The sequence below is a fragment of the Schistocerca cancellata genome, chromosome 2, assembly GCF_023864275.1.
Source record: "Schistocerca cancellata isolate TAMUIC-IGC-003103 chromosome 2, iqSchCanc2.1, whole genome shotgun sequence".
NCBI lineage: Eukaryota > Metazoa > Arthropoda > Insecta > Orthoptera > Acrididae > Schistocerca > Schistocerca cancellata.
In genome coordinates, this window is record NC_064627.1 from 309,895,330 (window position 1) to 309,967,418 (window position 72,089).

Here is a 72,089-nt window from a genome sequence, read left to right on the forward strand (position 1 = left end):
TCAATCACCAGCCTTCTCCTCCGATTGCGAAAACATTCTGTTTGCACCCACCTACGTAGGGAGAAACGATCATCACGATAAAATAAGAGAAATCAGGGCTCGCACAGAAAAATTTAAGTGCACGTTTTCCCCGCGTGCCGTTCGAGAGTGGAACGGTAGAGAGACAGCTTGAAGGTGATTCATTGTACCCTCTGCCAGGCACTTTATTGCGAATAGCAGAGTAAACACGTAGATGTAGATGTAGATTCCGATATTCGTTTCAAGAAAATCCTTCTACCGAATTAAAATCCAGAGCATCAAAAAATATCTTCATGATTTCTATGTTAATATCCAGGAAGGATGTGTATCGCTCTGTCTTCTAAAGAAATATTTAACTTTCTTGGATATGCTCCGTATTTTTGAACTTTACGTGCTTCACACTGGGGACAGCTTTGCAATAACTGCTTCGATTCACATAGCAAACCGCCTTAACTTACGACGCAAAAATCTGATTGATTGGGATTTCTAAATTAACATTACGACTAGACACACTTCAGTATACACAGTTAAAATGTTGGAACATAATTACGAGTAACAAGAAAAATGCAAAAAAAAAAAAAAAAATGTTCAAATGTGTGTGAAATCTTATGGAACTTAAATGCAAAGGTCATCAGTCCTTAAGCTTACACACTACTTAACCTAAATTATCCTAAGGACAAACACACACGCCCATGCCGAAGGAGGACTCGAACCTCCGCCGTGATCAGCCGCACAGTCCATGACTGCAGCGCCTTAGACCGCTCGGCTAATCCGGCGCGGCAAGAAAAATGCAGAAAGTAGTCTTGAGGAATGACAGGATTGTTGTATGTCTATTGTCATCAACACTATTTTCCTTTTTATGGTCTTGCGCTAGGGTATGGGATTTATCTTATACAAAACACTCAAGAAATTGCATGGATTGCTGGTCGACTAAAACGGTGAGAGATTTAGTTCAAGCTTCTGTTCAAGCTCTGGACCAGTTTCGCGTGTATCGCACATTTTGGTATAGATTTATGTATTTTGTCGTACTGTAGTTTGTCAGCGGGTTACTGGCACTATTTTCACTTCAGAAACTGTTGTGCCATAGTCAGATTTTGGGAGGAAAATCACGATATTTTAGCGGAACATGCATGGTATGAACATTCACGACAATTGAAAACCTATTTCTCAGTCTGATAGCTGAATCCGGAAACGTGACTCTCGCTGGCTGAGATCTTTCAGTACCATTAATAATGCACTTCTGGCCGAACTCTATCTTCAGACTTGCGTAAAAAATGGTATCATTTAGCGGAAATTTCCTGTGATTGTTTCGAACAAAACACTCCGTCTACAAGATTCACACTTTTATCCTCCTTTTCCTTCTGAACTCACACAGGGTCTCATACCCATTCCGCAGACCTAGTACGTTTACAAGAAAGGGCAGTACATCAAGAATTTCTTGAGCATAACATTTTTATTGTAAGTAGATTTTTGCTTGTTTCCCCTATCAAATCAATTTTATATTTCGCTCGATTACGGCTTAGGAAGTAAAGACCCTTTCTCGAACGATGTTTAAGCGTTAAAATATGAGAAAATGGAACGTAGAGAGAAGGTTTTTGCCACTGAGCCATGAGTATAAATTTTCGCGGGTATCTTGAGGGTCAAGAATGTCCACTGTAATATCTGACGGGTTATCACCGTAATGTTCCACTAGATGTGTTATTAGTACAATATTGTCGATCGGAAATTTAAGAACTTCACTCTGTTCCTGTAATTTCTCTTATTCGATTAAATTATTACAAATTAAAGTGTTTATATTGTTTGTTCCGCTCTGCTACCCGTATATTCTTCATTAATTTTATACATAGCTATGACTTTTAAGAGTTTGATAATGATAATTATCGAGTGTACAGTCAAGTACAATATTTCTACATCCGAACCTCTTGTCTCCTTCGTGTTCTGGTAACTGTGTTAGACTCCAACCAGACAGCGGGCCAGCGTAAAGCTTGAAACAGACGATGATGCGGTTTAGGTTTGTCTTATAAGTGTTGTACATAAAGTAGTCATCCGAAAGCAAAACATTAGTAAATCACACTGAGAAAATCAGAGATCGAAAATATTTGATATTCGACAAACTATATCTAATGAGAAAATGGAGGGGTCGGAAGAGCGAGGAGATGACGTCCATTCAGTGTTGTCCTGCGTCGTCATATAGAATACGGTAGAAATGTTAGTGTTACAGTTTAATATTATATACAATGACACGGTACAGCATCCAGAAGAATTTTAATCATTATAACAACGGCCGCATAGTTGCAACGTCCATGGTTTACTGTTGTGAGATTTAAGTGAACTTCTTGACAGCAATTAAGCCCAGTTTACACGACGACACTAGGTTGCGTGCAACTACGCTGCCGGCCACTGCGCATGGGCGCCGCACGTTTGCGCATCTCGTTGGTGAAACTAAACACTTTCGGCGTGTTCCTACTTTGGAGACACTAGTTGCATGAGTTTTGAGGTTATGTGTATTTGTAGGGTGTAGATAAATTGAAATATGAAGTGGGGAGCGGAGAATAATGTTCGCTTTTTAGATATCTATGCTTCTGTGCTTTGCATAGGTGTTTGTGGGATTTCAATGATGCTGATTGCAAAAATAAGCAACATATTGTTGCCACTGAGACCGTCATGTGAGATCATAACATAGATGGGTTGACAATATCTGAGCTGCAGGGAAAAATTTATTGAGTTAGGACCACATATACAACTGAATTAAGAAAAATACAAACAAGTGTAATTCTAGCTGTGGCAATGCTCTCGTCTACAAGACTAAAGTCCCATCGTTCGAGTTGGCCAACTCTTTGTTAAGGAATATTGTTGACAGAAGGGAAGGCTAAACAAATTCAAGAAGCTGCATTCTTCATTAGATATTCATCTATTTAAAACGTCGCTGCAGTGCTCTCCATCTACATATGTTAGAATTTTTAAATATTGCCACTGTACAGATCTATCTTCAAGAGAGTAGTTTGCAAACCATTCTCTTCTTAATGCGGCCTGCTTCGAATAGTTACTGCTGTTAATGTTAATATTTATTACTGTTGATAATTATTAGTATTAATGATAAAGCGTCATCACCAACTAAAACCGCATCTTATAACATGCCGAGTATACTCGATTGTGATACATGCAATGTGATATGTAATTTCAGTTCTGGCGACAGTGCTTGATGCATTGCAATATCTTTATTCCTTATCGCATAATTAACTCTATTTAGAAGAAACTGTAACGTTTCTGGTGACATTCTAAGACAATTAAAAGAACTTCTATGATCTTCCGTTATAAATTATTTCAGCAAGGATGCTGAGCAACCGAGCTGACGTCTTTTCTTCATCCAGTCACGAATGGAAACACGTTTCTTAATGTTTTACTATGCAGCGATTCCACGCAACAAGCTTTAACTCCACCACAACTCGTGCGTCTTGCAGCTGCCAAAACTTTCATTTCAGGCACGACTCATGAAACCTCAAAACGACGAAACTGATGTGTATACTGGTTTCGCTGTGTCTACAGTCAAATATGAAACCATTTGCGTGCAACTCATTCCACTCAACGAATAGCGCAACCCAATGTCGTCGTGTAAACTAGGCTTTAGAGTGAAAGTTACTTTCTCTCTTACACACACACACACACACACACACACACACACACACACACACACACATTCCCCACCTCTACATCTTCCCCCACCCCTCCCCCTTCAGCCTCATACCTAACTTCATCTCAAGAAATGAATCTGTCTCGATTAAATTGAAGTAAATACGAGCATTGTTTCTGTATTATTATCGCCTGGACGTCGAGTGGTCTCTTGTAAGCTTATAGAGTCGTGATATATTTTCCACATTTACTTACAGTATGTCCGCAGCTCGTGGTCTTGTGGTAGCATTCTCGCTTCCCGCGCAAAGGGTCCCAGGTTCTATTCCCGGCGGGGTGAGGGATGTACTCCTACCTCGAGATGACTGGGTGTTGTTGTGTCGTCTTCATCATCATCATTCATCTCCATTACGGTCGGAGGAAGGCAATGGCAAACCACCTACACTAGGACCTTGCCTAGTACAGCGGTGCGGGTATCTTGAGTCGTCCCCTACGCTCCTCGGAGTATGGAACCTTATCATCACCACTTACAATACAACTTCTTGACTGTATAGGCAGTAGGTAGTACAACTGATATGCAATACCTTCTTTTACAATTTTAAAATAATTTTAATATTTTTAAAAAAGAGATTAAAAATTAATTTCATTACTCCAATACACTCTGGTTTTGACTGCGAGTCCTACTTACAAACTAAGACATATATATTGTATTGGTTTGTCGACTCCTTGGGTGTAACTTCTTCCTTCTGCTTTGTATGTTATGACCGTATTTCCGTCTGTTCGTTACTACGGAGCCACCTGCTGGTAGTTCGTAACGTCTTTGCTTTGATCTTTGATCTCCAGTCACCTTTCTTCTGTTGTGTGAATATGAACTTGTGATCTGGGAGCAATACATATGACATTATATGTAAATCGTGTTTTGTTACTGACATGTCGATGTATCACTTTCGTCTTCTTTCCTGTCGCGACTTGACACGATACATTGTGCATGTGATGGAGATGTATTGAGGTATATTTGCATAAGGTATGTGGTATGAATCTATTTTTTGGAAATATGTACCCCACCTTACTATATCTGACCTGTTTACGCTTGTAATTCGCGGTCTATATGCTTTACAGATCCGATGATGGCAAGTTAGATTTCCGAAACAGGTGATCGTAATATTAATACGTGAACACGAAGGTGAACTACCGATTTTTAACATTAATTACACAAGCAGGCCAATGGCACTTGTATAATTCGAAACTTACTTTGCTACAGATGTGCACAAAGAAAAACGTAAAGTGTGGACGTAGCCGCTAAGGGCGTTAAAACGAAGTAAATGCTTTCACGTTCATAATTGTCATGATACGTTCTCCACGACTCATTAAAATCTTCAATACGTGATCACAGAAAATTGAAATTTATCGTCTTCTGTCCTACTTATAGATCAGATGCTGTGGTAGACATGATGTAAGAAAGTAACAACGTTTCGTAAAATCTCATTCCAGAGACGTTCTGTTTACCTGGTACATTTGCAGTAACATACGCATACCGGGCTGCTACAATGCGGTAAGTGCTACGTCGTTGATTTTGTCAGCAGTGGAAAACAAAACATCGTAGTAACGAAGCTATAGACGGAAACGCAGGCTGTACATGACGTTGTTTATTGGCGTCATTGTTTTGCTTTCTTTTGTCGAAAAGTAAATGGAATCAACTTTCTACTGAGAGAGGTGGCGCAGTGGTTCGCAGAATGGACTTGCGTTCGGGAGGACGATGGTTCAAACTCGCGTCCGGACGTCCTGATTTAGGCTTTCCGTGATTTCCCTAAATAGCTTCAGGCAAATGCCAGGATGGTTCCTTTGAAAGGGCACGACCGACTTCCTTCATCATACTTTGCTATTCCGATTGGACCGATGACCTCCCTGTTTGGGCCGGCCGGAGTGGCCGAGCGGTTCTAGGCGCTACAGTCTGCAACCGCGCGACCGCTACGGTTGCAGGTTCGATTCCTGCCTCGGGCATGGATGCGTGTGATGTCCTTAGGTTAGTTAGGTTTAAGTAGTTCTAAGTTCTAGGGCACTGATGACCTCAGAGTCATTTGAACCATTTTGAACCTCGCTGTTTGGACTCTTCCCCCAAATCATCCAACCAACCAACTGACTTTCTATTCATCTGCCACCGTTACCATAAAAACTGAAGTAAGACCCTAATTCCTAACTTCTAGTTTCTTTATTTTGAAAATCTACGACTTCCCTTGTTATATGTTAGTCTATGGCTCGAAGAAAAACACTAACGGTTCGGGCAGAAAGACGAAGAGGCAAAGAGAAATAACTTTTGCCTTAACGAAGTACTAGGAATAATATGGACATTGTCAGTGGTAACTCTATTGTTGGTTTGAAAGGTAGTGTTCAGCTAAGAAACTAAGAATCTGCATAGTAATAAATTCCAATTAATTATATAAAACAATGGGCTTTCTTTACTTTATAAAGAGAATTAGTCGAATTTCGGCTACGGGCGATCTCGGCTGCTGAAGTTTTTTCTTCTGTGTTTCTAGTTATTTCCATAGGCGTGAGCAGAATGCCGTTACAACATAGCGTAAGAAGACGGCGCCAGGCCTAGAATGTCAAGGAAGACCAAGTTCCCCGAAAGCTAAACGTAAGACCGTAATGTCCTCAACCAATTTAGACAGCACCCCACGTCGTCTTGTGTTACAGGACGTAATTAATCAACCAAATTAATGGGCGAATTAGAAAGAGCGCGACCGGCCTGCCGATTAATCCCTTGTCTCGCAGCACCATTAGCATGCCGGCGCGCTCCCGGCTCGCGCGCTGGCCGCTCCGCCCCGCCCGCAGTTCCACGGTGGCAAAGAGCTGCGGCCTTTCTTCTGCCCGGCAGTCGTTTGGCCAAAGATAAATGTTTTGTTATGAGACAGGGCGACGCGACAAAGGAGCCCCGTGACTGATGTTGGCGGACCGACGTAAACACGTCGCCCCTTCTGACACCGCTGCGAGCCGTTTCTCCCGCTCTGTGTGTTAATCACGGAAGCGAGCGGGGATACAAGCCTCTCGGACGAGGACTAACCACTGCGGTCTGCGTAAGCTCCCAAGTATACTCCCCGCGTCAGTTGTCTGTGCAGTGGGTCCGATGCTGGCGTCGCAAAGTTAATTTATTCACTTCTGAGCACAGCACAGTGGCTCATTCCGTAGCACTGTTTCATTATTGTTAACAAACATGTTTTCCTGGGGACTTAAGGTGGTGATGCAAAGCAGTATGACCACTTCACACCGCAACGCTCAAATCAGCCTCGAGGCGTTGTGGGCACGTGACTCGATGTGGAAATTATACAAGGGGGAATCAAATGAAATCCTTAAGAATGTAAGCTAACGGTTCTGTTACCAATGACATAAGGAATGCCCTACAGGCGGCAGCACACAGCAAACAGGGGAAAGGCGGTCACAGTACCAGTTCAAAATGGCTACTCCACTTGCGACGTGCACCAAGGAAGAAAATTACGAAACCTTGAAGCGTCCCCTTAGAAAAATTTATGAATTACTGTGCTGGTTAACCCCTTACGTTATTTGACTATCAAACAGCTGAGCAGAACTTAACGTACTCAGACATTTCTCTCTTTACTTATTCTGATCAACACTAACTAACACACAATATTTTCAGCGCAACGCAGTCTGACTTTCAATAATCCCTACAAAAGAATGGCCCTGACTAACAATAACCTATACCTTTCATGAATCACTTACCTCACAAAAATCTTCGCTCGAACTACTGCAATACAGCGAGCGCCAATACTGCCAGCTAAATAAAAGATTCTAACTACTGAAGGCACTAACTACTGATAGGCATACTTAGCAAATGAAAGATTTTAATAGAGAACAAACAATGTATTTAGCTTAATAGTGTTCAAAAGTCATAATATATATAGCAGTTCATGACATCCATTCTTACAAATGTACTGTTTCTGATGGACACACGTCCAGATCATTCGCTCTAAAAAATCCGCCATCTCACTTCCCCACATCCACCACTACTGGCGGCTCACCTCCAACCGCCCAACGCTACGCGCTGTTAACAGCCAACTGCCCAACACTACAATGGCGAATATTGCAACAATGTCGACCAGCCTCAGACTGCACACAGCACAGTCAGTGATTTTCATACAGAGCGCTACGTTGCATAACCAATATAAAAAACCTAAACAGCCTACATACAACCTATTGAAATACGTCGGCGAATGAAGGTCCAGTATGGTATCCATCACCGCAGCAAGTGTACTGCTGGAGTAGGAAGTTCGAAAATGGATCGACTTCTGTGACAGACGTCCAGCGCCCGAATCAGGCACACCGAGCCGTGACACCAGAGACTACTGCAGCATTTGGACCTATTGCGATGGAAATGGCCTTGTGGTGGTGGATGAAATAGCCGTAGCTCTCAACGTTAGTCATGGCTCGGCACATCAACATCACACCATTCACGAAGAGTTAAAGTCTCGCAGAGTGTCAGCATGTTGGTGCCACCGCAGCTCACTCCAGAACTGAAACAGCGACGCGTAGACTGGTGTGAAGAACATTTGGGGCGCTTTCGAAGAAGAAGGTGATGACTTCTTCGTGAGAATCGTTACAGGAGACGATACATGCATACACTACCACCAACCTGAAACAAAGGGAGCGAGGAGGTAGTGGTGCCATTCCTCGTCACCGAAACCCAAGAAGTTCTGGACGCAGTGATATGCAGGTAAGGTTTTGGGATGAATGAGGCGTTGTATTGACACTCTACACGACTGGGGGAAACAGTGCGTCATATTCCTATGTTGTGGTCTTCAGTCCAGAGACTGGTTTGATGCAGCTCTTCATGCTACTCTATCTTGCGCAGCTTTCTTCGTCTCCCAGTATCTACTGCAACCTACATCCTTCTGAATCTCCTGAGTGTATTCATCTCTTGGTCTTCCTCTACGATTTTTACCCTCCACCCTGCCCTCCAATACTAAATTGGTGATCCCTTGATACCTCAGAACATGTCCTACCAACCGGTCCCTTCTTCTTGTCAAGTTGTGCCACAAACTCCTCTTCTCCCCAATTCTGTTTTATACCTCCTCATTAGATATGTGATCTACCCATTTAATCTTGAGCATTCTCCTGTAGCATCACATTTCGAAAGCTTCTGTTCCCTTCTTGTCCAAACTATTTATCTTCCATGTTCGACTTACATACAGGGCTACACTCCATACAAATACTTCCAGAAACGACTTCCTGACACTTAAATCTATACTCGATGTTAACAAATTTCTCTTCCTCAGAGACGCTTTCCTTGCCATTGCCAGTCTACATTTTATATCCTCTCTACTTCAACCATCATTAGTTATTTTGCTCCCCAAACAGTAAAACTCATTTACTACCTTAAGTGTCTCATTTCCTAATCTAATTCCCTCAGAATCACCCCATTTAATTCGACTACATTCCATTATCCTCCTTTTGCTTTTGTTCATGTTCTTCTTATATCTTCCTTTCAAGACACTGTGCATTCCGTTCAGCTGCTCTTCCAGGTCCTTTGCAGTCTCTGACAGAATTACAATGTCATCGGCGAACCTCAAAGTTTTATTTATTCTCCATGCATTTTAATTCCTACTCCGAATTTTTCTTTTGTTTCCTTTACTGCTCGCTCAATATACAGATTGAATAACATCGGGGATAGGCGACAAACCTGTGTCACTCCCTTCCCAACCACTGCTTTCCTTTCATGCCCCTCGACTCGTACAACCGCCATCTGGTTTCTGTACAAATTGTAAATAGCCTTTCGCTCCCTGTATTTTTCCTCTATCACCTCCAGAATTTGAAAGAGAGAATTGGAAGGAGAGAATTTGAAAGAGAGAATATTCCTGTATGTTAAAAAATCAGCTTCGGCCTGCTAAAAAACAAAAGCGACGTTTACTTGTTACTATAAGTGTCATTTTTCAACATGACATTTCTAGGCCTACCACATGTTTGGACCACTCGAATAGGCGACAGGAGGAAACAGATTTACTTCCGATGAAGAACTTCAGTAAGTGGTGCAAGAGTGGCTGCGCTTCCCATGTGTTGGTGGAAGCGAGGAACCACAGGGAGACTATGTTGGAAAATGAAAAAGTGATACATTTGGATTCCATGTTTGTTCAATATCATAATTTAAAAAATATGTAAAAAATTTTGCTCTATCATTGGTGCTTCTGCTACAATTACTGGTAGGCTATGTCTAACAGATTTCCTTCTATTTGCGTTAATTGTTTCACAGCTTTGTATAGGTAGAGATTAGTCTGGGACTAAGCTTTCTAAGCGTGATACATGATTTTTTCAGTGGCATTACAGGAATTGTGTCGATTTACTTTGCTTGGAGTCTATTGGTTGGCTTGCAATGTATTCGCGTGGAGATGCGGTAATCTGTAATTACTGCCTCGCTGGTACATCAGAGAAGTTAGCTATCAGTGCAGTGGATGCTAATTTGTGGTTTCTCGGACATGTTGTTGGCGGTTACATTGATTCCAATTTTGACCGTCGGATGGCGTGCGCTCCGCTCGCTTACTTTACGGGTACACGCCAGTTCTAGCCGGGTTGTGCTTCGTACGGGTTTGAGGGGTGCGTATACGGCATTGATGAATCGTAAACATCACTAAGGGGGTTGCATTGTGTTTTCAAACATGCCTCTAGGTGCACAGTCTATAAAATCCAGATCTTGGACGTTTCACAGTTCGAAAGACCGTCTGTCAATCTTCATGCGTGAGGCACGCCCATGAGTCTGGACTCTTGTAAGTTTTGTAATGAGGATTTGGGATGTCGGGCCGTTACTATTTTATATTTCGTTCAACGATGGTTTTCGCTCCGTCAATTGCGAGAGGCTTTCTGGCATGTCTACGATGTAAGAAGATATCCTATTTCATGCCCTGAAACACTGCTGCACTATTTCAACATGTTTTGCCCTTATATGGGTCCTTGATGGATTCACATTTTGATGTATGCATGGGGTTTTTTACGAGGGAGGGGGGGGGGAAGGAGAAGGAGGAGGAGGAGGAGGAGGAGGAGGAGGAGATTAGCATTTAACACCCCGTCGACAACGCGGTCGTTAGAGACGGAGCATAAGCTCAGATTATAGAAGGATGGAGAAGGAAATAGGCCGTGTCCTTTCAAAGAAACCATCCCGGCATTAAGCGATTTAGGGAAATCACGGAAAACTTAAATCACGATGGCCGCACGCGGCTTTGAGCCGTCGTCCTCCCGAATCCAAGTCCAGCGTGCTAACCACTGGCCTACCCGCTCGCAAGGGTTTTCTTACAGAGTTTCTTATGTGAACAGTGTAGAAGGTGCTATTATTAATTTGAGTTTGCAGGTGCACCTGAAAATGGGACAAAAGCCCTGGAACCGAGTTGCGCTTTCCTTTTTAGAAACAATTTTTTTACACCTGTAGCAGATTTTACGATTCATGATGAATAACAGTTGTGGATGTTCTGTCACGAGAAACACGTCAGTTTATAAAAAAAAAAAAATGTATAAAATTTAATTTGGCCCCCACTCGTGTTCGCGGAGGAGAGATGAATGGGAAGTCAATCAAGCGGCGGTATTGGGTGTAAATGGGGTAATCGGCGGAGGAAAGCGATTTGGAGAAAGAGTGTCGTGGTGGGCGCCTGGGAATGAAATACTCGGCTTTTCGCGTGCTGCTATCTTGAGCATCTATTGAAAGTGGTTAATGGATGATGAATCCGCAAGAAGGCGACAACGTGTATCCCGTGCACGTCTCATCGCCCTCCTGCTTTAGAAAGCAGGGTAGGTGGCAATTTATGACAGATATGATGACAGAGTAGAAAACTGCTGCAGGCACAAGTGTACGGACACACATCGTTCAGCGTACACATGAATGTTGAGCGTACGACACCGTCAATTATGGTTGAACTGTGCACGGGAACTTCAAGATTAGATGTTGGATCAATGGAAACATATTTCCTGGTCGTCTGGTGTTACATCGTGTTGGCGGTCGTGTCCGGTTACACCGTACTCCAGGTAAACGGGTGCTCGAAACAGGCCTCGCGCTATAGATGTAGGCCTGTGGAGGCAGTATTACGTTAAGGGCTGCCAAGGGACCCGTGGATAGTAACCGAATATATCCTCATAGCTGTGTACTATACGAACGTTATTACGCATCTGGACCATCTTCATACCGTCATACTTTGTGTTTCCCTAGAGCAATGGTATCTTCCACCAGGATAACTGCCCATGTCATGAGGCCACAAACGTGCTTCAGTGGTTTGAGGCACGTGATAGTAAACTCCTGTTGATGAATTGGACATCAAAATTCCCTGATCACAACCCGATGGAACCCGTCTGGGACGCTACTTGGCGCCAGATCTGCGCCTAGGAACCACCGACCTTTACCGTAGGGGAATTGCGTGACATGGGCTTAGACATCTGGCGCCACATGTCTCTGGAAACGTAGCAAGGACTCTGTCGAAGCCATACCACACAGAGAGACTCTACTGTTTTGCTTGCCGGAAGCGGTGGTCCCCACGCCATTTAGCGAGTGGTCATAATGTGTATATTGAAGACTATCAGCTCAAATCCCTCGTCCGGTCATTATGATTTCTGTTATCTATGGTTTTCCTCGTCGAATAGCTATATCTATGGATTCGACATTAAGATGTGCAGGACAGTATATCACCAACATATATCTCCTTTAAAAAAATTCAAATGGCTCGGAGCACTATGGGACTTAACTTCTGAGGTCATCAGTCCCCTAGAACTCAGAACTACTTAAACCTTACTAACCTAAGGACATCACACACATCCATGCCCGAGGCAAGATTAGAACCTGCGACCGTAGCGGTCGCGCGGTTCCAGACTATCTCCTTTAAAAATCACGTCACTATGTTCCCACTTAAAGTCATCCGGTAACCATCTACAGAGTTTGAGTGTCATTACATCGTAGTAAACAAAGCTCCTGTTCAAAAGTGCATTCGTTTATAATGATCTTAAGAATGTGCATATGACATGAAGAATCAGTTGGGCTTCAAGCTTTGAGGAGGTAAATACAAGGGCATTTCACTTGTTTGCAACAAGTATCACAGCTCATCGTATGCCGCAAATATTTTTGCCGTAGGGAAAGAAAGACAGCCACTGCGGATGTTTAGGTGTTGTACTACTGTTGACCTTATTGCTGAATGTCAGCTTTAACACATTGTGATGTGGCTGCATACTGGTATTTCAGTGCGAGTGTCCCAAGTGAGATCCTTTCGTAGCTACAACATGAACCAAACTGTCGCGGTACATGTAGCTGCTTTGGACAGGAACTGTCGAGTCGTGGAGATGCCACACAAAGTGGCCTGGACAAAACCCCTGTACAACTGCGACTTAATAGCAAATCAAGCCCTGAATTAACTGAAATCCAACACCATGCTCAGACTCGAAGGGCGATAGCGATTACAACCATTAATGTCAAACACCACTGAATAGCTGTCTTCCAGGGAATAAACGGCTTGTCTGTTTCATAATAAGGATCTTCTGCTACATATTTAAAATTTTCTAAACCAATTTTTCGTTCAGACAGATGGACCGGCTAGTAAAGTAAGTTAAAACGGTCGCTATTAGCCGACCGTTACAAAATTAGCGATATCTAACACACTGAAATATTTTAGGGTCGAAATTGATCCGTTTTTACAACCTGCTTTCATACGGTCATTTTAGGTTCATACTTTGAATAATAATAATTATTATTATAATTATATTTATATCATCTGAAGGTAATAACCGTTGGTGGATATTTACGGCTGTACTGTCACAGAACTTAGCCCTCTAATTTTAATTCCTTACCACACTGTGCTTTAGTATTTTTAATCCACAGAACGCATGTTATTAGTATGGTATCTATAATCAGACCTTTGTGGTAGTTTATAAGTAACGCTTCGTACAAAAATGGTTCAAATGGCTCTAAGCACATCTGAGGTCATCAGTCCCCTAGACTTAGAACTATTTAAACCTAACTAACCTAAGGACATCACACACATCCATGCCCGAGGCAGGATTCGAACCTGCAACCGTAGCAGCATCATGGTTCAAGACTGAAGCGCCTAGCACCGCTTGGCCACAGCAGCCGGCTAACTTTTCGTCCTTCCACGTATTTCTATTTGTATCCTTAGCAAGAACTATTATACCTCCTGTTATAAATAAATAAATGTGTAAATTCGGAGCAAGTAAGTGTAATATACTGCTGGTCATAAAAAAACACAACACCCTGAAGGAAGCATCCAAATCAGTGACATTTGTAGCATGCGTTTGCCACGACGAGAAATGCACACGTTTGGCATTTCAACGCAGGCGCACGTCGCTGGCGCCTATAGCCCCCCTGCAAGCACTTTATAAAAGGATAACAGTCGTCCGTGTGGACGGGCCAGAATTGTTCTTCCGTGCCGTAACCGGCTTCACTATTCCTCGTAGAGGCGTAGCTCGACCGAGGAAGGTTCATTGGCTACAGGGGTTGAGGATTATCCTTCAGAGTAATCGGTGATCGTGTCTGACGGTACCAAGCAACTGCGACGCGGATGTGTAACCACTGGCTGCATGATGGAATGACGAGCTGATGGAATCGATTGCATCCACCTCATTGCACCACTACAGGAGCTGACAGGCATATTGAACGCATGGAAGCGGTTATTTCCGAAACCTTCATACAACCACACGAGGCACAAAGTGTTCAAGACTTCTTCGTCGCTCATCGGGTTGCACTGCCGCCTTGGCCTACGTGTTCTTTCGGTCTGTCACCTATCGAAATCCGTTGAAATGTTGGAACACGTGAGGCAATACTGACCCTACAACTAACCTTAGAAGAAAGATTTAGGAAAGGCAAACCTACGTTTCTAGCATTTGTAGACTTAGAGAAAGCTTTTGACAATGTTGACTGGAATACTCTCTTTCAAATTCTGAAGGTGGAAGGGGTAAAATACAGGGAGCGAAAGGCTATTTACAATTTGTACAGAAACCAGATGGCAGTAATAATAAGAGTCGAGGGTCATGAAAGGAAGCAGTGGTTGGGAAGGGAGTGAGACAGGGTTGTAGCCTATCCCCGATGCTATTCAATCTGTATATTGAGCAAGCAATAAAGGAAACAAAAGAAAAATTCGGAGTAGGTATTAAAATCCATGGAGAAGAAATAAAAACTTTGAGGTTCGCCGATGATATTGTAATTCTGTCTGAGAAAGCAAATGACGTGGAAGAGCAGTTGAACGGAATGGACAGTGTCTTGAAAGGAGGGTATAAGGTGAACATCAACAAAAGCAAAACGAGGACAATGGAATGTAGTCGAATTAAGTCGGGTGATGCTGAGGGAATTAGATTAGGAAATGAGACGCTTAAAGTAGTAAAGGAGTTTTGCTATTTGGGGAGCAAAATAACTGATGATGGTCGAAGTAGAGAGGATATAAAATGTAGACTAGAAATGGCAAGGAAAGCGTTTCTGAAGAAGAGGAATTTGTTAACATCGAGTATTGATTTAAGTGTTAGGAAGTCGTTTCTGAAAGTATTTGTATGTAAGTGAAACATGGACAGTGTCTTGAAAGGAGGGTATAAGATGAACATAGTTTAGACAAGAAGAGAATAGAAGCTTTCGAAATGTGGTGCTACAGAAGAATGTTTAAGATTAGATGGGTAGATCACATAACTAATGAGGAGGTATTGAATAGAATTTGGGAGAAGAGAAATTTGTGGCACAACTTGACGAGAAGAAGGGATCGCTTGGTAGGACATGTTCTGAGGCATCAAGGGATCACCAATTTAGTATTGGAGGGCAGTGTACAGGGTAAAAATCGTAGAGGGAGACCAAGAGAAGAATACACTAAGCAGATTCAGAAGGATGTAGGCTGCAGTAGATACTGGGAGATGAAGTAGCTTGCACAAGGTAGAGTAGCATGGGGAGCTGCATCAAACCAGTTTCACGACTGAAGACCACAACAACAACAACAACAACACCAACCTTTCGAAAACATCTGATCGACAGTTGTGGAGTAAACGGCCCGTGATACACCACACGCTGCTACACCAGATCAACTTTGTCAATATGTGGAAGCAGCATGGACTGCTGTACCCCGACAATCCATCCAGAGCCTCTGATTCGATGCCGAGGCACGTAGAAGTGGTTATAGCCAGCTATGGCGGCAACAACCAGTACTTATTTTACCATCTTCTTCACTTCACATGGGGCGTATTTTCAATCATGTGATCTTTGTACAACATGTTGTTGATAATTCTTCCGTGGTCCATGGAATACTTCTATTCCTAACGTTTCGTCCAATACAACGTTGGACATCCTCAGAGGTATGACTGGTCCTGTTGAGTCCTGCCGACTCAACAACATGTTATCTCTCAAGTCAATTTGGCTTTGGTGTCTCCGGTCCTTCTTGGTGTTGCATTTTGGATGGCCAGCGGTGTGTTTAAGTTTATGTTTCAGCGTAAAAGGCAAAAATATCTTTACACGGAAGTCACGATACACTTTAGCTTTGGTGATGGCAACATATGGTGTACGCTGTGCTGACTACATAGATGATGTTCCTGTTCTATGGTTTCTCTAATTCACGAGTGGTGATTGTATTTCTCCTTCGAAGCTTGTGAGTGTCCTTGTCTTTTTACTGCATAAGAAAGTACCGACCTAAAACTTATCAAGAACCTCTCTCGTACCGAACAGTAAAACTGGAAAACTGGAAAATACCCGCTCAAAAAAGGGCTAAACAACGAATGAGTGGACTGCCACTAACATTAGACTGTAGAAGGATCCTAGAGCATATTTTAAGTGCAATAAGGAGAAAGCTGCCTATAGAATCAGCAAGCAATCAGGAACATCTCGCTTTATTCTCTTAAGATGTCATACAGATAGCAGGGAGAGTGTTCTACCTGAATGATAGTGTACTTTGGAATACATGATGTTCCCTGGTCGGTGTTTCATTCTAGTGAATGGCTTTAGAATTAAATGAGCAAACCGCCATAAGCAGCTTCTCCTATTCTGTAATGTTTTTGTTGTTGTGAGACACGAGGTTGTGATTTTCCAAAGTTTTTAAATATTACGAGCTCTACATATTTAAGAGCTGTATAATACATTAAAGCTACTTGGAGAATATTTTTAATTGTTCAGATATAAGGATTTACAATGAGTAATGTCTTAAAAATGGAAATTTTTAGTTAGTTGGCAATAACTTCTGTTTCAAAATGCCTTTAACTTGTAACTAGTGTTTGGTAATAGTTGTCATCCATTTGATTTCACACTGTGAGTAATGGTATGTAGGAGAGTAATAATCTAACACAGACTATTAAATACTGTATTGACAAGTTTTTATCAATTGAAACACTTTTAAACCCGAATAAAATATTTGTTTCTGTATAATAAGCAAATAACAGCAGTATTTCAAGTGCGTCCTCAGGGTACGGGAGGCGTTTGTTCAATTAACGATCTACGTGAGTATGTTTTTATCCGTAATTTAAAACCATACCGAAATGTAAACCTTTTTCGCATTGTAGCAGTTCGACAAATCCTTTCAGTTCCAAAGAGACGCTGGGTTCGTAGCTGGCGTATGACGAACTTTTCTGTTTGGAGTTACAGCCGTGCTTTCAGAATGGCGGTTGTTTGAAGAGCTGTTCGTGGTCACTGACACAGTTAAACAGCCTCTGACGCCCATGTGTTTGTGTTTTGTTACAAAGCGGACCACATTACAAACCACAGGAAAACTCAATACTCTGCTGTTGACGCCATTTTAAACGAAAAACGGTCTCACCGTTTTTATTTGTTCTCGGTATTTGTTTCACAGTTAGACTCTTTATTTTCAAACGTTAGCAACTCGCAACAAAACATAACTAATTACAATCATATCTGTAAGACAGCGAATCGTCCAGAACAAAGGAAAAAAAATAAGAAAAATATCTGGTCATGATGTAATCCTTCTGTCTAAACTGTGTCAGGTATCACGAACGACGTGATATCACACCTGTAAGAAACCGTATACTGCCTACATCAGATATTAAGAACAGTGTTTCTGGCTTTGTGCTGTCTGAGTTGAAGGGTATTTTAGTTGTAGGGAAGCACGATAACAACGCGAAAACATTTTGATTCTGTTATACATGAGTGGGCTTTTGGCACATCTGGGAGCGTACGCTCTTGGAATTTTAATAGAAGAACATATCGCACATTTACAACACCTCTTTTGTAGCACCTGCCATTGGAGTTGCATGAGCATCTAAGAGACTTTTTTGCGCTTACTAAACGAAATTTTGACGGAAAGCGCTGCCCTTCTTTGGATCTTTTTATTTCCTCTATTAATGCTCCCCCCATGAAACATGGACCTTGCCTTTGGTGGGGAGGCTTGCGTGCCTCAGCGATACAGATGGCCGTACCGTAGGTGCAACGACAACGGAGGGGTATCTGTTGAGAGGCCAGACAAACGTGTGGTTCCTGAAGAGGGGCAGCAGCCTTTTCAGTAGTTGCAAGGGCAACAGTCTGGATGATTGACTGATCTGGCTTTGTAACACTAACCAAAACGGCATTGCTGTGCTGGTACTGTGAACGGCTGAAAGCAATGGGAAACTACAGCCGTAATTTTTCCCGAGGGCATGCAGCTTTAGTGCATGGTTAAATGATGATGGCGTCCTCTTGGGTAAAATATTCCGGAGGTAAAATAGTCCCCCATTCGGATCTCCTGGCGGGGACTACTCGATAGGACGTCATTATCAGGAAAAAAAAAAAAAAAAACTGGCGTTCTACGGATCGGAGCGTGGAATGTCAGATCCCTTAACCGGGCAGGTAGATTAGAAAATTTAAAAAGGGAAATGGATAGGTTAAAGTTAGATATAGTGGGAATTAGTGAAGTTCGGTGGCAGGAGGAACAAGACTTCTGGTCAGGTGAATACAGAGATATAAATATAAAATCAAATAGGGGTAATGCAGGAGTAGGTTTAATAATGAATAAAAAAAATAGGAGTGCGGGTACGCTGCTACAAACAGCATAGTGAACGCATTATTGTGGCCAAGATAGACACGAAGCCCACGCCTACTACAGTAGTACAAGTTTATATGCCAACTAGCTCTGCAGATGATGAAGAAATTGATGAAATGTATGATGAGATAAAAGAAATTATTCAGCTAATGAAGGGAGACGAAAATTTAATAGTCATCGGTGACTGGAATTCGAGAGTAGGAAAAGGGAGAGAAGGAAACATAGTAGGTGAATATAGGTGAATATAGATTGGGCTAAGAAATGAAAGAGGAAGCCGCCTGGTAGAGTTTTGCACAGAGCATAACTTAATCATAGCTAACACTTGGTTTAAGAATCATGAAAGAAGGTTGTATACATGGAAAAATCCTGGAGATACTAAAAGGTATGAGATATATTATATAATGGTAAGACAGAGATTTAGGAACCAGGTTTTAAATTGTAAGACATTTCCAGGGGCAGATGTGGACTCTGACCACAATCTATTGGTTATGAACTGTAGATTAAAACTGAAGAAACTGCAAAAAGGTGGGAATTTACAGAGATGGGACCTGGATAAACTGAAAGAACCATAGGTTCTACAGAGTTTCAGGGAGAGTATAAGGGAACAATTGACAGGAATGGGGGAAAGAAATACCGTAGAAGGAGAGAGTGGGTAGCTTTGAGGAATGAAATAGTGAAGGCAGCAGAGAAGTGGAAGGAGTATATAGATGGTCTATACAAGGGCAATGTACTTGAGGACAATATTACGGAAATGGAAGAGGATGTAGATGAAGATGAAATGGGAGATACGATACTGCGTGAAGAATTTGACAGAGCACTGAAAGACCTGAGTCGAAACAAGGCCCCGTGAGTAGACAACATTCCATTAGAAGTACTTGGGAGAGCCAGTCCTGACAAAACTCTACCATCTGGTGAGCAAGATGTATGAGACAGGCGAAATAACCTCAGACTTCAAGAAGAATATAATAATTCCAATCCCAAAGGAAGCAGGTGTTGACGGATAAGAAATTACCGAACTATCAGTTTAATAAGTCACAGCTGCAAAATACTAACGCGAATTCTTTACAGACGAATGGAAAAACTTGTAGAAGCCGACCTCGGGGTAAATCAGTTTGGATTCCGTAGAAATATTGGAACATGTGAGGCAATACTGACCTTACGACTTATCTTAGAAGAAAGATTAAGGTAAGGCAAACCTACGTTTCTAGTATTTGTAGACTTAGAGAAAGTTTTTGACAATGTTGACTGGAATACTCTTTTTCAAATTTTTTTAAGGTGGCAGGTGTAAAATACAGGGAGTGAAAGGCTATCCAAATTTTAAGTGATAATTTTAATTAAAAGGTAGTGAAATGACTAATAACATAAACTTATGAGAGACTAGAACTGTAATGTCGTAGTTTCTTTTTGCCTATAAGGGCACGTAAACATCATTGTTAGCTCATTACTATTCCGACTTCTGCTCCGATTCCTGTCCTGTAGCCGCTGTTATTAACGTTGTTGCGATTGCTAAAGTTGCGTGTTGTGTAGAGTGAAGTTCTGAAAATGTACCTAGTCATTTTAAAAGTATATCGATCATTTTACAAAAGTATTACCTGCGACAAGTTGGCGTACTTCTCATCACCCAAAAATACAGTTTCAGAGATTTGAATTTATTTAAAGAGAGAGAAAGATAGGTTCCTTACTGATTAGAACTGTAGATTTGTGATATTTTACTGTCATAAAAGTGAAATTAACTACCTTTACTGCTCTAAATATTTGCAAAAGTTAACAATATCTATGTTATTAAATATTTTGACAATGTTGACTGGAATACTCTCTTTCAAATTCTGAAGGTGGCAGGGGTAAAATACCGGGAGCGAAAAGCTATTTACAATTTGTACAGAAACCAGATTGTAGTTATAAAAGTCGATTGGCATGAAAGGGAAGCCGTGGTTGGGAAGGGAGTGAGACAGGGTTGTAGCCTCTCCCCGATGTTATTTAATCTGTATATTGAGCAAGCAGTAAAGGAAACAAAAGAAAAATTCGGAGAAGGTATTAAATCCATGGAGAAGAAATAAAAACTTTGAGGTTCGCCGATGATATTGTAATTGTGTCAGAGAAAGCAAATGACTTGGAAGAGCAGTTGGACGGAATGGACAGTGTCTTGAAAGGAGGGTATAAGATGAACATCAACAAAAGCAAAACGAGGATAATGGAATGTAGTCGAATTAAGTCGGGTGATGCTGAGGGAATTAGATTAGGAAATGAGACACAAAGTAATAAAGGAGTTTTGCTATTTGGGGAGCAAAATAACTGATGATGGTCGAAGTAGAGAGGATATAAAATGTAGACTGGAAAAGGCAAGGAAAGCGTTTCTGAAGAAGAGAAATTTGTTAACATCGAGTATAGAGTTAAGTGTCAGGTAGTCGTTTCTGAAAGTATTTGTATGGAGAGTAGCCATGTACGGAAGTGAAACATGGACGATAAATAATTTGGACAAGAAGAGAATAGAAGCTTCCGAAACGTGGTGCTACAGAAGAATGCTGAAGATTAGATGGGTAGATCACATAACTAATGATGAAGTATTGAATAGAATTGGGCAGAAGAGGAGTTTGTGGCACAGCTTGCCAAAAAGAAGGGATCGGTTAGTAGGACATGTTCTGAGGCATCAAGGGATCACAAATTTAGCATTGGAGGGGAGCGTGGAGGGTAAAAATCGTAGAGGGAGACCAAGAGATGAATGCACTAAGCAGATTCAGAAGGATGTAGGTTGCAGAATGTACTGGGAGATGAAGCTTGCACAGCATAGGGTAACATGGAGAGCTGCATCAAACCAGTCTCTGGACTGAAGACCACAACAACATTAATCCAAATTGCTAAGTGTGCCACTGTGTTGAGCAGTAAGCAAGTGGCGAAAGACGATTTCATAACGTTCTTCTTTCGTGCACGGACTAAGCTTTCTGAGAACTCTTCCAATGGATTTCAGTCTGGCATCTTTCCTACGACTGCTTTTATGCGGTCGTTAAATCGCTCTGTTCCCTTACTCCTAGATATTTAATGGATGTGATTGCTTCCAGTGACTGTTCCTCAGTCGTGAAATCATACAATAATGGGCTTTCCTCAGATTTATCGGAAATACGTGTGTTTATATCGTGGTTCAACTGCCAATAACTGCATCAAGTGTTGATCATTTGTAGATGTTTTGCATTTCACTACAATATTTTAACGTCGCGACTTCAATGAATACTTCAGCATCATTCGCGAATACCTTTATAGAGCTTCCGATACCCACAAGGTCATTCATACAGGGTATCCCACCTAACTGTGCCACCTTTTCCCGAAATAAAACAAAATGCGGAAAAAGCAAATGGGCAGGGATGCACGTATGTGAGAGGCTCACACAATGGGCGGAAATGCATAATCCGTAAAGGTCAACGAACACAGCTTTCAACACAAAAAGTTAGTTTTTTAAGACACATGAATGTTTTTCCACAGAAATGGACACTAGAGGTACAATTAATGACGATAGATTTCATTTAACTATTCCTAACCTCATAAATTCTGTAATATTGGATTTTAAAGGTCGGCAAAGGAACCGCGGTTTCTGCTACACTGAAGAGCCAGAGAAACTTGTACACCTGGCTAATATCGTGTAGTGACGCCGTGAGCATGCGGAAGTGCGGCAACACAACGGGTCATGGACTCGAACAATGACTGAAGTGGTGCGACAGGGCTGTCCGTAAATCCGTAACAGTACGAGGGGCTGGAGATCTCTTCTGAACAGAACGTTGCAAAGCATCCCAGATATGCTCAATAATGTTCATGTCTGGCGAGTTTGGTAGCCAGCGGAAGTATTTAAACTCTGAAGAGTATCCCTGGAGCAACTCTGTAGCAATTCTGGACGTGTGGGGGTGTCGCATTATTCTGCTGGAATTGACCAAGGCCGTCGGAACGCACAATGAATATGAAAGGATGCAGTTGACCAGACAGGGTGGTTCCGTCCGTGTCACCTGTTAGAGTCGTATCTAGACGTATCAGGGGTCCCATTATCACTGCAACTGCACACGCTGCGCACCATTACAGTGGCTCAACAAAGTTGAAGTTGAACAGTTCCCTGCTGACATGCAGGCTCCTTGGATTCATGACGTTGTCTCCATACCCGTGAACCTCCACACGCTCGATACAATTTCAAACGAGACTCGTCCGACCAGGCAATATGTTTCCAGTTATAAACAGTCCAAGGTCGGTGTTGACGGTCCCAGGCTTTGTCTCCCGTAATCATTAGGAATAAATGAGTAAGCCTTCTGCTACGAAAGCCCATATCGATGATTTCGTTGAATGGTTCGCACGCTGACACTCGTTGACGGCCCAGTATTGATATCTGCAGCAATTTTTGGAAAGAATACATTTCTGTCACACTGAACGATTCTCGTCAGGTTTCATTGGTCCCATTCTTGTAGGATCTTTTTCCGGCCGCAGCGATGTCGAAGATTTGATGTTTTACTGGATTCCTGATAGTCACGGTACATTCGTGAAACGATCGTACGAGAAAATCCCCACGTCATAGCTGCCTCGGAAGATTCTGTGTCCCATCGATCGTGCGCAGACTATAACACGACGTTAAAACTCACTTAAATCTTGACAACCTACCAGTGTAGCAGCACTAAGCGATGTAACAACTCCGCCAGACACTTTTAGGCTTACACAGGCGTTGCCGATCGCAGCGCCGTATTCTATCTGCTTACATATCTCTATATTTGAATACGCATGCCTATAGCAGTTTCTTCGGCGCTTCAGAGTATAATGTGCAGGACAAGGGCTGGCTGCACTGTCTTGCAGCCTGCTGTCAGGGGCTCACACAATGGGCAGGAAAGCACAGTCGATAAAAGTAAATAAACATCAAAATGTCTCTCAGCACTATGGGACTAAACATCTGTGGTCATCAGTCCCGTAGAACTTAGAACTACTTAAACCTAACTAAGCTAAGGAAACAGAGGTACAGTTTAGTGAGAAGACGTGGTTCTAGTGTCCTAAACGTAATTATTAGTGGCATATAGCCCACGGAAACTTCAAATTTGAGCATAACATCCAGCATGGAAAACGCACTCACAAATAACTAGTAACATCATGTCCGATGAACCAGTGTCACCTCAACATACACTTCTGGAAATGGAAAAAAGAACACATTGACACCGGTGTGTCAGACCCACCATACTTGCTCCGGACACTGCGAGAGGGCTGTACAAGCAATGATCACACGCACGGCACAGCGGACACACCAGGAACCGCGGTGTTGGCCGTCGAATGGCGCTAGCATTTGTGCACCGCCGCCGTCAGTGTCAGCCAGTTTGCCGTGGCATACGGAGCTCCATCGCAGTCTTTAACACTGGTAGCATGCCGCGACAGCGTGGACGTGAACCGTATGTGCAGTTGACGGACTTTGAGCGAGGGCGTATAGTGGGCACGCGGGAGGCCGGGTGGACGTACCGCCGAATTGCTCAACACGTGGGGCGTGAGGTCTCCACAGTACATCGATGTTGTCGCCAGTGGTCGGCGGAAGGTGCACGTGCCCGTCGACCTGGGACCGGACCGCAGCGACGCACGGAAGCACGCCAAGACCGTAGGATCCTACGCAGTGCCGTAGGGGACCGCACCGCCACTTCCCAGCAAATTAGGGACACTGTTGCTCCTGGGGTATCGGCGAGGACCATTCGCAACCGTCTCCATGAAGCTGGGCTACGGTCGCGCACACCGTTAGGCCGTCTTCCACTCACGCCCCAACATCGTGCAGCCCGCCTCCAGTGGTGTCGCGACAGGCGTGAATGGAGGGACGAATGGAGACGTGTCGTCTTCAGCGATGAGAGTCGCTTCTGCCTTGGTGCCAATGATGGTCGTATGCGTGTTTGGCGCCGTGCAGGTGAGCGCCACAATCAGGACTGCATACGATAGAAGCACACAGGGCCAACACCCGGCATCATGGTGTGGGGAGCGATCTCCTACACTGGCCGTACACCACTGGTGATCGTCGAGGGGACACTGAATAGTGCACGGTACATCCAAACCGTCATCGAACCCATCGTTCTACCATTCCTAGACCGGCAAGGGAACTTGCTGTTCCAACAGGACAATGCACGTCCGCATGTATCCCGTGCCACCCAACGTGCTCTAGAAGGTGTACGTCAACTACCCTGGCCAGCAAGATCTCCGGATCTGTCCCCCATTGAGCATGTTTGGGACTGGATCAAGCGTCGTCTCACGCGGTCTGCACGTCCAGCACGAACGCTGGTCCAACTGAGGCGCCAGGTGGAAATGGCATGGCAAGGCGTTCCACAGGACTACATCCAGCATCTCTACGATCGTCTCCATGGGAGAATAGCAGCCTGCATTGCTGCGAAAGGTGGATATACACTGTACTAGTGCCGACATTGTGCATGCTCTGTTGCCTATGTCTATGTGCCTGTGGTTCTGTCAGTGTGATCATGTGATGTATCTGACCCCAGGAATGTGTCAATAAAGTTTCCCCTTCCTGGGACAATGAATTCACGGTGATCTTATTTCAATTTCCAGGAGTGTATGTTCGAGGTGCCCATCGTTTGCACCAGTACACGGTGAACAAGTGAGCGTTGTGCGGATTTTAGCATTTTCGTAGATACTGGCGCAGACGCAGAGGTAATGCGTTGTTGCATATTATCTGGTGTTGGAGGTTTGTTAAGAGACGCTTTTACAATCCCACGTTCTCCATGAGAAGCGGCAGAGTGTCTTGCAGAAATGGTGCATATCGCCGTGCGGTTAATGTTCCCTAGTAAAAACTGGGACCCACAATACGAGTACCAATGAAGCTACACCAAGCATTGACTCCCACCATCGTTGATGACCAGCCGCCGGCCGGAGTGGCCGAGCGGTTCTAGACGCTACAGTCTGGAACCGCGCGACCGCTACGGTCGCAGGTTCGAATGTGTGTGACGTCCTTAGGTTAGTTAGGTTTAAGTAGTTCTAAGTTCTAAGGGACTGATGACCTCAGAAGTTAACTCCCATAGTGCTTAGAGCCATTTTTGATGACCAGCCTCCCGAAGCCAGTGGAGATTTTGCACGGACTAGTAGTGGATGTTCTGAAGATTCACATGGTTCAAATGGCTCTGAGCACTATGGGACGTAACATCTGAGGTCATCAGTCCCCTAGAACTTAGAACTACTTAAACCTAACTAACCTAAGGACATCACACACATCCATGTCTGAAGCAGGATTCGAACCTGTGACCGTAGCGGACGCGCTGTTCCAGACTGAAGCGCCTAGAACCGCTCGGCCACATCGGCCGGCGCCCGATGTATCTGGGACCGTAGCGGTCGTGCGAAAGATTCACATGATCGTAATCTGTGAACGAAGCTTTATCGGTATACCACGTATAACGTGAGAAAGGATGACCTTGCAACCACTGAAGTGCGAAACGGTCGGATTCAGTACGGTATTCAAAGTCATTCAGGTATAGATCTTGGTTGACTGAGAAATGATACAGATGAAACTCATTACTATACAATGCTCTCGACACACTCTTTCGGCTTATTCCTTGTGAAATCTGTCGTACAGTCACCTCAGGAAACTGCAGTACAGCTGTCATAACAGCAGTTTCGTTACCATTCTTATTTTCTGTGTTTGTACGTTGATGTTTTAGGGTGCCCAGCTGGCTGTTTTCATGAGATTTGTGCAGATGTTGGAAATGGCACGACGTGAAGAACGCCGTTGATCTGGGTGGCGGCGAACGTACACCCCTACAGTTGTGGTTGCACTTCTGTGACATTCGCCGTAACTTAACATGATTCATAGGTTTCCTTTCTTACTGGAGACGGACATATCAACGGGACGACCGTGCGTACTGACAGTACAATAGGCCGCAGGACTGTGCATGGCCAGCAGCTGTGGCCGAGTGGTTCTAGGCGCTTCAGTATGGAACCGCGCGACTGCTATGGTCGCAGGTTTGAATCCTGCCTCGAGCATGGATGTGTGTGATGTCCTTATTTTACTTAGGTTTAAGTAGTTCTAAGTCTAGGGGACTGATGACCTCAGAAGTTAAGTCCCATAATGCTCAGGGCCATTTGACTGTGCATGAAACTGTGCCCAGCCCATATCGGCAAAATCCGCGGCGCGGTTGTCATCCTTTAAAGTCTAGTATTACAGAATTTATGAGGTCTAGAACAGTTGGTTCAAATGGCTCTGAGCACTATGGGACTCAACATATTAGGTCATAAGTCCCCTAGAAATTAGAACTACTTAAACCTAACTAACCTAAGGACATCGCACACACCCATGCCCGAGGCAGGATTCGAACCTGCGACCGTAGCAGTCCCGCGGTTCCGGACGGCAGCGCCAGAATCGCTAGACCACTGCGGCCGGCTCTAGAACAGTTGAATCAAGTCTGCAATCACTAATTGTACGTCTAGCTTTCATATCTGAGAAAAAATATGTACATTTTAAAAAAGAAAACCTTAACATTGTGATTCCTGCCCACTGCCGGAACACCTAACAAAGGTGTAGCTCTAGATAACTGTATTTTTCACATTTTGTTTCGTTTCGGAAACAAATGAGATGGGAGAGTTAAGTGTGGCACATGTATAGTGAAAAGTGCGATAGTGAATCGAATGCCTTCCAGAGGTAGCTTTCTTCTCTCTAGCTGAGTGTGTGAAATTGAATATAATCTTCTGGAGGTAGCACAACACGAGATAAACCTGGAAATAGTGCGTCTTGCACGAAATCGGTTAGCTAGGTGCCACACGATCGTTGTATGCAGAATCCATGACGATTACTACAGAGAGCTTCCATCTTCATAAATATCATAGTAAGTGAGCGCAAAAGGTGATTCAAAAGTTTGCAACAGACTTACGTCAGCGATATAGGCCTCCTGCACGTCCTTTCGACAATTCTTCTTGTAAACTGTACTTTTTCCAGTCTCTGCGATTATATCAATCCTTCTGCGACATACGGTTGATATTTTCTAAGAGAGGAGCAAATATTTTGCGTAACGATTAGGAATTTAATAAGTACGAGCTAAGATTCTTTTAAGGGCGAGGAAGAACATCGGCCGCTTGATTTCAAAAGAACCATCCCGGCATTTGCCTGGAGTGGTTTAGATTGTTTTAGTAGTAGTAGTAGTTGTTGTTGTTGTTGTGATCTTCAGTTCTGAGACTGGTTTGATGCAGCTCGCCATGCTACTCTATCCTATGCAAGCTTCTTTATCTCCCAGTACCTACTGCAGCCTACATCCTTCTGAATCTGCTTAGTATATTCATCTCTTGGTCTCCCTCTACGTTGTTTACCCTCTGCGCTGCCCTCCAGTACTAAATTGGTGATCACTTGATGCCTCAGAACATGTCCTACCAACCGATCCCTTCTTCTAGTCAAGTTGTGCCACAAACTCCTCTTCTCCCCAATCCTATTCAATACCTCATCATTAATTATCTGATCTACTCATCTAATCTTCAGCATTTTTCTGTAGCACCACATTTCGAAAGCTTCTATTCTCTTCTTGTCTAGACTATTTATCGTCCATGCTTCACTTCCATACATGGCTACATTCCATAAAAATACTTTCCAGAAACGACTTCCTTATACTTAAATCTATACGTGATGTTAACAAATTTCTCTTCTTCAGAAACGCTTTCCTTGCCATTTCCAGTCTACATTTTATATCCTCTCTACTTCGACCATCATTAGGAATTTTGCTCCCCAAGTAGCAATTCTCATTTATTGCTTTAAGTGCGTTATTTCCTAATCTAATTCCCTCAGCATAACCCGACTTAATTTGACTACATTCCATTATCCTCGTTTTGCTTTTGTTGATGTTCATCTTATACCCTCCTTTCAAGACACTGTCCATTCCGTTCAACTGTTCTTTGAAGTCCTTTGCTGTCTCTGACAGAATTACAATATCATCGGCGAACCTCAAAGTTTTTATTTCTTCTCCATTGATTTTAATACCTAGTCTGAACTTTTCTTTCGTTTACTTTATTGCTTGCTCAATATACAGATTGAATAGCAGCGGGGATAGGCTACAACCCTGTCGCACTCCCTTGCCAACCACTGCTTCCCTTTCATGCCCCTCGACTCTTATAACTGCCATCTTATTTCTGTACAAATTGTAAATAGCCTTTCGCTCCCTGTATTTTACCCCTTCCACCTTCAGAATTTGAAAGAGAGTATTCCAGTCAACATTGTCAAAAGCTTTCTCTAAGTCTACAAATGCTAGAATCGTAGGTTTGCCTTTCCTTAATCTTTCTTCTAAGATAAGTCGTGGGGTCAGTATTGCCTCACGTGTTCGAACATTTCTACGGAATCCAAACTGATCTTCCTCGAGGTCGGCTTCTACCAGTTTTTCCGTTCGTCTGTAAAGAATTCGCGTTAGTATTTTGCAGCTGTGTCTTATTAAACTGATAGTTCAGTAATTTTCAGATCTGTCAACACCTGCTTCCTTTGGGATTGGAATTATTATATTCTTCTTGAAGTCTGAGGGAATTTCGCCTGTCTCATACATCTGCCGCACCAGATGGTAAAGTTTTGTCAGGACTGGCTCTCCCAAGGTCGTCAGTAGTTCCAATGGAATGTTGTCTACTTCGGGGGCCTTGTTTCGACTCAGGTCTTTCAGTGCTCTGTCAAACTCTTCACGCAGTATCGTATCTCCCATTTCATCTTCATCTACCTCCTCTTCCATTTCCATAATATTGTCCTCAAGAATATCGCCTCTGTATAGACCCTCTATGTACTCCTTCCACCTTTCTGCTTTCCCTTCTTTGCTTAGAACTGGGTTTCCATCTGAGCTCTTGACATTCATGCAAGTGTTTCTCTTTTCTCCAAAGGTCTCTTTAATTTTCCTGTAGGCAGTATCTATTTTACCCCTAGTGAGATAAGCCTCTACATCCTTACATTTGTCCTCCAGCCATCCCTGCTTAGCCATTTTGCACTTCTTATCGATCTCATTTTTGAGACATTTGTATTCCTTTTTGCCTGGTTCACTTACTGCATTTTTGTATTTTCTCCTTTCATCAGTTAAATTCAGTATCTTTTCTTTTACCCAAGGGTTTCTGTAGCCCTCGCCTTTTACCTACTTATTTTCTGCTGCCTTCGCTATTTCATTCCTCAAAGCTACCCATTCTCCTTCTACGGTATTTCTTTCCCCGATTCCTGTCAATTGTTCCCTTATACTCTCCCTGAAACTCTGTAGAACCTATGGTTCTCTCAGTTTATCCAGGTCCCATCTTTGTAAATTCCCACCTTTTTGCAGTTTCTTCAGTTTTAATCTACAGTTCATAACCAACAGATTGTAACAGATTGTGGTCAGAGTCCACATCTGCCCCCGGAAGTGTCTTACAATTTAAGACCTGGTTCCTAAACCTCTGTCTTACCATTATATGATCTATCTGAAACCTGTCAGTATCTCCAGGCTTCTTCCACGTATACAACCTTCTTTTATGATTCTTGAACCAAGTGTTAGCTATGATTAAGTTGTGCTCTGTGCAAAATTCTACCAGGCGGCTTCCCCTTTGATTTCTTAGCCCCAATCCATATTCGCCTACTACGTTTTCTTCTTTCCCTTTTCCTACTACCGAATTTCAGTCACCCATGACAATTAAATTTTCGTCTCCCTTCACTATCTGAATAATTTCTTTTATTTCATCATACATTTCTTTAATTTCTTCGTCATCTGCAGAGCTAGTTGGCATATAAACTTGTACTACTGTAGTAGGCGTGGGCTTCGTATCTTGGCCACAATAATGCGTTCACTATGCTGTTTTTAGTAGCTTACCCGCACTGCTATTTTTTTATTAATTATTAAACCGACTCCTGCATTACCCCTATTACATTTTGTATTTATAACCCTGTATTCACCTGACCAATAGTCTTGTGCCTCCTGCCAGCGAACTTCACTAATTCCTACTGTATCTAACTTCAACCTATCCATTTCCCTTTTTAAATTTTCTAATCTACCTGCCCGGTTAAGGGATCTGACATTCCACGCTCCGATCCGTAGAACTCCAGTTTTCTTTCTCCTGATAACGACGTCCTCCTGAGTAGTCCCCGCCCGGAGATCCGAATGGGGGACTATTTTACCTCCGGAAAATTTTACCCAAGAGGACGCCATCATCATTTTAGGTAAGACACGGAAACTTACATTTCGACCTGCGTCTACATCTACAGCTACATACACACTCCACAAGTCACCGTATGGTTTTTGGCGGAGGGTACTTTGTATTACTACTAGTCGTTTTCTTTCCTGTTCCACTTACAGATAGGACGAGGAAAAAACGACTATCTACACTCCTGGAAATTGAAATAAGAACACCGTGAATTCATTGTCCCAGGAAGGGGAAACTTTATTGACACATTCCTGGGGTCAGATACATCACATGATCACACTGACAGAATCACAGGCACATAGACACAGGCAACAGAGCATGCACAATGTCGGCACTAGTACAGTGTATATCCACCTTTCGCAGCAATGCAGGCTGCTATTCTCCCATGGAGACGATCGTAGAGATGCTGGATGTAGTCCTGTGGAACGGCTTGCCATGCCATTTCCACCTGGCGCCTCAGTTGGACCAGCGTTCGTGCTGGACGTGCAGACCGCGTGAGACGACGCTTCATCCAGTCCCAAACATGCTCAATGGGGGACAGATCCGGAGATCTTGCTGGCCAGGGTAGTTGACTTACACCTTCTAGAGCACGTTGGGTGGCACGGGATACATGCGGACGTGCATTGTCCTGTTGGAACAGCAAGTTCCTTTGCCGGTCTAGGAATGGTAGAACGATGGGTTCGATGACGGTTTGGATGCTATTCTCCCATGGAGACGATCGTAGAGATGCTGGATGTAGTCCTGTGGAACGGCTTGCCATGCCATTTCCACCTGGCGCCTCAGTTGGACCAGCGTTCGTGCTGGACGTGCAGACCGCGTGAGACGACGCTTCATCCAGTCCCAAACATGCTCAATGGGGGACAGATCCGGAGATCTTGCTGGCCAGGGTAGTTGACTTACACCTTCTAGAGCACGTTGGGTGGCACGGGATACATGCGGACGTGCATTGTCCTGTTGGAACAGCAAGTTCCTTTGCCGGTCTAGGAATGGTAGAACGATGGGTTCGATGACGGTTTGGATGTACCGTGCACTATTCAGTGTCCCCTCGACGATCACCAGTGGTGTACGGCCAGTGTAGGAGATCGCTCCCCACACCATGATGCCGGGTGTTGGCCCTGTGTGCCTCGGTCGTATGCAGGCCTGATTGTGGCGCTCACCTGCACGGCGCCAAACACGCATACGACCATCATTGGCACCAAGGCAGAAGCGACTCTCATCGCTGAAGACGACACGTCTCCATTCGTCCCTCCATTCACGCCTGTCGCGACACCACTGGAGGCGGGCTACACGATGTTGGGGCGTGAGTGGAAGACGGCCTAACGGTGTGCGGGACCGTAGCCCAGCTTCATGGAGACGGTTGCGAATGGTCCTCGCCGATACCGCAGGAGCAACAGTGTCCCTAATTTGCTGGGAAGTGGCGGTGCGGTCCCCTACGGCACTGCGTAGGATCCTACGGTCTTGGCGTGCATCCGTGCGTCGCTGCGGTCCGGTCCCAGGTCGACGGGCAGGTGCACCTTCCGCCGACCACTGGCGACAACATCGATGTACTGTGGAGACCTCACGCCCCACGTGTTGAGCAATTCGGCGGTACGTCCACCCGGCCTCCCGCATGCCCACTATACGCCCTCGCTCAAAGTCCGTCAACTGCACATACGGTTCACGTCCACGCTGTCGCGGCATGCTACCAGTGTTAAAGACTGCGATGGAGCTCCGTATGCCACGGCAAACTGGCTGACACTGACGGCGGCGGTGCACAAATGCTGCGCAGCTAGCGCCATTCGACGGCCAACAACGCGGTTCCTCGTGTGTCCGCTGTGCCGTGCGTGTGATCATTGCTTGTACAGCCCTCTCGCAGTGTCCGGAGCAAGTATGGTGGGTCTGACACACCGGTGTCAATGTGTTCTTTTTTCTATTTCCAGGAGTGTATATGACTGCGAATTACCGCTAATTTCTCGTATCTTCGTGGTCCTTGCGTGGAATGTATGTTGGTGGCAGTAGAATCGTTCTGCAGTGAGCTAAAATGCCGGTTATCTAAATTTTCTCAATAGTGTTCCTCGAAACGAAAGTCGCCTTCCCTCCAGGGATTCCCATTTGGATTTCCGAAGCACTCTGTGCCACTTGAGTGTGGTTCGAATCTACCGGCGACAAATCTGACAGACCGCCTCTGCACTGATAATTAGATTTCTCCCTTTGATCAGACCTGGTGCGAATCTCAAACACTCGAGCAGTACTCAAGAATAGGTCGCACAAGCGTCCTATATGCGGTCAGCATTATAGATGAAGTACACTTACCTAAGATTCTCCTCATAAAGCGAAGTCAACCATTCTACTAAAATCCTCACATGCTCGTTCCATTTCATATCACTCTGCAACTGAAACGTCCCCTTAGAAAAATTATTGAATTACTGTGCTGATAAATCTCTTACATTATTTGATTTTCAACAGCTGAGCAAAACAGAACGTACTCAGACATTTCGCTCTTTACCTATTCTGATCAACATCAAACTGACACACAATATTTTTTAGCGCAAAGCAATCTGACTTTCATTAATCCCTACAAAAGAATGGCCCTGACTAACATTAACCTATACCTTTCACAAATTACTTACCTCACAAAAATCTTCGTTACTCGAACTACTGCAATACAGCGAGCGCCACTACTGCCAGCTAAATAAAAGATTCAAACTACTGAAGGCACTAACTACTGATAGGCATAGTTAGCAAATGAAAGATTTTGATAGAGAACAAACAATGTATTTACCTTAATAGTGTTCAAAAGCCATAATGTATATAGCAGTTCATGACATCCATTCTTACAAATGTACTGTTTCTGATGGACACACGTCCAGATCATCCGCTCTCAAAAATCCGCCATTTCACTTCCCCACATCCACCACTACTGTCGGCTCATCTCCAACTGCCCAACGCTACGCGCTGTTAACAGCCAACTGCCCAACACTACAATGGCAAATATTGCAACTATGTCGACCAGCCTCAGACTGCACGCAGCACAGTCAGTGATTTTCATACAGAGCGCTACGTGGTGTTACCAATATAAAAACCTAAACAGTCTACTTACACAACGTTATGCCCAGATATTTAAACTACGTGACTGAGGAGCTAGCTGCCATTCATCAGACCAAATAGAAATTGTGTCTTGCTCATCTTGTATCACCCTACAGTCACTCAACTTCGACATCTTCCCCTACACCACAGCATCAATAGCAAACTTCCGCAAACTGCTGGTCACCCTGACCGTCAGATAACTTACGTACATAAAATGATAGCGGTCCTACTTCTCTGCGGTGCTCCTGACTATACCTTTCTCCCTGATGAATAATCGCCGCTGGGAGCAACGTGTTGGTCGCTATTACTTAAAAAGTCTTCGAGCCATTCACATACCTGGGAACCTACTCCGTATGTTTGTATCCCCGTTAACAGTCGGCAGTGGGGTATCTTGTTAAATTCTTTCCCTTCGTCCATAGTTCGCGGTATATCATGTGAGAAATGGGCAAGCAGAGTTTCACATGCTAGATGGATGGTCGGAATCTTAAAGGTATCACAGCAGATTCAGTCTCCTTCCCTCTGTTGTGCGATTTAGCTGATTTTCTGCATTTCGGTATCTGTACCTTTGTCGCTGGTGGCACGACAAAAAGAAGGAATCACAATAGAAACCTCTTCAGTGGAAAATTTTGGAAAAAGTAATTAAGTATTTTAGCCTTCTCACTGTCATTGTTTCGATATGATTATGGTCACTGTAAATTTTAACCTGGTGCTGGGTTGTCGTGGTCTTGTCTTGACTATATATATATATATATATATATATATATATATATATATATATATATATATATAAATGTCAGTATAAATTTGAAAACTTAATAAATCATGTAATAATGTAGATAAGGAGGTAAAAATTGGCACACATGCTTGGAATGACATGGGGTTTTATTAGAACCAACCCATATTGCTAGATGTGTGAAAGATCTCTTGCGCGCGTCGTTTGGTGATGATCGTTTGCTCACCCGCCAATTTCGTCATGCTTGGCCTCCCAGGTCAACAGACCTCAGTCCGTGCGATTATTGGCTTTGTGGTTACCTGAAGTCGCAAGTGTTTCGTGATCGACCGACATCTCTAGGGATGCTGAAAGATAACATCCGACGCCAATGCCTCACCATAACTCCGGACATGCTTTACAGTGCTGTTCACAACATTATTCCTCGACTACAGCTATTGTAGAGGAATGATGGTGGACATATTGAGCATTTCCTGTAAAGAACATCATCTTTGCTTTGTCTTACTTTGTTATGCTAATTATTGCTGTTCTGATCAAAGCACCATCTGTCGGACATTTTTTGAACTTTTGTGTTTTTTGGTTCTAATAAAACCCCATGTCATTCCAAGCATGTGAGTCAATTTGTACCTCTCTATCTACAGTATTCTGTGATTTATTCAGTTTTCAAATTTATACTGACTTTTTGTTCACCCAGTGTGCGCAGATCTCGACGTAAATCGTACGTAGTGTTGCTGGGGTATAGTAGCTCTCATTTTATTTGATTTGAATCAGACAGCGACGAAGCTTCAGTTCAATTATTATACTCTGGTCGCTTACAAAAACACAGATTAAGAACCAAAACCTCTCTTCAAGAAGACACATCTCATTTAAATTTAATTTCCATAGTTTCTAGTCACTGCACGCGATACTAATGAACTGTGTATTGCACACACTACAGAACAGACTGCGTCGAAATAATTATCTCGCCTGCTTTATTGTTTCTGATTTTTAATTGAAGGTTTGCAAATTTGTTGTCTTTCTTATTGTTTCGTTCTTTCGGTACGCCACTAAATAATCATTAACAAGTTGTCAAAATGTTCCAGCTAGCTCAAAATTTACGTGCAGACTAGAGATTGTAACACCCTGCAATACTGAAATTTTATAGTAACAACTGAATGTTGATATCGATATTATTAACTTTTATAAATATTTACAGTAAAATGTAGTTAATTTCACTTTTATGAACGTACAATATCACAAATCTTCAGTTTTAATCAGTAAGGAATCTATCTTTCTCTCTCTTTAAATGAATTCATATCTTTGAAACTATATTTTTGGGTGATGAGAAGTACGCCAACTTGTCGCAGGTAATACTTTTGTAAAATTATCGGTATACTTTTCAAAATGACTAGGTACATTTCAGTACTTCACTCTACACAACACGCAACATTAGCAATCGCAACAACGGTAATAACAGTAGTCACATGACAGAAATTGGAACAGAAATCGGAATAGTAATGAGCTAACAGTGATGGTTACGTTCCTTTATAGGCAAAAACAAACTACGACATTACAGCTCAGGTCTCTTATAAGTTTATGTTATTACTCATTTTTCTTCCTTTTAATTAAAATTCTTACTTAAAAAATGGAACTGACGCTAATTAAAAAATTATTATGAGAGAAAGAATTACTGATGTATTTCCCTAACACTGAGACGACACCGACGGAAATGTGAGGGTGGCTACACCGGGTACCTGTTAGTTTTTTGCGCACTACTGTGTCACCAACGTACTAAGCATTCGTGTCATCTGCTTCACGCTTTACCGAGGCATTACGATTTCTGTGGTTTTTTCTCTAACTTAGGGACTCACGCACGTATTTTGCCCGGTTGTTATTCACTCTCAGAAAGCGCGTCATCCCTAGCCCCCTCTCTCAGCCCCCCCCCCCCCCCTCCCACCACGCAACCGCCAGCCGTGAGGAGTGAGGTGTCTTCACAGTCCGGCTATTTTTGCTGCTACAGGAGTTCTCTGAATGGCCCTCGGAATTAAAACAGACGCGACAGGTTGTGCAAAGAGATACATCTAGGAGTCAGACAAACAACACAGAGCCACCCTGCCGAGCCGAGTTGCTATGTGACTGGGTTAGGTTGAATCGTGAATCAGTGTTCTAAAATCGTTCCAAGCGGAGTTCTTTGAAATCATTCGTATCCGCAGAGAAATGGTCTAATGGTATCACCAAAGACGACAGACAGCAGTGCTGATACTCGAGAAACCAGTGAAGACAGCCCCCCTTTGCAAAGCGTGTAAATTCGACAATTTAGGGAAATGTACAAGTGGTTCTGATAAATAATTCAGGTAGATCTACTACGAGGATCACTCCAAAAGAAACTTTTTTCCCCAAAAATCTAAGTTTTGTTCTACATCTTTGCTTTCACTTGTATCATAGAAACATTCTTGCCGCTTATTCCAATTTAATTACAATCGTTTCCGCAATTCGCTCTGTCATAGCACCACGTAGAGATCGCTGACGTACTTCATATTTGTCGGAAGTAAAGCACTGTTGGTTGTAGTACTGTTTGTCGATGGGTAATCAGATTATATGTTGAAAGTGGGCACGTGAATACGCAGAATCTCTTGCGTGGTGGCAAACCGAGGACTCGTGACACTGTTCTTGTAGACTTCATGCCAAACACGACCACTATCAGTTCTGACGCGTATGTGCTCGAATGCGTCGAGTTCAACAACTTCGGCAAAAAACACTCTATTTTGTTGTTGCATGATAATGTTCGCCCGTCAGTGACAAAACCGCAACCGAGATCACAAATCCTGGGTGTGCAACATTGAATTACCCATCCTATAGCCCTTATTTGGTACCATGTGGTAAACTGAAACAAGTAAACTGAAGGAAACAAGAGTTGATGGTAGCCGACTCACTTATGATGGCTGCTAAACTGAGCATACTGATCCTGTGGAGGTATACAGGCCTAGGACAATTGAAAAGGACGAAAATTATATCGAAAAATGACTTGTCTTTCGACAGTGAATTAGTATATTATAAAACATCAAATTCATGAATAACTTGGATGTTAAAAAAAGACATTATCGTGTTTTTTTGGAATGGTTCTCATAACACTCGATATCTTCAAACAAAGCCATAAAAATTGTCATTTAGTTTATTTGGTTTCACTACAAAATAATCAGAAGCGCCCAACTATGTGAAGGCACACACAACACTTTCTACGATATGGTCCTTTAGATTACCTCTGATCTGCGAAGTTGTTTATATTGGTAGTTACAGGAAACGTTTAGTATAAACTGTAATCGTGCCTACGATTGCAGCTTGGCATTCTTCGGAAACCCAAAGCGTTGGTAAACGTGAAAGTAGGCTTATTTACATAACCAGGAAAACTAATACGTTCATTCAGGCATTAAATTCGGAAAATTATTCATCTACATCCTCACTCCCAGATCCAGCTGTAACAGTGTGTACAATGCTCCTTTATCACTTTAACAAGAAACGATGTTATTTCCATGATCAGATGACATACCTGCAACAATGCCCTCCTCTTTGAAATGCTATGTTGTGTATACCATTACTGCCAGCTAAATAAAAGATTCAAACTACGGAAGGCACTAACTACTGATGGGCAGAGTTAGCAAATGAAAGATTTTAATAGAGAACAAACAATGTATTTACCTTAATAGTCATAATATATATAGCAGTTCATGACATCCAGTCTTACAAATTTCAAAACTCCGCCATTTCTCTCCCCACATCCACCACTGCTGGCGGCTCACCTCCAACTGCGCAACGCTACGCGCTGTTCACATCCAGCTGCCCAACGCTACAATGGCAGACAACAATGCAAACTAGCCACAGACTGCACACAGCACAGCCAGTGATTTTCATACAGAGCGCTACGTGGCGTTACCAATAAGAAAACCTAAACAGCCTACTTACAATAGTATCTCGTATGGGTACGTTGCCAGGGCTAAGGCGAAGACTTTAACGGCAATGAAGGCTGAGACCGTCGGAACGCCTCAGCATGAAGCAACCCTGCTTTCAGGGGTATTATGCACAGGAGAGACATCTAACGATAATGAAGGCAACTCTCCAGAGGGCAGGTGTTCATTATAGGAAAGTCCTTGAATATTCAAATTCTGTAAATCTCAGAAGAATAGCTTGACGAATTTTACGATAATGACAAAGGCAAAAGCAAAGGAAAAACTATTTGAAAATAAAAGATACGTTAGAATTAGGAGTGTGGGCTGTGAGTTGCACAAAAAGCAAAGGAGAACAGTTGGATGTGGAGATGCCTAGGAAAAAATGTCAATGTTGCTGTAATTACAGAAACACAGAAGAACCTGGAAAGGACATAAGAAATGGATAAATACACAATTAACATAGTGGAGCTTCACGAGAGAAATTAACTCGAACAAGATGGCAATAAAAATCGATAAAGAAGTGGGGAAATGAAATAGAAAGCTACGACGTTAATGCCATGTTCCGTGGATGAGAAATGTAGCGCTGAGTTTTGTTGACTCATAGTTGGTTTAGGTGAATGATTCCTTTACTTAAATTTCTAATAGAAAATAGATGCGCCTGTGTCTTCGGAACGTTTGCATCCTGGTCGCTGGGACCAGACGGCGCAATTGCTGAATGGCTGCGGCTGGAATGCAACCAGACACGACATACTGTTTACTCTGAAACACAGAAAGGTATGTCGTATGGGCTATACCAACTGACACACTCCTTATGGCAACGTTGCAGAGCGCGAAGGTGAAAATATTTTAAATGTCCACGATACTACAGAAAAATATTCCTGCATTACAATACAATATCCCTGAATTACAATAAAAAAATTTCAATATTCTTTAAAACTATCATATTTGTCAAAAACACCAAAAACGACTACTTTCAACACCATAATTCAGTCTTTGATGGAAGGCGTCCTCAAAGTGGTAATGACGAATTTGCAGTCTTCCGGTTAAGAAAACAGCAATGGACATTAATACTACGACGGTCATCAATACTACGTTTTACTTAAACCGTCTAGCACTAACCCTTTTATTCTGAGGCAGCGCTAGCAGTGGTACTGTCGTCATTATCATAATCATCGTCGTAGTGGTCGTCGTCGTCGTCGCCGTCTACATTTACATCTACATATATACTCCGCTAGCCACCAAGTGGTTGTGTGGCGGAGGGCACAATTCGAGCCAATGCCATATTCCCCCCCCCCCGCCCCCCCTGTTCCACTCGTGGATTGCGTGAGGTAAACACACCTCAGTACAAGCTCTAATTTCCCTTATCTTTGAATGGTGATCATTGCGCAATTCGAAAGTGGGTGGTAATAATATATTCGCTACATCCTCGGTCAAGATCAAATTTCGAAATTTAGTGGGCAGCCCCTTCCGTTTAGCGCGCCGTCTATCTGGAAGTGTGTCCCACTTCAAACTTTCTATGAGATTTGTAACGTTCTCGCAACGGCTAAGTGTACCAGTCACGAATCTTGCCGCTCTTCTTTGAACCTTCTCAATCTCTTGAATCAGACCCAACTGGTAAGGGTTCCATACAGACGAACAATAAGTATGTACAAACTAATGTATTGTGAACTATTTCCTTTGTTGGAGGACTGAATCGCTTCAGGATCCTACAAATAAACCGCAATCTAGAATTTGCCTTATCCGTTACTTGTGTAATCTGATCATTCCATTTGAGATCATTTCGAATAGTCACACCCAGATACTTGACGGATATTACCACTTCCAAAGACTGGGCATTTAATTTGTATTCGTACATTAATGGGGATTTTCGCCTTGTTATACACAGTTAGTTACACTTAGTAATATTGAGAGATAACTGCCAGTCATTACACCACGCATTTATTTTCTGCAAATCCTCCTTGATTTGTTCACAACTTTCATGTGATTCTACTTTCCTGTAGACTACAGCATCATCGGCAAACAGTCTAATTCTGCTGTCAATACCATCGACCAGATCGTTTATGTAAATCATAAAAAGCAGGTGATCTATTACGCTGCCCTGGAGTACATCTGTTTTTGTTGGAGTCACCCCGATCAGGACGATATACTGCTCCCTGTCTGTTAGAAAACTTTCTGTCCGACCGCACATGTCACCAGATAGACCGTAAGCGCGCACTTTTTGTAGCACGTGACAGTGCGGAATTGTGTCGAACGCCTTTCGAAAGTCGAGAAATATGGCATCAACCTGGGAGCTGGTATCTAGAGCTTCTTGTATATGATGGACAAAGAGGGCCAGCTGTGTCTGACATGACCGCTGTTTCCTAAAACCGTGCTGGTTTCTGCAGATGAGCTTCTCAGAGCCTAGAAAGGTCAATATGTCTGAACACAAAATATCTTCCATTATTCTAAAACAAATCGACGTCAGGGAAATTGGCCGGTAATTATGTGCATCCGATTTTCTACCATTTTTATAGATTGCTATGACCTGGGCCATGTTCCAGTCCCGTGGAACTTTCCGCTGTTCCAATGATCTCTGATAGATTATGGATAAGAATGGTGCTATATTTGTAGCGTAGTCAATATATAACCTTACGGGGATACCGTCTGGGCCAGATGCCTTCCTGACGTCTAAGGATCTTAACTCTTTTACAATCCCAGATACACTAAAGACTATGTCAGCCATCCTTGCGGTTATTCGATAGTTGAAAAGTCCTCTACCGTAAACGAGGTTTTGAAAGCTAGGTTTACAATTTCGGCCTTCTTTTTATCGTCAGTTACGTTACCCGTGCTGTCAGCAAGAGAAGGTATTGAATTATTTGTGGCGTTGATAGATTTTACGTACAAGAAAAATTTTGGGGGTTATTTTTAGAATCTGCAGATAAAATATTGCTTCCAAATTCGTTAAATGGATCTCTCATTGTCCTTATGACAGCTGCTTTCGTTTCGTATAATTTCTGTTTGTCAGCAAGGCAGTGACTAAGTTTAAAACAACTGTGCAGAATTTTCTGCTTTCACAGCAACTTCCTAATATGTTTGTTGTACCAAGGTGAATCCTTTCCCCCACCTCCCATATTTTTGCTATGTACATACTTCTCTAGCACATGGCGGACAATACCTTTAAATTCAGACAAAAGATGCTCAATATCTCTGTGTCCCGCGAGGAATACTTGAAGCTGACTGAAGATATTCATTAATGACACTTTTATTTGCTTTCGTAAACAAGAAAACTCTATGCTGTTTCTTTAGATATTTTTTGCAACTTCCACTGACAAAGAAGCCACAGCGACATTATGGTCTCTAATACCTTCTTCTAGATTAACTTGCTCAAAAAGATCAGGTCTGTTTGTCGCCAAGATATCTAATATGTTCCCATATCGAGATGATTTTCTAATCAGTTGCTCAGGATTGTATGTTGAGAGCACTCCTAGAATAACTTCACACGAATCTTTGCTTCTGGCCCCTGAGATAAACGTGTAATTTTCCCAGTCAACGGATGCCAGATTAAAGTCTCCACCTATAACTAATGGATAATTTGGATATTTATTTCCTATGTACTCAAGACATTCCCTGAAACGTGCTGCGACGTTTGTTGCGGAAGCTGGTGGTCTATAAAAACGTCCTAATGCAATAGTCAACCCTTGTCTGATCGACAGCTTTATCCAGACTATTTTACAGTCCGACGCAGTATCGACCTCAGCTGCGTTCAAACAGCTGTTAACTGCGATGAACACACCACCTCTCATAGCATCAGTTCTATCCTTCCTAACCATCGTCCAATCCCGAGTTCAAAATTTCACTGCTTTTTATGTCTGGTTTCAACCAGCTTTCGATAGCTAATAAATGGCTCTGAGCACTATAGGACTTAACATCTGAGGTCATAAGTCCCCTAGAACTTAGAACTAGTTAAACCTAACTAACCTAAGGACGTCACAAGCATCCATGCCCGAGGCAGGATTCGAACCTACGACCGTAGCGGTTGCGCGGTTCCAGATTATAGCGCCTAGAACCACTCGGCCTCCTCAGCCGGCGGTACCTAATACAATATTGGCATTGCTACTGTTTATTTCGGAGAGTAACTCGGTGATCTTGCTACAGACACTTCGACAGTTTACTTACATGAGATTAAGCACATTTAAATCCTTTGGAATGACCTGTTTAGGCGAACTAACAATTTTAGCATTTGGCACACCCACATCAGTGACATGAACTGGTAATTATTCGCGCCAACAGTTTGTTTCCCGTGAGTAGGAACCTAATCTAAAAAAAAAAAAAAAAAAAAAAACCTTGTGCACGCCACAAGTACTGTGCTACTCATGTAGCTGCTTCCTTTGTGTAGTGCACCCCTGATCTATCGAGGGGCGTCCTACAATCTTCCACCCCATAACATAGGTCGAGGAATCTACAACCATGTTAGTCACAAAGTCGACGTAGCCTCTGCTTTAGATTTTCCAGTCGACTCCAAACCAGAGGACCCCGGTCCACCCTGCGTACAATGCTGCAGATCGTCAGCTTGGCTTCAAGGATTAGGCATTTTGTCCTGTTCCGCCTCACAGTTGTTCATGCCATCTCTTTAAGGGACGTCCAAAGTTCTTCTAGCCGGCTGGGTAATATTGTATTGCCGCTTTAGTTGTTAAACCACAGGGATTAGTTGGGACATGTTCTTTCCAGTTCAGTCGGTATTTTTCAGTTGTATTAGTTACAGGTTCAACTTTTAGTTACTGTCCAATATCGGTACTTTTTGATGGTCCAACAAAGAATATCCCGCTAGCAAACGGAGGAACTTCATCTCTAATGAATCGATTCATCGTATTTGATCAGATTTTATGGTTCAACATTCGCTAGTATACAGCAGCAAGATAACACAATTGATTTGTTTAGTTAGGTTAACGCTTCTTTCCTTACGTTATGTTCTAACGAACGTTGTATAGCTCCAGAGAAATGTCTCAATCCAATTGTAGCTCTACATCATATGGCTGGGGCAATTCAAGATTGTACTCTAATTATTTCAATTCTTAAATGTTCAATTATTTATCCATCTATAAGAATTTTGGCTGTTATGGGTTCCAATCCTTAAAATGTCTTCACTTTTCTTTAATCTGTCGTTAATCTCATTCGGTATTTGGTGTCGGTTTGACTCGATTTGCATACGGAAATTTGAATCTTTGCTTCAGATTCTACTTCTATAATTTGATTATAAGCAAATACTTGGGCCATAAAATTGAAATCATCCATTCTTAATGGTTCATTTAATAAAATCAACCATATACGAATGATATCGCCATATATACAATAAGAAGGGTGCTCGGAAGTGGGCAGCCTTACGGGGAAGCCTTGTCTGATTCCTTGAACGATATCGGCAGATTCTGTCCCATTCCTTGCAGTACGGATCCTTATTTATTATTATTTTGGTGTAATGAATGCATTACCGTCATCAGGTGTGCTGGCACTCCCAATTCATTAGGTGCCTACCCGAGCTATTTTCTGCTTTAAGTTGTCAAACGTCTTCTCGTAATCAATAAAAACATAGTAAATTGGCCATCTAAATTCCCTTCTTTTTTGGTTAGTTGTGGCAAATTGAAAAGACAATCAGAACATGATCTACCTTGTCTAAAATCAAAACTAAATTTACCTTTGTTAACTGTGAGAAATAGCCTCTCTCTTCCCGCACAGGAATGAGAGAGAGTCAAGTAATTCTTAAAGTACAACCTTAGTTGCACTGACAACCAGTTTGCACTAAGCCACCGATTTCTTAAGCTCCAGTTAGAATTAAACATGCTAAATATACTGTACTGACCAACAGATGCAGTAATAGCCAACCTTCACACGCTGACAAAATCTCCACCAAGGATGAAATGACTGCAACAGACCAAGCAGTCAAGGCTAGACAATCGACAACAGCAAATTTCACACCCACAGATGTGCAACCACTCTCTTAAGAAATCTCCCCACAGACTACATTTCATAAAACAAAAGCGAACAAAGGAAATAACATACGAAAAACAGAATGTAAGCAAAGTCTTGTCCCTCAGACTTATCGTTCACAAAGGGCCTCGTTCAGAGCTACATTTGACCGAACAACTGTTTAGCCGACGATGGTGTGATCATGCTACCTACGTTGCTAATTTTTCAAATAAGAAACAACCAATTCCCAGTTATGGCGTCCCCCTGACGGCCTGATGAATAGATCTTCATCGACCCAGAGGTTGCGCAAAACCTACAGCCACTGTGAGTGAGGAATGCTGTTAATCTCTGATGTCATTTTCCGTAATTCAACGGCGTCAGTCAACAGCAGCAAACACACGATAACCGGCAAATGCACTTAGCGACTGAACCTCCACTCACTTTGCAAGCGAAAATAAAAGTACATGTCCGAAACACCAAACTCAGTTGTGGAAATACCACCATCGAGCGAAGTTCGATTTCCTAAGGCGTGATATCACTGTGCCCGGGAAACCGCACTCCCGTTCACATTGACCTCCTTCGAATGGATGTCAGCTAATCAGTTCCCAATGTAGAGCTAGGCTCTAAACAAGGTAGTCAGCTATGTCTGATCCACATGACTCACTCCAATCCGCGTCCACCAACTGACAAACTCCCTTGGCCTTGTCTCAGCGTCGTATGAAGTGCGACAGTGCATTCTTCTGCTTGCAATGACGCCCGGAAACCAGTCAGCCCATCAAACATGTATGCCACACCACACATCAGTAATTAGTCGTGGAAAAGCACTTCTCCGTAAACACTGCGGGTGATGCCGGCTGCAGACACTTCCACTCTGTTCGACGGCAACACTGGAACTACCTTCTTGGGCAGAGTCCATCCACAACTCCGGTGAAATGCCCCCAAAGGGCGCACCGCAGCGGTCAGCAGCGCTGTGCACAATTAGCGGCGGTACTTAGAACTTCCGCGAACGATGACAGCTTGGCAACCGTTACAAATGTATGCATTTTGATGCGTAGACAGAAAGTAGATAGAGGAAAATTAGCTTTAAAAGCCAGATACCCTTCCATCGAAGACAAACGAGAAAAGTCAGCTCTGATTTATGAAGTTCTTCAACCCATATTATACAAGATCTGCAGAGAGATTTTATTCTTTTGGCATGTGATCTGAATGCTCATATAGGTAACAAACCAGTCAACTGAGACTGGGTGTGTTCTAATTTCTGTTTCCTCTACCAATGGAAGTTATCCAATGATGTTTTTACAGATGTGCTATTATCCTGAATTCATACAGAATGAATATAGCTAATTGTTGGGGGACTTTGCAGTGTATAACCAACTAAAAATTATTAACACTTTTTTAAGAAGGAGAACATCTCTGAGTATATGTACATGGAGAGCGAAAGGTCATCCGTCGGTTACTGAATGTAGAATGATTAACAGAAGTAGTAGATGTAGTAAATAGCAGAGTACATAGAAAGAAAGAGTTATTCGCAGATACTTATCTAGTCATTACAAAAATTAGAAACGTTGTTAAATGTGGAAAAAGCTACAATAATAGAATACAGGAACGTGAAGATATTTGTAAAAGACATGGCGCAACACAATTAAAGGGTCATTTTTTCGAAGCCCAGTAGTTGTCTGCCATTGCGAAGCAGTAGTTTGAAATTTGCCTCAAAGGTGCCCGCAATCCTCCTCTCCAATGGTGCAATAGCGTGGTGCCCTGTGACGTCATATCTGGGCTCGGCGACTTATCAAACAACAAAGTATCGACGCATGCGAAAAGAAAAAGTCAGTTCTCAGAGTTTTATGCGAGGTGCAGGGTTGGTAAATAATCTCAGACCGCAGCATATTTCACCACAATTTTGTCCAGTGCCATCGTGGACGAGTTATACGATGGGATAGAGGTCACACCCGTCCTTAAACACATTTTACCCCTTACCTTTACGTCCGTGCGATGGAGGTCAGAGCTGCGTTGAAACTACTCGGTTTCCCTATGGGTGGCCGAATACAACAAATATGCCTCAGGGTATGGCGCAAAGGGATCCTTACCTCGAGGTATTGATTTCCCCACATTTCACGATTGAAATCTACAAGTCTGAGTGCGATGGGCAACGGAAAGATGTTCTCGACAACCTTTGACACTGTTGACGCCTCGCGGGCGATTCATCACTTTTTGAAGACATCGTGGTCCTGCAACTCTACTGAGCATGATCTGACCCCTTTGGAGTGAAAAGTGACCGTGTCGATATTAAGCAGCGGTGTGTCTGATTCCAAGGCTGTGCTTCGCGCTTCTAAACCCCATCGTACAGACCTAGAAAGAAGGGGCGAAATGTGGGGAAGGGCAAATGTGACAACGTTTGGCATCGTGGGACACGTGCACGGTGGTGTTGGTCAGAATTGTAGTGAAATGTGCTGAGAATATGACATCATTAATCGATCTTAAACCTCAATGAAATCTTGAACTGGTTTTCTTTTCGCATGTGTCGGCACCTTGGTGTTTTAAGCGTCACCGTGGCGGAGACTGACGTCGCAGGGCGCCACGCTTTTGACCGTTACACAGGAAGGTTGTAGGCACTCTGAACCAAATGTGAAAGTTCTGCGTAGTAATGGGAGACTATTATGAGTTTTCGAAAAAGTGCCTCTTTCATTGTGTTGCGCAGTGTACGCAAGTGTCATAACCAGACTATTGCTGTAAAACAGTTTATTTCAAAAACACACATATTTCGTTATTGCCACCCTTAACATACTCCACTGCTATATCTCTACAACGCTTCATGACAATTTTCCATTGATGAAAACAGCGCTGGAATTCGTCCTCTGTGAGCTCCTATCACGCGTGACGCTTTCAAATGTTCAAATGTGTGTGAAATCCTATGGGCCAAACTGCTAAGGTCAACGGTCCTTAGACTCATTACACACTACTTAAGGTAACTTAAACTAACTTATTCTAAGAACAATACACACACCCATGCCCGACGGAGGACTCGAACCTCCGGCAAGAGGGGCCGCGCAATCCGTGACAGGGCACCTCAAACCGCACGGCTACTCCACGAAGCCGCGACGCTTTTCCTTTCACTACTTCAAATGAATGAAATTCTGTTCCTCTTAATGCAGATTTCACTTGGGGATTAGATAAAAATCCCATAGTGTTAGGCCAGGCGAATAAGGTGGATGGTCTGACACTCGGATGCTGTTCTTAGCTAGAAACGTCTTAACTGACAATGAGGTATGAGCCGATGCGTTGCCTTGATGCAGAACCCATGACAGGTTTTTCCAAAATTATGTTCGGTTTCTTTTTGTTTTCTCAAGGAGTTGGGCAAGATCCTCAAGGTAGTAATGTTAGTGAACTTGGAAACTTGGAAATTTGTGTTAAGCTCCTATGGTACCAGACTGCTGAAGTCATCGGTGCCTAGGCTTACACACTACTTAATCTAACTTAACTTACGCTAAGGGCAACACAGAAACCTATGCCCGAGGGAGGACTGAAATCTACGACGGAGGGAGCCGCGCTGACTGTGGCGCCTTGGTTCAAATGGCTCTGAGCACTATGGGACTTAACATCTGAGGTCATCATCCCCCTACAACTACTTAAACCTAACTAACCTAAGGACATCACACACATCCATGCCCGAAGCAGGATTCGAACCTGCGACCGTAGCGGTCGCGCGGCTCGTGACTGTAGCGCCTAGAACCGCTCGGCCATTCCGGCTGGCCCAACGCGCCTTGCTCGTCAGCGTCTTCGGTCTGTTAACATTTTGTTGCGGTATCATAGGTGGCAGACTAATCTGCCCCGTGTTGTGGAAGGCCCACTGAGCATGGGAAGATATTGTAAGTTATTGCAAGAAAAATTACCCATTTTGCACACTACACCACAAGAATCAAAGAAACATTGATGCCTGGTTTCAGTGGTCGTTGAATCGGTAGGTAACGTTGCCTGTCAGATCACCCGACCTTACATCGACGGATTTTTTCTTGTGGATTTATCTGAAGGACAAAATGTAAGCAGAAGTACCAACTACTCGAAAGAACATGATGGAACATATCAGAAACGCTGGAGCAAACATTCTATCAGACATGCTTTTGAGTTGTATAAATGCGTTCCATGCACAAATTAACAAATGTATCAATAAGAGGTCGTCAATTTAAGCATGTATTGTGAATTATAATTATGGTGAGAGGTATGGAGACTCACCGAATTCAAGCACCCCAATAGCGAGAGCCAAGTGGACTCACCGAAATCAAGTATCCCAATGGCGAGAGGCAAGGGGACTCAACGATATCAAACATCCTAATGGGAATAGAAATCTATTACATCGACGACGTTGTTCCTCGATCAAGCTAAACACAGTTTCTAACAAGACATTGAGAGGTTAACCGTACTGTACTGTGAAATCAAATTTGCATCTCTAAAGTAGATTTCGAACACAGGTACACTGAAGCACCAAAGAAACTGATATAGGCATGCGTATTCAGAGATAAGTAAACCGGCAGAATACGGCGCTACGGTCGGCAACGCCTTTACAGTATACGACAACAAATGTCTGGTGCAGTAGTTAGACCGGTTACTGCTTCACAAAGGCAGATTATCAAGACTTAAATGAGTTTGAACGCGGTGTTATAGTCGGCGCACGAGCGATGGAACACAGCATCTCCGAGGTGGTGATGAAGTGGTGATTTCCCGTACGACCATTTCACGAGTGTACCGAGAACATCAGGAATCCGGTAAAACATCAAATCTCTGACATCGCTGCGGCCGGTAAATGATCCTGCAAGAATGGGACCAACGATGACTGAAGAGAATCTTTCAAAGTGACAGAAGTACAACCTTTCTGCAAATTGTTGCAGATTTTAATGCTGGGCCCTCAACAAGTGTCAGCATGCAAACCAACGCAACGTTATTGATATGGGCTTTCCGAGCCGAAACCCCAATCATGTACTCTTGATGACTGCACGGCACAAATCTTTACGCCTCGCCTGGGACCGTCAACACCGACACTGGACTGTTGATGACGGGAAACGTGTTCCAGGTCGGTAGAGCCTCGCTTCCAGTTGTATCGAGTGGATGGACGTGTACGAGTATGGAGACAACCTCATGAATCCATGGACCTGTATGTGAGCAAGGGACTGTTCAAACTGGTGGAGGCTCTGTAATGGTGTGGGGTGTGTGCAGTTTGAGTGATATGGAACCCTTGATACGTCTAGATACGACGAGATGTGACACGTACGTAAGCATCCTGTCAGATCAGCTGCATCCATTCATGTCCATTGTGCATTCCGATGGACTTGGGAAATCCCAACAGGACAATGCGACACCCCACACGTCCAGAATTGCTACAGTGTGGCTCCAAGAACATTCTGCTGAGTTTAAAGACTTCCGCTGGCCGCCAAACTCCCCAGACATGAACATTGTTGAGTGTACCTGGGATACCTTGCACGTGCTGTTCAGAAGAGATCTCCACCCGCTCGCACTCTTACGGATTTATGGACAGCCCTGCAAGAGTCATAATGTCAATTCCCTCCAGTACTACTTCAAACATTAGTCCATGCCACGTCGTGTTGCGGCACTTCTGTAAGCTCGCGGGGCCCCTGCACGATGTTAGGCAGGTGTACCAGTTTCTTTGGCTCTTTAGTGAACAAAACGTTATATTTACACCGTAAATGAAACATTGAATCGAATGCATCGTTTCTTAACTGCAAAAACAAGCACATCTGATATTAATTGTCTATTACAGCACCACTTTACATGAATGTGAAAGAGTGGTGTCAGTAAATCCGACATATTTGATGGCGTAGACTCCGCATATGCATTAAAAATCGGAGAATTACCATATGAAGAAAAGTCGACCTCACCCATGCTAGAGGGGTGGTTCTGAGGTGGCCAGTTGTAGCACAGAGAGATGTCCCCTTTACAAATATTAACTTTTCACTTAGAACATTTCTTTCGTACGATGCGTTGTTTTCGAGGTAATTAGTTGTCTCAAATTAGTACAAAATCATTGTATATATAAAAGGCGTCCTACCTAATTCTGCCACCTGGTATATCTCCGAAACGAAATAAAATGTGAAAAATGCAATAGGTCAGGGGTGCACCTGTGTCAGGGTGCTATAAAATGTAAATCAATGCACAATACGAATGTAATCAGACATCAATTTCAACATAAAATTACGTTTTCTTTTTAAATGGTGCATGTCCGTTTCTTTTACGGAAATGAAAACTAGAGGTACTGTTAGTGGCGGCAGGCTTATTTTCACTGTTCTAAAGCACATACTTCTGAAATGCGTTGACTTTAAAGATGGCAGTGGCACCAGCGTTTCTGCTGTAATGTGCAGAACAAGGGTTGCCGATGACGGGCTTCAAGGCAGGGGGGGGGGGGGGGACCCGCATTACAGAAGTACAGTTTTACGGCAAAAGTTGTGGTGGCACCTTTTCCATTATTTAAAGTTTATTTATTCCAGAAGGAATGGAGTTTTGAGCAGTGAAACCAAGTCTACCATTATTAATTGTACCTTTAGTTTACATTTCCGCAGAAAATCATACATGGGCCATTTTAAAAAACGAAACATTGTTTTGAAAGTGATGTTTGCTTACTTGTAGGGATTGTATATTCCTGCCTATAGTATGAACCCCGAACGTTGGTGCATTTCTGGCCAATTGCATTTTTCAAGTTTTGTTTGGTTTTGAAAGTATATGAGGTAGCAAAGTTACGTAGGACACCATGTATATATGGAGACCCAAACGTTGACAAAAACTCTTTGCTGATGATATGCTGCACACTTTCATGCACGTTGAAACGAAGCTTCATCCATGAACAACACATTTTCACTAAACTGAAGATTGACAAATTGTTGAATGAGCTCTTCATATAAGTGAACCCGTGCAGGGAAATCAGCTGCTGACAATGCCTCCACGCATTGTACGTGATATGGATACAGCAGGTTTTCCTGTAGCACTTTCCAGACAGTCATGTCGTCAGCACATTACTTGTTGCCACTAATTGTCTTACATTGACACTTGGGTTGTCGTCAACTGCACGAAGAAGTTCCTCTTCCAGTTCTAGTCCTTCAGGCCAGCTAATTTTTACAGCAGATGTGCACGTACCAAGTGCGAATCTGAGTACACTTCCATTGTCCTTACCGGGAACAAAGTCCGTTACGAATAGTAAACAGTTGATGCTGTGTGTTTGATGCTAGTAGAGCAAAGAGATTAGTCGCATGTCATACAAGTAATGAAGTGAGCCACATGTCAACATTACCTTTGTTCCATTGGAACATCAAACACTAGCGGTGAACATATGAGTTATAAGTTACTGCATACTGTAACCAAATGTAACCAACAGGGTATTTTAAACATTTCGCGTAAGAAAACGTTTCATAAAATGCTGGTAGGTACTATCTCTGTGTGTTTTCAGTGATTCAGCTATCTGCGAAGAGAAAGTGAGGTCTAAAATGGAAACAGAGCGTTTCAGGACCCATGTCTATGTAACAAATTTTATTTTTATTTGTGTGAGGAATACTTCCTGGAGAGCTTGGTAATACATTTATGTTACAGCGTTTATTACCACACGTTTGAAACCTCCTGCCAGACCAATACTATGTGTACGGCCAGACCTTGAATCTGAGACCTTTTGCTTTTGCGGTAATTTACTCTGCTGACAGAGTTATCAAAGCACGATTGGCGAACCATCCTCACAATTTCACTTCCGCCACTATCTCATCTCCTACTTTCCAAACTTCATAGAATTTCACCAGCATTAGCTTTCGTGACTTGTACTCCTGAAACAAACGCTACAGAGAAAAAAATTGCTTGATCACAATCTAGGAGCTCCACAACACCATTTCTTGAATTTTCAGAAATTTTCTTCTGAAATTTAGGCTGATATTTGTAACTAGTAGACTTCTTTTGGTCAGGACTGCCCTCTTTCCGGTGTCAGTCTGCTTTTCATGTCCTTCTTGCTTGGTCTCTCGAACGCTGCTCCCAAGGTAGCAGAGTTACTTCATTTTTTCTACTTCGTGGATACCAATTTGATGATAAATTTATCAACCTCATTTCTGCTACTCCTCATAACTTCCGTGGTTATGTTTCCGTTTACTCTCAATCGATATTCCTTACTTACTAGTTTATTCATTCTATTTAGCTGGGTCCTGTAATTCTAGCAATGTCATCTGTGCCTCTTATCAATAGTTTCCTTTCACTCTGAATTCTAATCCCACTCCTTAACATTTATTTCCTTGAGCGCTACTTCGATGTATGAAATGAACATTAAGGACCAAAGGCTACAACGCTGCCTTATACCCTTTCAGATGGGAAATTATATTTCAAACACATTTGTAGTAACTAGGACGGTATTTCATACCAAGTTCAGTGGCGGCTAGTAGCCAGACATTCGCAATTGTCTCGTAAACAGCGCGTATTCCGATTGCTTTTTACTGGAACGCTTTTGCTTCTTTTGTTATATATAGTGTGAGAAAAATGAAATTTCATGCACTTTACAATGGGCGTCTGCCTCCGTAGCTGAGGTGTCCGTAGACATGGCTGACTATCATGCGGAAGACCCGGGTACAATTTCTGGTACGGTCATGGATATTTCTATGGTGACAGGATTGGAACCATGTCCATTCTGTCGCCTGATGCGAAACTCGTAACTACTTTAATTGGAAATAACAGCTTGAAAATCTGCAAAACAACATCCAAATGACGCCACTGGCTGAGGATGACACGGCGGTCGGTTGGTCACGATTAGCCCGCCTGAGACCAGAACGGTGGAACACTATTATTATTATTATTATTATTATTATTATTATAGGCAATGCCAAGAAATTGATACTGTAAAAAAACAATGACAGTGCGTGTTCTGCCGGCCGATGTGGCCGAGCGGTTCTAGGCGCTACAGTCTGGAACCGGCGACCGCTGCGGTCGCAGGTTCGAATCCTGCTTTGGGCATGGATGTGTGTGATGTCCTTAGGTTAGTTAGGTTTAAGTAGTTCTAAGTTCTAGGGGACTGATGACCTCAGATGTTAAGTCCCATAGTGCTCAGAGCCATTTGAACCATAGTGTGTGTTCTACTTTATGGCAGCGAGTCCTCGACTGAAAGAAAAATACACAAAAATAACATACAGCAAGGAGAAATGAGATTTTCCACGACAGTGAAAGATTGCTCAGGGAGGTACTACATAAAACAATTGGCCAGGTGCGAGTAGGACTCACAGTGTGAAGATTTCGCACAAACTTAATTATGTATGTAGACAGTTCATCCATCCCTTAAGTGGAGAATCTCGGCTATTTTTGCCAATTTTCGAAATACCTTCAGGATATCAGTCCCTGGATTTTTTGTTTTAAATCGGATACCAAACGACGGAAGATATATTTTTCTTATTTGATATAATTAAAGGTTCCTAATTTTTTGATTTTTGCTTTACTTCTGAAACCTTGCTTCTTGTCAATTTTCATGGTTCTAAGCCAAGGGGAAGTACTCTACGGGTTCTGATTAGTGAGTTTTCGGGTATCAAAATATGTGACATAAATGGCCAAATGTTTCAGTGTATTGACTTAGAAGCTTCTATTTTTGCACTGTCAAGCGACCGTAGAGCTTAGTATGTAAAATAAAGTTCAACTTGATATGGCTACCCGTTCTTAAGAAAAGGGGCTGTTATCATTCGGACAGATAGACAGACGGACAACAAAGTGATTCTATAAGGGTTCAGTTTTTACCGACTGAGGTACGGAAGCCTAAACAATGATGACATCCAGATAGAACTGGGAGATTAATTAAATTGAGAAGATTGAAAATACAAGGAAAAATGGAGGCACCACCCCTGCTGAATAATTCTAGCCGGAACAAATAAAAGTGCTCAGGAAGTACATATGTAGGACGGCCGACAAACAGATAGAGTTAATTATAACGACCTCCTCTTATGGGACAGCCACAACTGTACAAGTCTATTTTGAAAAAGAAAGAAAACCGCAGGACATTTGATTAACCCACAATCTTCCTTTGGGTATACGACCGGTTTCGGAACAATCACAGTTCCATTATATGTGTAAACTGCAATAGTAAAAAAGTTGTGTTACAGCCGAAAGGGAGGGATTCCTCAACTCTGAAATATCAGATAAGGAACTATGCGGCTAAAATTTCAAGATTAAAACAAGTCAAAAGACAGAGAACAGGACATTACTTACAAATAAGATTACTTAATTATCTGTGGTCACCCTCACTCCAAAGTTGTCAAAGAACCAAAGGTTTCGTGTCAGAAAAATAAAATGGACTCAAAACAATTCGAAAAACACAGACATCACGACCGGACACCAAAAGTTACCAAAATAATATAAAATGAAAATTGGAAATGGGAGGATTATAAAAACAACCTCCCACGCTGCGTGACCGTGAACACACATAGGAAAACTACGTAATTGTAAACACTAGCCGTGAGTACTGAAGCCGCACACGACACAAGCGCAGGCGCGTTACGAAAGAGACTTAAGGTCGTTGAATTGTTTAAAATGGCAAAGTGGGAAGTAACACAGAAATTCGACGGAATCATCACAACATTAAGAGAGAAGACGACCTGTACATTAAAAAAAAGAACAAGGAAAGATATTACATTATATGGATATATTAATCTGTCTGGATAATGTCATCTGTCTCATTTAGAGTATGAGTTTTTTTAAGAAGTATACCGAGAAGGCCGCCAAGGTAGTGTGTTGGAAACGTTAAGTTGATGACATTTTTATTCTTTACGGAGGCAGCAAGGAAGTGACAATTTACATAACAAACTTAATAGATTCCATGGAAAAATTTATTTCTTTGTTCAGCAGCACATAAACGGGACCTTGCCATACTTAGACTTAAAAATCACCTTAAATAGCTCCACGTAGAGTTTGAGTGGGAGGGTGGGGGAGGGGCAGGGAGGGAGCATGGAAGGGAATCACTCTGAAGCTTGTATAGAAGAAAAAAAAAGAACAAGTTTAAAATTCCATGTTATGGATACGTATCCGAGACGATTGGAAACAAACAGATGCCAACTAATACAGCCCCGGCATCTTTCATATCAAAAAATGTAGGCAGAAGATTAATGAAACAATAAGTCTGCAAAAAGGTTGATTTCTCCTATTCCGTAATGCATAGTCCTGAGTGTGATAAAAGCCAGTTATGTAAGAGCAGATACATTGGCCAGAGAGGCATGAATTTTTATGCGAGATATATAAACCGTAAAGACCTCGCCAATTTCAGGTCAACTCTGACAATGTGTCTGATTGACAACAAGCATCAGCTGCAGCAGGTTAATGGTAACTTAACTGTCTGATATACTGCAAATAATGGTCAGATGCGGAATGCTCTGGAAGAAATTTGAATCTTAAAAAGTCTTCATTCCCATCCTCTCGATACAATTGTTGCTTGTTGTTGTGGTCTTCAGTCCTGAGACTGGTTTGATGCAGCTCTCCATGCTACTCTATCCTGTGCAAGCTTCTTCATCTCCCAGTATCTACTGCAACCTACATCCTTCTGAATCTGCTTAGTGTATTCATCTCTTGGTCTCCCTCTACGATTTTTACCCTCCACACTGCCCTCCAATGCTAAATTTGTGATCCCTTGATGCCTCAAAACATGTCCTACCAACCGATCCCTTCTTCTAGTCAAGTTGTGCCACAAACTTCTCTTCTCCCCAATCCTATTCAATACCTCCTCATTAGTTACGTGATCTACCCACCTTATCTTCAGCATTCTTCTGTAGCACCACATTTCGAAAGCTTCTATTCTCTTCTTGTCCAAACTAGTTATCGTCCATGTTTCACTTCCATACATGGCTACACTCCATACAAATACTTTCAGAAACGACTTCCTGACACTTAAATCTATACTGGATGTTAACAAATTCCTCTTCTTGAGAAACGCTTTCCTTCCCATTGCCAGTCTACATTTTATATCCTCTCTACTTCGACCATCATCGGTTATTTTACTTCCTAAATAGCAAAACTCCTTTACTACTTTAAGTGTCTCATTCCCTAATCTAATACCCTCAGCATCACCCGACTTAATTTGACTACATTCCATTATCCTCGTTTTGCTTTTGTTGATGTTCATCTTATATCCTCCTTTCAAGACACTGTCCATTCCGTTCAACTGCTCTTCCAAGTCCTTTGCTGTCTCTGACAGAATTACTATGTCATCGGCGAACCTCAAAGTTTTTACTTCTTCTCCATGAATTTTAATACCTACTCCGAATTTTTCTTTTGTTTCCCTTACTGCTTGCTCAATATACAGATTGAATAACATTGGGGAGAGGCTACAACCCTGTCTTACTCCTTTCCCAACCACTGCTTCCCTTTCATGCCCCTCGACTCTTATAACTGCCATCTGGTTTCTGTACAAACTGTAAATAGCCTTTCGCTCCCTGTATTTTACCCCTGCCACCTTCAGAATTTGAAAGAGAGTATTCCAGTTAACATTGTCAAAAGCTTTCTCTAAGTCTACAAATGCTAGAAACGTAGGTTTGCCTTTTCTTAATCTTTCTTCCAAGATAAGTCGTAAGGTCAGTATTGCCTCACGTGTTCCAACATTTCTACGGAATCCAAACTGATCTTCCCCGAGGTCGGCTTCTACCAGTTTTTCCATTCGTCCGTAAAGAATTCGCGTTAGTATTTTGCAGCTGTGACTTATTAAACTGATAGTTCGGTAATTTTCACATCTGTCAACACCTGCTTTCTTTGGGATTGGAATTATTATATTCTTCTTGAAGTCTGAGGGTATTTCGCCTGTCTCATACATCGTGCTCACCAGATGGTAGAGTTTTGTCATGACTGGCTCTCCCGAGGCCATCAGTAGTTCAAATGGAATGTTGTCTACTCCCGGGGCCTTGTTTCGACTCAGGTCTTTCAGTGCTCTGTCAAACTCTTCACGCAGTATCGTATCTCCCATTTCATCTTCATCTACATCCTCTTCCATTTCCATAATATTGTCCTCAAGTACATCGCCCTTGTATAAACCCTCTATATACTCCTTCCACCTTTCTGCCTTCCCTTCTTTGCTTAGAACTGGGTTGCCATCTGAGCTCTTGATATTCATACAAGTGGTTCTCTTCTCTCCAAAGGTCTCTTTAATTTTCCTGTAGGCAGTATCTATCTTACCCCTAGTGAGACAAGCCTCTACATCCTTACATTTGTCCTCTAGCCATCCCTGCTTAGCCATTTTGCACTTCCTGTCGATATCATTTTTGAGACGTTTGTATTCCTTTTTGCCTGCTTCATTTACTGCATTTTTGTATTTTCTCCTTTCATCAATTAAATTCAATATTTCTTCTGTTACCCAAGGATTTCTATTAGCCCTCGTCTTTTTACCTACTTTATCCTCTGCTGCCTTCACTACTTCATCTCTCAGAGCTACCCATTCTTCTTCTACTGTATTTCTTTCCCCCATTCCTGTCAATTGTTCCCTTATGCTCTCCCTGAAACTCTCTACAACCTCTGGTTCTTTCAGTTTATCCAGGTCCCATCTCCTTAAATTCCCACCTTTTTGCAGTTTCTTCAGTTTCAATCTGCAGTTCATAACCAATAGATTGTGGTCAGAATCCACATCTGCCCCAGGAAATGTCTTACAATTTAAAACCTGGTTCCTAAATCTCTGTCTTACCATTATATAATCTATCTGATACCTACTAGTATCTCCAGGATTCTTCCACGTATACAACCTTCTTTTATGATTCTTGAACCAAGTGTTGGCTATGATTAAGTTATGCTCTGTGCAAAATTCTACAAGGCGGCTTCCTCTTTCATTCCTTCCCCCCAATCCATATTCACCTACTATGTTTCCTTCTCTCCCTTTTCCTACTGACGAATTCCAGTCACCCATGACTATTAAATTTTCGTCTCCTTTCACTACCTGAATAATTTCTTTTATCTCGTCATACATTTCATCTATTTCTTCATCATCTGCAGAGCTAGTTGGCATATAAACTTGCACTACTGTAGTAGGCATGGGCTTTGTGTCAATCTTGGCCACAATAATGCGTTCACTATGCTGTTTGTAGTAGCTTACCCGTACTCCTATTTTTTTATTCATTATTAAACCTACTCCTGCATTACCCCTATTTGATTTTGTATTTATAACCCTGTAATCACCTGACCAAAAGTCTTGTTCCTCCTGCCACCGAACTTCACTAATTCCCACTATATCTAACTTTAACCTATCCATTTCCCTTTTTAAATTTTCTAACCTACCTGCCCGATTAAGGGATCTGACATTCCACGCTCCGATCCGTAGAACGCCAGTTTTCTTTCTCCTGATAACGACGTCCTCCTGAGTAGTCCCCGCCCGGAGATCCGAATGGGGGACTATTTTACCTCCGGAATATTTTACCCAAGAGGACGCCATCATCATTTAATCATACAGTAGAGCTGCATGTCCTCGGGAAAAATTACGGCTGTAGTTTCCCCTTGCTTTCAGCCGTTCGCAGTACCAGCACAGCAAGGCCGTTTTGGTTAATGTTACAAGGCCAGATCAGTCAATCATCCAGACTGTTGCCCCTGCAACTACTGAAAAGGCTGCTGCCCCTCTTCAGGAACCACACGTTTGTCTGGCCTCTCAACAGATACCCCTCCGTTGTGGTTGCACCTACGGTACGGCCATCTGTATCGCTGAGGCACGCAAGCCTCCCCACCAGCGGCAAGGTCCATGGTTCATGGGGGGGCTCGATACAATTATGAATCACAAAAACATTTCAGTTTATTGTGACATTATCCAGGCCGATTAAGGTGTCCATAAAACAAAGCTTTTTGAATTTTTTAAAATTTACTTGTCCTTTTCTCTCATAGTCAAAAATGGTTCAAATGGCTCTGAGCACTATGGGACTTAACATCTATGGCCATCAGTCCCCTAGAACTTAGAACTACTTAAACCTAACTAACCTAAGGACATCACACAACACCCAGTCATCACGAGTCTCTCATAATCTTGTGGTGGTTCCGTCTCCGTCCTGATGTTACTTCCTGAGTTTGTACATTAAAAAATTCACAAACTTTAAGGCTCTTTCGGACACCACCTGCGCTTGGGTCGTGTGCGGCTTCAGTGCTCACGGCTAGTATTTACTATTTCATAGTTTTCCTGTTTGAGTTCCCGGTGGTGCAGCACGGGAGGACGGCTTTTATGGAATTTTTGTAACTAATTGGTCGCAATATGTAATTTATCCCCTCCACCTTCCCATTTTTATGCCGTTTTTACATGTTACATTATTATGGTAACTTTTGGTGTTCGGTCGCGATGTCTGTTTCTTCGGATTTTTTTAGGTTCCTTTTGTTCTTTTGACAAAAAACCTTTGGTTCCATGGCAACACTTGGGTGAGGATGACCTCATATGATTAAATCATTTTATCTGTAAGTAACGTGCTGTACTCTCTCTTTTGACTTATTTTAATTTTGAAATTTAACCGCATAGTTCCTTATCAAGTTTGAGGGACGCTTACCTTTTGCGTGTATCTCAATGTTTTTACTATTTCAGTTCACACCATAAGATGGAACTGTAACTGTCACGAAATCGGTTGTTTACCCAATAAAGACTGTGGATTAAGAAGCTTTCTTGTGATTTCCTTGATTTTTCAAAATGGAATTAATTATGTGAAGCCAGAACAGGCATACTGACGAAGGCTTGGAGTGCAGCAGGAGAAAAAGAAGGCGAAGAGGAGTTACAGGCAACCCAACTTACATTTTTCGCACCCAGGGCGGACGGTGTACGATGGGAGAAGAAAGGGCGATTGGGTTTAACGTCCCGTCAACATCGAGGTCACCAGGGACGGAGCACAAGCTCGTATTGTAGCAAGGATGGGGAAGGAAATCGGCCGTCCCCTTTCAAACGAACCATCCAGACAATTTGCCTGGAGCGATTTAGGGAAATCACTGAAAACGTGAATCTGGATGGTTGGACACGGTTTGAACGGTCATCCTTTCGAAATCGGGACCAGTGTGCTAACCACTAGAGTACCTCGCCTGGTGATGTAAGCTGCGTTGCCTATCTTTTTATTTTTTTTAACGTGTCAAGTTGGTTTATTTGTCACCACAGAGTACAAAATAATGCCACGTATTACACAACTTTCAGTAATACAAAACATACATATAATGGTATATGAAATATTTTTCTCCTGTAGGCACGACACACGAGGTGTAATCAGCCTGAGAAGAGATATTGGAACCGAGCGAGGTGGCGCAGTGGTTAGCACACTGGACTTGCATTCGGGAGGACGACGGTTCAATTCCGCGGCCGGCCATCCTGATTTAGGTTTTCCGTGATTTCCCTAAATCGCTTCAGGCAAATGCCAGGATGGTTCCTTTGAAAGAGCACGGCCGACTTCCTTCCCCATCCTTCCCTAATCTGATGAGACCGATGACCTCGCAGCTTGGTCTCTTCTCCCGAAATCAACCCAACCTCAAGCAGATAGTGGAGTAGAAGGAGTTTTGTGCTGACCAAATTCACCTGTATACAGCACCCGATGGAGCCGCTGGTACTGTGTGACATAGCGTCTGGTCAGTATCTTGTGTTCTTCAGGACCCAATCACGCAGTTGGCTAGTCTGTATGTAGGTAGCAGAGGGCATCTTTCTAATGTCGCAAAATTTTATACCTTCTAACAACCCTACCACAACAAAGGTCAAAAATTAATTAGAATTGTAGTGTTGCTCACGCTACTAAATATTGCATTTTCGGGCAACAACAGCGTTATATTATGTGGCAGGTGTCATTAGAGCACAGTTAATAAAGTCATTTCACGAAATAATGGATAAACTAGGCACTCATCTTTTCGTATTTCCCACGCTGGTCTCGTTGTGAACTCATGGCTCAATCGTCGAAAATCTAGGTAGTGATGATTCCAAGCTCGGATTCAAAGAGGCCTAGGTGATATTCTGCGATATTCAAAAGTTTTATAGTGTGTTTCATAAACCATTCTTGAAGATTAAACTTTTGCAAGTTAGCACAATGGTGATGTAAAAAAAGTAATCAGCACTCCGAATTTAAGTTACACTTCTTTTTTATTACTTTTGTTGCAATATCACGTAACTCACAAAACATCACTTCACAAAATATTTGAAAATATCTTCCTCACTGTTAAAGTTCACATTTTATAAACTGACTACAATTTGCGTCTTTTCAGCATGACGACCAAGACTTGACTCTCTAATAACCGCGTACGAGCCCAAAAATGGGAGTTACAAGTACGTCAAAGATCATAGTGACAAAAGAAAGAATTCACATAAGAATAATATCATTGCAATATAAACATATCGATGTATCAAAGTACCTCTACATTAATGAAATCAAATCTGAATGATGTCTCAGAAATATGTTAACTACTTTACAGAAACACAGTAGGATATTGCTGGTATCGACAGGTTGAGGTGAGGTGCCGTAATGGTTACGTAATTCAAGTACCATTACAACCTGCATTCGCTGTATGTATTTCCGAGCGTGTAAGTGGCACACATGAGCAGATGTTGGAGAACGGAGCAGAGTGCTTGTAGCGGGAGAATTTATAGTATGTGCCAGCCGCGAGTTATCTGCAGGGCACACCCGCCGCACAACGCGAGCCAAGTTCCCTGGCGCTGGTCTGGTCAGGTGCACGGCGCGCTGCACCGCGGCTCAGTTTGTGGAGCTGCGCCCTCCCCTCCCCTACCCTCCCCCCTCCTAAACTCCCTCCCCGTCAGTTTTCTTCCCCACCATTCATTCACGGAGTCTGCGTTCGGCTTTATTTATAGACCGTGCCGCAACTCGTCGGCGGGCTCCGCTTTTCAGCAAAAACACCAAACATCAGCTTATTAAAGGAATCGCCGCCGACTACGAGGAAGCCGGGGCGTGTCGGGTGGGAGACGGTACCTCGCAGCAGACCGGAGGAAAGGGAAGTGCTGAGAGAAGGGGGCCAGTAACGTCTGCGGTACCGAACAGCGTACAGAATCGGAAGAAGAACTAGTTTCTTTTCGGCGGCGAAGTGTTTGGAGGAAAGAAGTGCGAATCTGTGGACGTAGTTAAATCGAGACGCTAAGTTATTTCTAGGACTGACAGGAGTTTGATGTGACCGTCTGAAAAAGTAACTGTAAGTACGTGGCTGTTTCGAGTGGTGGTGTACTTCGCTCAAGTCCATTGTCGCCAGAGAAATAGACTTGTTCTGAGAGGTATGAACGTTTGTTGAAACGATGTTGTTGCACTTCATTCTTTCTAGTGTGAACTGATTTCGATGAACTATACACATCGATGAGCTTTCCCTCATCGTAAATCTCACATTCTTTTTTGTGGGGGGATGGTCTTCCTCACGTAAATCAAGATATGATTACTAAGGGATTCGCTTTTGTATGTTGTCCGAAATCCCATCTCTACTGTTATACGGGTTTTAATTCTCCTCTGATGAGGTAGACTTTTGGGAGCCAAGGAGGCCCGTAAGTCTGCCCCTACGTTGCTGTTTACCCAGTTGTGTACACTTCCCACTTTTTATTTTTTGTGTTGTACGAAGCATACATGTGCCAAGCTGGTACATCGGTGGCTCCGACATTCTGGACATGTTCGGCTGTGATTCTGAGTTGATCTAGTCTTAGGTGCACTGCGGTGGTTTGCTTTTGTACCATCTGGTCTATATTTTCCATGTTGATTCCTTCATGTAAACCAATTATTACGACGTATCTGGATTCTACAGGATCCACGTGAGATGTACTCTGCACGATCTGACTGTCCTCAGTTGATTGTCGCTGGCCAGATCCCTGGAGGAGATAACATACTATATTTTTGGTCGCAAATTAGCCCGGTACGACAGCAGTTCAGTTTGGATAGGGATTTAAGTGCTTATAAATGTAGGGAGCAGTTGTTTTGTCGTCCCTAATGCCTTGTGCCAGAGGTCTTGTACCTGAATATTTGGCTTTTGGCCACCATCGAATGTTCTGTGCTTAGAGATTTAATGTTTGGTCTAGGTTAACGCTTTTCTTCTGTGGGGGGTCTGTGACAACTTCTGCAGATTCAGGGTGAGACAGCTATGACAGCCCACTCCAAATGTATCCATAATGAATAAATATATGGAGATACGGTTTTCTCCAAGCCATAGCGGACCAAATTTCAAATTCACTGAAATTAGCAAGTATTTTTTTTCGTTTATAGTCGTCGAATTACGACACCGACCTTTTCTTTTTAATGGAGTGCTGTACTTTTTCTGCGACGCTCGAAAGCAGCTTCTAAGAGAAATTCAACTACATAACATCTATGGGATCAAGATAGTCGTCATGAGATTTCCTATTATTTTTAATTCAAGCAAACAAGTAGCTAAGGTTGGATTCCTGCGTATATTACCACGGCTATCGTAGCAAGTGCTGACTGAAATTTTGACTTTACAGCGGAGTGTGCGCTGATATGAAACTTCCTGGCAGATTAAAACTGTGTACAGGACCAAGACTCGAACTCAGGACCTTTGCCTTTCGCGGACAAGTGCTTTAACAACTGAGCTACCCAAGCACGACTCACGCCCCGTCCTTACAGCTTTAATTCCGCCAGTACCTCATCTCCTACCTTCCAAACTTCACAGAAGCTCTCCTGCGAACCTTGTAGAACTAGCACTCCTGGAAGAAAGGATATTGCGGAGACATTGCTTAGGCACAGCCTGGGGGATGTAACTAGAATGAAATTTTCACTCTACAGAGGAGTGTGCGCTGATATGAAACTTCCTGGCAGATTAAAACTGTGTGCCGGACCGAGACTCGAACTCGGGACCTTTGCCTTTCGCGGACAAGTGCTCTAGAGCACTCGGTCCGGCACACAGTATTAATCTTCCAAGAAATTTCAGTGCTGAAAATGTTGACCGGGAGCATTGTTACACGCTATAAAGAAACAGTATTGGGCGATGAACTTCATCTGCAATTAATACCAACACATGCGCGTGGTATAAGGCATTCATGCATCTGGGACACTTAGGTAATTCCTAATAGATCTCTGGTTTTAATTTTCGCCACAGATAAAAGTATAAAAGTTTTGTGAGTTTGCAGACTGTTTTTCGTTTTCTGAACGTCCATTCCGACGCTCTCCAAATGTTCTCTTAAGAGGGTCTATCATTACATGTGCGGATCGAGGGACATACATCAAGCCGGCCGCTGTGGCCGAGCGGTTCTAGGCACTTCAGTCTGGAACCGCGCTGCTGCTACGGTCGCAGGTTCGAATCCTATTTTGGACATGGATGTGTGTGTTGTCCTTAGGTTAGTTAGGCTTAAGTAGTTTTAGTCTAGGGGACTGATGACCTCAGATGTTAAGTCCCATAGTGCTTAGAGCCATTTGAACCATTTTTGACATATATCATTTTGGTCCAGTCTTCTAATAACCGAGGGAGCATCATAAATTAGGAACTCGAGATTATTTAGATAGATGCTGGTCTTGAAAAACACGCATCAATCGTTAACAGACAGGGAACGTTGTTTCTAACAACTTCTTTGAGTCAGCATGGATTTCGATTGCTGATTAACGTATATTGAGAAGACTGACTTGTTGGATAGACTGATTTGCCATCGATCTGTAAACGATTCGTGTTACTTAAACAAAATTTTGCATGGATATGCCACATCACCTTTCGTAGATAAGATTCGGAGAAGTGTAATCAAGTTTGGAAGTCATTGTCATGAAGTTGGAGATCCAGAGAAATGTGAAGAGGATGAAATGCATAGAATGTAGAGTTTGCAGAACAGTAGTTTGTTTAATTCCCGTCATACTTCCGAGTTCAGTGTTTGTTAGTTTCGTTTCCTGCATCATCTGCTCTTGTTTTTCCTTGGCGTTGTTTATTTTCCATATTTCCAGTTTCTAGAAGTTTTTTTAAATAATGTTTCTAAAGACAGATCTTGAGTGACTGGCACGATTTGGATACTCACCAGAATACAGTAGCAACCGATGCTCTAATCGTTTGGCAACATTGACCATAAATGGTATTCACTTTTTCAACTTCGTACACATTGTAAATGTCTGAGTAGCTTTACGGGCAACTTATGTCATTGCTACAACAGCGAAACACGTTTTCAGAGCCATTTCTCGCGACGGCTGGACAAGTATTTGCGACGCTGTTATTTTGACGATGTTTGATCAAGTCTCATACATATTATGTAATTAAAATTCTCCCAGAGGCTTCTTTGAAATGCTACAGAAAAATGTTTATACAGTAGCTGCCCACTCGTCGCGTATAGGGTGCCTAAGGGACGTTGTATTCTCGGAATGCTGTACAGCAATTCAAGCAAATAACATTAGTAGTTTTATTACAAATAGGTAGTTGGACGATACGTAACTATAAAGTTACATCGGTGTCGCAAGCGATGTGCGACGCGTGAACAAGTCAGAGTCCTTTGCTATGTACAAGGTTCATGTAAGTTTGGCACACTGTTTGTGGATCACTAATAGTTGCCATCGTAGCGTTCTCTGCTAGGCCGTGCTAATACTCTCGAATGCTGAGTGAATACCATGAGGGCGAGCCTGGCAGGAGCGCCGCTTATATTCTCCTCTGGTAGAGGCCGCTCCTGTCGTGGTGCGATGCTGATCAGCGCACCATTGGCCGAAGTCGTTTCACAGCCTTCTCTTTTCTTGTGTTCTTCGTTCCGTTGCTTTTGGGTACGCCAGAACTGTCGGTGTCATAATTCGGCACCTATAAACGATAAAATTACTTGCGAATCTCAGGAAATTCACCGTATTGTCCGCTGTAATTGAACGAAAATCACACCTCGACGTATTTATTCATTCTGAATATATCTGGGATGGACTGTCTTAAATGCCTCACCCCCGCATAGTATAGAGTCCCACACCGCGTTTTCTTGTCTGAATGTGAAGCCTAGTCTCTGGTACTGCTGTAGGGATTTGGTATTGTTTTCACTAATTCACTATAAAGTTTCGTATACAGGGTGAGTCACCTAACGTTACCGCTGGAAATACTTCGTAAACCACATTAAATACTGACGAATCGATTCCACAGACCGAACGTCAGGAGAGGGGCTAGTGTAATTGGTTAATACAAACCATAGAAAAAGGCACGGAAGTATGTTTTTTAACACAAACCTACGTTTTTTTAAATGGAACCCCGTTAGTTTTGTTAGCACATCTGAACATATAAACAAATACGTAATCAGTGCCGTTTGTTGCACTGTAAAATGGTAATTACATCCGGAGATATTATAACCTAAATTTGACGCTTGAGTACCACTCCTCCGCTGTTCGATCGTGTGTATCGGAGAGCACTGAATTACGTAGCGATCCAAAGGGAACGGTGATGGACCTTAGGTACAGAAGAGACTGGAACAGCACATTACGTCCACATGCTAACACCTTTTTATTGGTCTTTTTCACTGACGCACATGTACATTACCATGAGGGGTGAGGTACACGTACACACGTGGTTTCCGTTTTCAATTACGGAGTGGAATAGAGTGTGTCCCGACATGTCAGGCCAATAGATGTTCAATGTGGTGGCCATCATATGCTGCACACAATTGCAATCTCTGGCGTAATGAATGTCGCCCACGCTGCAGTACATCTGGTGTAATGTCGCCGCAGGCTGCCACAATACGTTGTTTCATATCCTCTGGTGTTGTAGGCACATCACGGTACACATTCTCCTTTAACGTACCCCACAGAAAGAAGTCCAGAGGTGTAAGATCAGGAGAACGGGCTAGCCAATTTATGCGTCCTCCACGTCCTATGAAACGCCCGTCGAACATCCTATCAAGGGTCAGCCTAGTGTTAATTGCGGAATGTGCAGGTGCACCATCATGCTGATACCATATACGTCGACGCGTTTCAAGTGGGACATTTTCGAGCAACGTTGGCAGATCATTCTGTAGAAACGCGATGTATGTTGCAGCTGTTTGGGCCCCTGCAATGAAGTGAGGACCAATGAGGTGGTCGCCAATGATTCCGCACCATACATTTACAGTCCACGGTCGCTGTCGCTCTACCTGTCTCAGCCAGCGAGGATTGTCCACGGACCAGTAATGCATGTTCCGTAGAGTCACTGACCCGTGGTTTGTGAAACCCGCTTCATCGGTAAACAGGTAGAACTGCAACGCATTCTCTGTTAATGCCCATTGACAGACTTGCACTCGATGATTAAAGTCATCACCATGTAATTGCTGATATAGCGACACATGAAACGGGTGAAAGCGGTGACGATGCAGTATGCGCATGACACTACTTTGACTCAGTCCACCGGCTCTCGCAATGTCCCGTGTACTCATGTGTGGGTTCATGGTAACAGCAGGTAACACACCAATTGCACCCGCTTCTCCTGTGACGGGCCTGTTACGGACCCGTTTGCGTGCTACGACCATACCTGTTGCATACAGTTGGCGATAGATGTTTAGCAATGTGCGGCACGTTGGATGCTCTCTGTCCGGGTACCGTTCTGCATACACCCTGCAGGCTTCAGCTGCATTTCGTCGACACTCTCCATAGATGAGTATCATCTCCGCCTTTTCAGAGTTCGAATACACCATGGTCACAGTTCCTACAACACTACACTATCACAGACGTCTGGTAACACGATGTACTACAGTTGGTCTGCGTGCGGAGACGAATGCAGAATAACAATAGCAGCAAGCGCTACATGCGGACACTGCGACAGCTAGACCAAACCACAACAGTGCACTACAGCCACACTCGTAAACACGGTCGTCATCGTAAACATGTACCTGCAGATGCTGCTCGCCGACCGTGGCCCGTGTTTGTTACAACACGCAACTGAACGTCGGAGGTTTCAAGCGTCAACTTTAGGTTACAATATCTCCGGATGTAATTAACATTTTACAATGCAACAAACGGCACTGATTACGTATTTGTTTATATGTTCAGATGTGCTAACAAAACTACCGTGGTAACATTTAAAAAACGTAGGTTTGTGTTAAAAAACATACTTCCGTGCATTTTTGTATGGTTTGTATTAAACAATTACACTAGCCCCTCTCCTCACGTTCGGTGTGTGGAATCGGTTCGTCGGTATTTGATGTGGTTTACGAAATATATCCAGCGGTAACGTTAGGTGACTCACCCTGTATATCACTAGATGTTTTAAATACGTCTTCTGGGTGGTTGTGTCTGAACGTTGCTCTCAATTCAGCCCAAACATCTATGGTAGCAGGAAAGTTATTTCTTACTGTGGTTCTATAAAATGGTGGCAGGGCAGAACTAGGACAGAATTGCGGCAGTACAATAATAAATAATCAATATTATTTATTAATATCGATGATAGTCATTTCTACTTAGGTAACACTTTGATGGGAGGCACTTGACGTCCAGTGCCCAATACAATGGAATCGAAGTAAGTTTGCTGTCTCTTAGCAGTCTACCATTTAGTCAATAAGGATGAAAGTATTACGCAGATACTCGTAGATCTTCTCAGGGTTTCATTCGGGTGGCTGCGTTGAAATTCCGCGACGTGCCGATGACTGTCACTCTCATGATCTTCTGGCGAAGGCGATGAGAGTAGCACTCATCGACAAATCGCAGAATTTCCACGCAGCCTCCTGGATGAAAGGTAGAGAAGGTTTCACTGGCAGTGTATGCCATGAAAATCTATATTCACTTATATGAGGGCCAGTCAAATGAAAACAGAACACCATTCACAATGGGACCATGGAATGGTTCCGTTCGAAAGTAATCACCACATTTGTTACGACATTTATCTCACTTCGAGATGAGACGATCAATTCCTGTTCCGCAGAACGCGGTCGGCCGCTGATGAACCACTACCGCATGCATTTCTGCACCTCCTCGTCCAGCTGAAATCGACGTCCACGCGTATCTTTCTTCAGGTCGTCAAATCACACGGTGAAAGAACCGGGCTGTACGGGGATGTTGCATTGATTCCCAAATAAATCTCTGAAGCTTGTCCTTCGTTCGATTGGATCCATGCTTGAGGAAATCGACGAGCAGAGCGCTCCTGCAATCCAAGAAGAAGGTAATCAAGACCTTATGGGAACTTGTGAGGACGTTTTTGGATTTCTTAGCGGGGAGATGTGGAATGTTTTCTCTATTGGCTTTGCCGCATGCCCTCGGGCTGCTGGGATACTGTCGGACGTAATCATCCTCTTCCAGGCTGAAACAGGCTATTCTGCAGTGATTTGGTTGAAAATCACCGCAGTATCCTCCTTACAGCCTCGGTCCTCCACCATGTGACTTTCACATCTCTGGCGACCTGGAGAAAGACATAGAGGACAGTGGAAGTACAAGAGTGGACGCTATTGTGGATCTGTCAGAGGCCGACTGCGTTTCATGAAAAGGGATTTTATCGTCTCGTCTCCCAGTGGGATAAACGTCTTAGCGCATGTGGTGGTTGCTTTTGAATGGAACCATTCCATGATCACTTGGTGGCGAATGTTCAGTTTTCAGTTGACTGCCCCTTCTGCTCCGTGAAAAACGACTGCTAGGTCGAAAGTGTAGTCTTATGAATGGAAATGCTGGAACGCGCGGAGCTGTAAATGCAGGTGCTGTAGGGACGGTTGGCACTGAAGGAACTGAGTGAGTGTCGACGGCGCGGCGCGTCGTCGTTTGTGCCAACTACGCCAGTACTAGGCGGAAGCAAATTAGTCCACGTAGAAGGTGTTCTCTCTGGACCTGTAAAATGATTTTGACGTGCCGGTGGACGTGGGACGAACGTAGGAGACAGTGCCAATTCGCAAGCGGCATCTGACGGTGTGTTCTCGGAACTGGTGAACCCATACAGCTCCACTGTTTACTTTGCTCCTTTCTTTCGGGGTCATCGTGACACAAGCAGCGTGGTGGTTGGACGTCTACAGAAGTCATCTGCAATGAGCTGTCACATTTTGAATGGATTTGAGCTGTCGCGGAATCCAGGGTGCGTCGGCCTTGGCATGTCCAAAATGATCAAAATACTAAGACGTAACTAAGACTTAACTCGTAGTATTACCACACTGTTAGATATTTGCATCATGTCACATACACTTGTAAATTTGGCACTGTGAGATCAGTGCTAGGCTGTGTATTTCACAGCTAGGTTTGTTACCATAACCAACGTTATTTATTTTAGGATGGAGATCCACCCATGGTTGCAATGTACTTTGACTATATAAGAAATGTAATTATGTACTAGTCCCACAGCTGCTTTGTTATCAATTGAAAACCCCTGCAATTTATCCCTCGCTTCCCAGCCCCTTCCCTTTTAACCCTTCGCCTCTTCCTCTCCATCCCTCACTCTTCACTCGTCTTCCTATCTACTTTCGGCGTTCGTCTCACCGTCTCCCATCTTGCATACCCACCCTCACTTCACCCCCACTCGCTCTTCGTCCTTGTTCACTTCGCCCCAGCCCCTTGGTATATGTCCTCCCTATCCATATGCATTTTAGTGACTTCTAATATCTTTCTTCCCCTCATTTTATGTAAACGTCAACAATAGTATAAATAAAAATATTCTTACGCGCCGACTGGAGTACATTCCATTTGCAGTGCTTTTTATTGAATTTAATGTAATTTAGTTACATTTATGTTGTGTCCATGTCGAGCTCCATGTTATACTTAGTGTTCGCAATGAAACTACGGTCGTTTGTGACTCATAAGTAAAGCTACCAAACCAACTTTTCATCTGCACTACATTATGATACCTGTGTACGTCATATGAAGAAGTATGTGATCTGTTGATGAACAATGCACAGTAATTTTATTCTTTTCATCACTGTAATTCTTTTATTGGCAGTCTAACACATGCCTTAATAAACGATTTTAATGAGAGATGTATTATGAGCCTGGTATTGACTATAGAGGGTGAACATTAATAAAACCGAGGAACTGAAGGGTGGATTATTGACTGGAAATGGAGGAAAAAACTGTCCAGTGAACATGTGCCTGGAAATGCGTCGTTGGCACGATAGATGACAGTTCCTCTGACCACATGTCGTGTGTTTCTCGTGTGCTACAGGTGACAGTGGTAGTAGTAGTTATCATGCAGGATAAAAGAAATGGTACTTTGGTTTACATCTTGCTGGCGAGCCATTTGTCTGGAACTTGTACTAGGGTTCGTCTCAATATGCTGTAGAGCCCGGTCCTCCAGAACTGGTGTACGCGCAGTCCACTGCCTCCCTGTGCATTCGTCTGTCTGAAAGGACCCATGATCACACAAACGTCCAAAAAGGGCTTGAAATATTGTATGATGTTGTTGGTGTCTGTGAGGGTGGATGTCAAAACAAGGCAGCCGGCCATTGTGGCCAAGCGGTTCTAGGCGCTTCAGTCTGGAGCCGTGCGACCGCTACGGTCGCAGGGTCGAATCCTGCCTCGGGCATGGATGTGTGTGATGTCCTTAGGTTAGTTAAGTTTAAGTAGTTCTAAGTTCTTGGGGACTGATGACCTCAGATGTTAAGTCCCATAGTGCTCAGAGCCATTTGAACCATTCTTTTTTTTTCAAAACAAGGCACACAAACACCACCTCGGCTTGTTACTGACATGAATACCGAATCATTCTGCTGCTCATCGCCCGATGCACCAATCACACAGCCCGTCACACCAAGAAACACACGGCATATTGCCAAAGGAACTGTCATTCGTCAGTGCCGCCTGCCGTGGCAACGATGCATTTCCGGACACATATTCATAGAACCTGCTTTTCTCCGTTCCCAGTCAGGAATGCGTTCCTGCAGTTTGTCGATTTTATTCATGTTCACCATGTACACGTCATGCTGTATTTTTGTCA